Below are 72,089 nucleotides of genomic sequence, written 5' to 3'. Positions count from 1 at the left end.
AAAGAACATATTTTATGTTTTTTATCGAGTATCAAGATTTCTTAGTGATCTTTGCATTAGAGTAGGAGGGGGAGGGGATTTACCTGAATATACTGGAGGGTGACCAAGGAAAATAATTTTATTTTGAAAATAAAAAATGAAAATGCATTAAATCAGAACTTACATTGCTAATTGAAGTTGCCAAGGCTTCAAAAGAGTCAAATTTATCCATTCTTGTGTCATCACCTATTTCAAAATACTGTCTGGTACTATAATAACATTACATGCCCGTTATACACGAAACCGCATGGGTGATTTTTTATGTAACAGGTAAAATCATGTGTAATACGCCCTCTGAATGGTGGAGAAGGGGAATGTAGCCAACTCCTTGATTGGCTGAGAAGGAAACGCGTGATCTAACTGTTTTCTATTTCTGGACAACTTGACATTCGCCTCGAGCGTGCCCAGAACAATAACAACAACAACGAATAAATCCCTCAGGCCTGAAGATCATAGAAGCCATAATGTTTCTTCATTTTCCCTTCGTGAATTAATAATTCCCCCGCAGAGTATGCAAATCCATATCTCAGGTTAGGCCAGCCTACAGATCAAATAAGACATATTTGTTTATGAATCCTTCTTCGTGACCAAATAATTCCCCCACCGAGTGTTTAAATCAATTTCTCAGGTTAGTTTAGAAAAACAACAATGAATTAATGTTTGTTCCTTAATTCCCCTTTAGTGAATCAATAATTCCCCTCTATTATGTAAATCTCCCCTTTGTCATTACACCTGGAAAAACAGAAGCTAATACATTGACCTTCAAACATCCATCAATCCAATAAAATTCATGTTTTTCCATTCTTACCGATAAAAACCATAGAAAATTCATAAATTACTTTTTCCATCATTGTTTTTTCATTTTAAATGACAAACAATAAAAAAAACAAGAATTGTTGTTGACATCCATGAGAAACATCAAATAAATTGACCAACACCCATAATCGTCCAAGAAACATCCATAAAAGTTAGAAAATTCATGTTTTTTCAAGTGAGAAAAATTCTGTTTTTTCATTCTCAGTGAGAAAACCATAAACAACGTGGTTAGTACGGGACCTTTAGGGTCATCTCTACTACTTACTTAATAGATGTCATGGCCAGAATCAGCATCTAATGGTAATTTTTCCTTACTTGAATTTTTTAAAAAAAATCGATTTTAAATAATGGGCCGTGTTTAGTCCTGTTTTGTGTTTTCAATTGCCTTTCATTTTCCTAGGAAGTTATCTCTTTTTTTTTCACTGAAATGCTATTTTCTCGCAATAAACACTTTCGCTGCTTGGCTATGATAGTTTTCTAATTTTTCTTCCGTTTGGATTGCTCTCTCGAAACAATTTAATTTACAAGTGTTTTTAGCTAATGAGGTGATTTGACTGACAACGTCATAATTTTATTAGTATATGACGTTGCAAACAATGCTGCTTTATATGAGGTCATTTATGATTGTTACCTGCGGTTTATGACGTCATTCGTCATCGTGTGCCTGGAGATACATTCTTTTACCAAAAATCATTTTATTAAACTATTATCTATTGTCAACTTTATATCCAGTCTAAGTATATCTGTGTCCCATTGAATTTTGTAATACAATGCAAATTAACCTGTGAAAATGAATAGCTTTTTTATGTTGAACCCTTCAATAATTGTTTTGTTCCGAAAAATGGTTCACATACCTCAAAAAGACACTTGTCCCTTTCATTGTCTTCATCCATGCCGTAAAACTAGTAGGGGATATTTGCTGAGAAAGGTGATGCCATCCCAATTTCAACTACAGACCTTCGTCCTGATTATATAAAATAAACCAAAAATATGGACAGTCGACATCAGTATGAGGTGCGTCCTCGTCCATTTCAACTTCAATACCCGCTAACTCTTTTTTGGTTTCGTAATGCTCAAGATTTTTGGCAACTATTAACGTGTTCTTAAGTGCCGATTGAACCAAGGTGAGTTCTCCAGCTTCGGCATACTTGACCCGAATCTTTATATGTGCTTTATACTTATCTTCTAGTTTACTTTGAAATTCACGCAGGTTTTCTCTTTTTGGTTGTATTATTTTTAATTTTGTCGAGCCTTGTCCGTCCATTGAAAAAATCAAATGCTCATCTGAGCAGCTAGGATCATCACAGTCGTCATTTGGCAATATAAAAATTCTTTTTACACCAAAATCGATTAATATCCCCTCCTTTCCACTATTGAGCCAAAAGACGCCCTTTCCAGAGGATATAATTCCCTCATAGTTTTGAGAACATTCCCCCGTGTAAAAATTATTGTTTGAAATATGAGCCGTAACCTTCTCTACATTCTTTAAACCAATGGCCTTAAAGTTTCGAGTAAGTAGCGATTTCTCTGGAATAAGATTACAACTAATGTTACCGTGATTTTATGAGTAAACCAGCAGCTCTTCGTTAGTTATATTTAAATCATTCCCTGAAAGAACCTCAAATGATAGAAAATCATGAGCTGATGAGTTGAAAGACAACATCAGTATCACTATACAAACAAATAAGTGTTTCATGGGTCAAAGGTGGTTTGATAAGGCTTGCAGTTTTACTAACATAAGGCCATGCATTTCTTGACTCAGGAAAACAACGAGGAACAAATGAAAGATGAACGTCTCTTAATCTGGAAAAAGATTATTTAATTAAAATAACTAACGCAATATTTATGCTTTTTTCAGAATTATAAAATGTAGCCTACTCTAATTATGAAAATTTGATTTGAGTCATTTCAACCAAAGATTTTACGGTATAAGGATAGTAATTCTAAGGCAACGTCTTGGCTGGTAAATAGAAATAATAAGGATCATTTACGCTACATATGTTTCCGGTAATAAGATAATGTTTGCAGCGATAGCTGCACTCTAGTACATAAGGAACTCAATCCCATAGTAACTGAAAATTTAAAATGCATTTTCAAAAAAAAAACTGTCAAGTGAGAAAAAATTGCCATCCGAGGCTATTTAAGATTTTGCTGGAGCATCTTCATAACAATGCAAGTAAGAAAAAGAATGATGATTTTATTTCTACACAACATCATAACTAACACAAAGAGCGCTAATATAGCTAAAACAAATTTCTGCTTTTCCAATTTTTCCTTTTTTTTCCTACTTTATGTTTTCCTATTTTTTACTTTATTTTTAATATTTCCCATTTTTCGGCATTTTCCCATTTTTTGTGTGTTCATGTTACTACCCACTTACAGATTCGATATGTGTATTGGTTCGGAACACGAGCAGGGCTCGGTCACTTCTAACAGACATGTATTAAGTAATTGTATTATTACAATGAATCCGGTAAAGGAGAGGACGGCGAGGTCTCCTAATCATCTTTGATATAAATCAAGACAAGAAGATATCTTCTTTATGTGATTCGTGTATGAACCTCCAAAGGTACATGATATTTATTGGCTACATAATTTAAGGCCGATCTTAAAAGTCGCAGTTGCGCATCATGAGCCCATAAGAAATGACATTTTACGTTAAGATTTGCAGACAATATTTAGCGGGGGAGAACTGTGGTGTTTTTCTAACTTAGAAAAAGTAAATACCTGTCATTACTGTTCCTAATTATGGATACTTCAGACCAAAGCCGTATTCAGTAGAGGGATTAGGGAGTTTGTACCCCCCCCCCCCGACATGTTTTCCCGACTCGTAAAACGTAATATAAAAATAAAATAAATGTAAATCGTAAAAAAACACATTTTTGATGACCAAATCTAATCTGATTTGAAAACCAAATTATAAGAGCATTTCGTGGTTGCATCGGTAGCTGCAACTTAGTAAGAGACAAACACAAGTAGCAAAAAGGCGTAATGTTTTTGGATGGCCCTATGGGGCTACTCTTTTCTTCTTTAGTAGTTTAACAGCAAAGGCAGTAAGACTGGTTTCTATGGAAACCCCTATGTGCTGATTAGTATGGAAATTTGTGGGAGAAATATTGGCAGGTGTTTTTGTTAGCTGAATAGCTTTTGTTATGGGTCAATTCGTTCTATGAGGTCTTGTCTGAGGTATTTCTGGTAGCTATTACTAGGCATTACGATTAGGTTCAATGAAAATCCTTTTGTCATAGCTTTACAGGTTTAACTGGTTTTCAAAACAAAGTTCCGATCGACGAATTGGTTATCGGGCATCTGTTCATTTTTAGGGAGCCTCCAGCTACGTTACCCGGTCTTAAAAGTATAAAAAAGGGTACAAAGCTGGATATTATTTATTAAACGAAAAGAAAACAATAAGTGACTATCCAAGAAACTATGAAAAAGATTTGATGATGAAATATATAAAGTAAGAGCCTTTTTTTACTATGTGTGATAGAAATCTGTACTCTTTACTGTGGGTGTTCCCTACTTCGATAATGTTCTACGATTGTCCGTGACATACCATGGGAAGCCCGTGTCCCTCCACGAGTTATAGCCCCCTGGCTCATAGCCCCATGGTACCTTCACGCTCCTTGTGAGACCATTCAGATCCCCCCTATTGATCACTCTCTGCCCCTTTGAGGTCCCCTCCCTGCCCTACGTGAGCCATGATCCCTCAATGAGGGGGGGGTGAATTCCCCTCCATGGTCTTCACGTCTCTCGGCCTTGTGACTCCCAATTAGCCACTGTCCCCAAAGTCTTTAGCCCCCTCCAAATCATCCCTTTGGCACCTCCATCTATTGCCCCCCTCACATAGTCAAAATGTTCACAAAAAAGCATATCACTATCGAAAAAGTATGCACGAGATTCTTCATGAATAGGCACACCAAAAAAAGTTCTTGTTTACCATGAAAACTTCTGCAAAAAATCAAAATAAATAAAATGCGTTTCATAGATTTCTACATGTAAATTACAATAAATCGAACATTCTCCCTATTGATGGAAACAAAAACGTAATTCTTAGCGAGCTCAATTACACTTAATAACATTACCCATAATAAAGTACTTGAATATACTGGCGGTGCAGTTGGTCTAATCTCTAACAAGTAGTGGGTCTCAGACAAATTTTAGTTGGTGGACCAGAAATTGCGAATTTGATTGAAGAGTTTGAGTTCCAGTATTTTAGGGACGTGTACATGGGATATAGCCTGAAATCTGGAACAAGAACAAAACGCGGAACAGGGATCAGAACTCAGGTTTCATTCATAACAAGGATAACCCAGGAATTGAAATGGAAAGACTGGTGCTCCAACCTAAGTGAGCCTAACTTTTGCATGTCTCTCTCACTATGACTGTTTGTCTGAGCAGATATGCTGTATCTATAACTAGAGGTAAAAAACAACAGTTAACATAATGTAATCTAGTTAATAAAAAAAAAAAAATTACTGTAGGTAGTCGGGGTGCGCCAGGTTGGCTGCGGGTACCCTGGGTGGGGCAAGATGGGAGCACTTGGAGTGATTTTTTTGTATTATTCATTTTAAAATGACTCTCACACTGCAGATTAAAAGAATAGACTTGGAATTGATTCTTTGAAATGTCGTAGAATCTTTTTGATATTAAAAAATACCATTGTTTTTTGGTCAAGAAAAATTTTAATTACATCCAAATTGCTAAAGCATAGATCGTTAAACTTCTGAGTAATTTCTTGATACTGTGAATTGTTATAAAATCCTTTTGATGCTTAAAAAATACCTGTATTATTTGATAATGGAAGATTTTAGTAACATGCAAGCTGTAAAATCATAGATTCTGAACTATTTGACTAGTTTCTTGATTCTGTGAAATGTTATAAAATCCTTTTGATGCTTAAAAATATCTATTAATTGATAATGGAAGGTTTTACTTACATGCAAACTGCAAAAGCAAAGATTCTGAAACATTTGAATAGTTTCTTGATTCTTTGAAATTTTGTAAAATCCTTTTGATGCTAAAAAATATCTGTATTAATTGATTATGGAAGATTTTAGTTACATACAAACTGCAAAAGCAGAGATTCTGAAACATTTGAATAGTTTCTTGATTCTGTGAAATGTTGTAAAATCTTTTTGATGCTTAAAAATATCTATTAATTGATAATGGAAGGTTTTACTTACATGCAAACTGCAAAAGCAAAGATTCTGACACATTTGAATAGTTTCTTGATTCTTTGAAATGTTGTAAAATCCTTTTGATGCTTAAAAATCTGTATTAATTCGTCATTGAAAAATTTAGTTATATCCATACTGCAAAGGCATAGATTGTGAAACATTTGAGTAGTTTCTTGATACTTTGATATGTTGTAAAATCCTTTTGATGCTAACAAATACTTGTATTAATTGATAATGGAAGATTTTACTTACATCCAAACTGCAAAAGCATAGATTCTGAAACATTTGAATAGTTTCTTGATTCTGTGAAATGTTGTAAAATCCTTTTGATGCTTAAAAATATCTATTAATTGATAATGGAAGGTTTTACTTACATGCAAACTGCAAAAGCAAAGATTCTGACACATTTGAATAGTTTCTCGATTCTGTGAAATGATGTAAAATGCTTTTAATGCTAAAAAATATCTATTACTTGATAACGAACGATTTTAGTTACATGTATACATCAAAAGCATAGATTCTGAAACATTTGGATAGCTTTTTGGTCCATTAAAATTCTATAAAATCTTTTTGAAGGTAAAAAATACCTATTACTTTATAATGGCAGATTTTAGTTTCATGTAAACTGCAAAAGCATAGATCCTGAAACATTTGAATAGTTTTTTGGTTCTTTTAAATGTTGTAAAATCATTTTGATGCTAAAAAATACCTGTATTAATTGACAATGGATGATTCTAGTTACATACAAACTGTAAAAGCATAGATTCTGAAACGTTTGAAAAGTTTTTTAATCCTTTGAAATGTTGTAAAATCCTTTTGATGCTAAAAAATATCTATTAATTGATAATGGAAGGTTTTAGTTACATACAAACTGCAAAAGCATAGATTCTGAAACATTTGAATAGTTTTTTGATTCTGTGAAATGTTGTAAAATACTTTTGATGCTTAAAAATATCTATTAATTGATAATGGAAGGTTTTACTTACATACAAACTGCAAAAGCAAAGATTCTGACACATTTGAATAGTTTCTTGATTCTGTTAAATGTTGTAAAATCCTTTTGATGCTTAAAAATATCTATTAATTGATAATGGAAGGTTTTACTTACATGCAATCTGCAAAAGCATAGATCCCGAAACATTTGAATAGTTTCTTGATTATTTTAAATGCTGGAAAATCATTTTGATGCTAAAAAAAACTGTATTAATTGATAATGGATGATTCTAGCTACATGCAAACTGTAAAAGCATAGATTCTGAAAAACTTTCATACTTTCTTGATTCTCTCAAATGTTGTAAAATCCTTTTGATGCTAAAAATATCTGTATTAAATGATAATGGAAGATTTTAGTTACAGGCAAACAGCAAAAGCAGAGATTCTGAAACATTTGAATAGTTTCTTGATTCTTTAAAATTTTGTAAAATGCTTTTGATGCTAAAAATTATCTTTGTTAATTGATAATGAATGATTTTTGTTACGTACAATTAGCAGCAGTAAAGATTCTGAGAGATTTGAAGAGTTTCTTGATTCTTTGAAATATTATAAAGCCCTTCTGGTTCTAAAAAATACCTTCATTATTTGATAACGAAAGATTTTAGTTATATATAAAATACAAAAGCGTAGACTCTGAAACATTTGAATAGTTTCTTGATTCTGTGAAATGTTGTAAAATCATTTTGATGCTAAAAAATACCTGTATTAATTGATAATGGATGATTCTAGCTACATGCAAACTGTAAAAGCATAGATTCTGAAAAACTTTCATACTTTCTTGATTCTGTCAAATGTTGTAAAATCCTTTTGATGCTAAAAATATCTGTATTAAATGATAATTGAAGATTTTAGTTACATGCAAACAGCAAAGGCAGAGATTCTGAAACATTTGGATAGTTTGTTGGTTCTGTAAAATGTTGTAAAATCCTTTTGATGCTAAAAAGTATCTGTATTAATTGATAATGGAAGGTTTTAGTTACATACAATCTGCAAAAGCATAGATTCTAAAAAAATTGAATAGTTTCTTGATTCTGTGAAATGTTGTAAAATCATTTTGATGCTAAAAAATACCTCTATTAATTGATAATGGAAGATTTTAGTTACATACAAACTGAAAAAGTAGATTCTAAAAAAATTGAATAGTTTCTTGATTCTATGAAATGTTGTAAAATCGTTTTGATGCTAAAAAATACCTCTATTAATTGATAATAGAAGATTTGATAATAGAGATGGATAATAGAGATTTGATATAGATTTGATAATAGAAGATTTGATAATAGAGAATTATTAATTGATAATAGAGATGGAAAAAAATCTAAATTAATTGATAATGGAAGATTTTAGTTACATGCAAACTGCAAAAGCATAGATTCTGAAACATTGAAAACTTTTACTGATTCTCTAAAGTATTGTAAAATCCTTTTGATGCTAAAAAATACCTGTATTTATTAATAATTGAAGATTTTACTTACATGCATACTGCAAAAGCATAGATTCTGAAACATTTGAAAAGTTTTGTTGATTGTCTAAAGTATTGTAAAATACTTTCGAAGCTAAAAAATGTCTGTATTAATTAATAATGGAAGATTTTAGTTCTTACGTGACGACATGCCCTGGCAAAATTCCTATGTGTTTTTGATTGCTATGTAATGACGCAATGTGATTAATCGGAGTGTGGTCCCGATAATTGACAAGTAGTGATAAATGGAGTTACTGGCATCCGTGTAATGCGGTCACCGGTTCTATTAATGGGAACACACCCTACCGCTTTAAATAGAGCCATAGGATTTTAAAGTCATCCATAGGAAAATTAACATGGGATTTCTATGACAGCCCTCTGACGTCACGAGACACCCTCAACCTATTCTGCAACACATATAGCAGATTAACATGGGATTCTAGCCGCAGCCCTTTGACGTCACAACATCCATAGCAGTTTCCCATAGAATTCCTGTGACAGCCCCCTGACGTCACGACACACCATCGCGCTTTGAATAGGTCCATAGGAAAAATAGCATAGGATTTCCATGAGGTCCATAGGAAAGTAACATGGGAATTCTGGAACGCCCATAGCAGGTTAACATGGGATTTCTGGAACGCCCTCTGACGTCACGACACACCCTTGCGCTTTAAATAGCATGGGATTTTAAAGGGCCAAATAGGGGAGCTCCTAATCCCTCACACCTGTGCAATACAGTCCCTGTTTCTAGCGGCCGGCTGGTAAGATTCCCACGACAAATCCCTCTGGAATCCATGGACGTCACACGATACACCCCGATTTAAACGGTCAGGTCTAATATGGATGACACAATTTTATGTAGCCTGAACACGGCACACACCTTTTGCTGAGGTCACGTAATGACAGCCAACCGTAATGACGGCGCATTTTTTATATAATGACGGCGCGCCTCACTGTCACATTAAACCATTTTTGGAATTTTATTTTTCGAAATGTTCAAAGCATTTCTTTTTTTTATTCTTTAGTTCTTTGTCCTCGCTGGGTCTTGAAAGGTCATTTCCCTTCCAATGGAACAGCACTCTAAGCAATAGCACTAAACCGCCATTCCCAATATTCTGTACTAAGGAAATACTTTCAAGAAATAACACATCCCCGTGACGTAACAAGACACACCTCTGTCTATTCCATGACATATCTGGCAGGATTCCAAGCTCATGTAGGTCTTCTCCTGGCCAGGTGTAACATCGACTATGCAGAACGCGCAGAGGAAATCTTTATTTCTTAGACAAAACTGCTCTAAATGTATTTCTAGCGTTAAAGACTAAGGGATGCTTAAATTGTGTAAACAGCTTGATCGTACTAAACAATAAATCTTAAAAACACCGACTTTGTAAATAAAAGTTTAATTATTTCAAATAAATTTACAAACAATTTTAAAACTAAGAAAAAAGCGGTTAAAAAACACAACAAACATAAAAATAAAAGATGAAAAAATAAGGTTTAGAGGCTTAATGTTTCCAGAATTTGTATTATATTGTTTAGTATTTTTATATTTCCTCAGGAATTTATTTAATTTAATTTTATATATTTAATTTTATTTAATTATATTTTATATAATATAAAATAATTACTCTAATTTTTTATATGTAAGCTAAACAGAATGTGCTGATTTAAGGTTACCACTTTAAAAATCAAAATAGAACAGAAAAATACATAAAGGCAGATTGTTACTACTCCCCAAGTACTCCCCGTGACCTCTGAAAATTAAAAGCTAAGTTGAGATTGGCTTTTTGAATATATTTTGGTGGATCCTGGTATTTCATTGGCTTCAATGTACGAATTTGGGATAGGCTTATTCAAGTATATCCAAAAGTTGACATTCACCTTCATAGCCAAACAATGACCTTGGAGTCCAATCAACACATTTTTTTAGTAAAAAAAATATGTTTGAAAAGCAGAACACCTAAAACGTGTACAGTGTTACTTGTAACCCTACTTTGAATGAATTTCATTGATCATTCTTACCCTGGGAAATCAGCTTCTTCTTGACCATACTTACACACTTGTTGACCCTAGATGCTAAAGGGGGGAACAGGCTCAGGGTCAGTTCAAAAAGCACCCGTAAGAAAATTTCAAAAGTTTTGGTCTGAAACCTAAATTTTCTGTGTTCTGACTCTATATGTCCTTGGTTAGGTCCTCCTGATATCCTTTCAGAGACGCTTGTATCAGTTTATCCATCTAGTACCTATGACAATGAGTGATGACTCAGAAATAGTGTTTTCAGAAGATGAATCTTATACCTGTAGGGATATATGTTGTCAAGATGAAGAATTCAAAATGGAAATAAGTATTTACGCTGATGCGCAATTCTCAGATAGTGACGTTAGTGAAAGATGTGTAAAAAATTGAAAAAAAAACAGATAACATCTCAATTCATTACTGAAGAAGAAGAAGTAATTGAGGGCCTGAACGATGATGAACGATGATCAAAAGTTTTGGTCACTACAACAGCAACATTTTAAGAAATTTAAAAATAAATTTCTTGTGAATTATTGTCTCGATTTATCAGTAGTTGTATCGAACCAATCGTGCTCAAAACCCTCCTCAGGGCCATACTGTGGTGTTTCTTTTGTGGATGGTGAAGTTTTCTCCACAGTAGAGTACAGTAGAGTGCGGTCTTGTATCATACTATTATAATTTCCAGCTTAGATGAAAGCTTATTCCAATAGGCAATACAAAGAACTCCCCCTAAAAAAAGTCCCTCCGGATCCCACCTAAAATACTAATGAAATCAATCCATTATTGCCCCATCTTGGCTGGTCAAGCTCTCTATCACAAAGCTCACATGAAAGCTCAAATTCTGAGAATAGGACAATGATCAGTGTTGGAGCTAATGTTACCATAGATGATAATAGCTTTCAAGAGGTCCTTTCTAGGAGCTCCAAAAAAAGGAAAAAAACTTCCCCAATCAAAAGTATTTCCCCTCCCCCTGTCCAAGTTTCTCTTCCCAAAACTTAGAAATCTACCTCAAAATTATTCCTAATACCCCCTTTGAAATAAAAAAGATTACTACAATTATGGTTGCAATTTTCAAAATGTTAAAATCAATGTTTTCTCTTAACATTCACCGTCATGGATCTTTGCTAATAGCTGTCCAAGATCAGAAATCAGCAGACATAATACTTAATCTAAAATCTCTTCTGAATACCCCAATTAATTCATCTAAATGGAACCCAAAACAATCCTCAACAAAAATGGTAGTACATAATGTTCCCCTAGAAATAGCAATTCAGGAGTTAAAAGAAGGGCTCTCAGATAGGGCTGGTAACACAATCCCTGTAGAAGATGTCACTCAACTGGGTAAACCCAACTCTAATAGATTAAAAACAAGTAGATCTTTCTTATTTACACTGAAGGAAAAAATTAATATCCCACAAAAGTTATTCCTATTTGGGCAAATCAAACCGCACAAGGAATACAAGCCAAAGCCTATCCAGTGTCAGAAGTGTCGGAAACTGGGACACACAACAAACAAATGCAATGAAATTCTCCTAGCCTGTAGTAATTGTAAAGGCTCCCATCCTAAAGAGTTGACAACTTGCAACAACACTCAGCCAACGTGTATCAATTGTAAAGGCCCACATGAATCCACCAATAAATCACAATGCCCTGCATATAAGAAAAGAGCACTAACACTCCAAATAGCAACAGAGAAGGCCATTCCATACCCTTTTGCAGCTATGGAGGCAAATACTGCCCAATCACACCAAATAAAACCCATATTGAAATCAAACAAAACTCCCAAGTCAAACATTCCCAATGCATCAAGCACCCCTTACAAAACACCATCCTTTAAGCCCCCTAGCTTACATCTCTATCAAAAGGAATCACTAAGCCAACAAGCCTCCTTGCCTAGTGAGATGAGGTCGGCCTGGTACCCCCTCCCAAAAAGAAACAAACCAGAAACACTACCAGGAATTAGTCCTTTAGCTGACAAGCTGGATGCACAACCAAACATGCAAACCCCAAATATATGCTTATTCATTTTAAACTGCAATGCAGTTCAGGCCATGAATATACAACAACAACAGAAAACAAAAATCATTGGTGAATTGGCAAAAATCTACACCTCTAATCATATGCTCATTCAAGCAAAAAAAGATCTTGCTCTACTATTAACAAAGCTGAACATTGATACACAGTCATATGAAAATTAAATCAACAAAACAACGCATATCAATACTCCAGTGGAACGTAAGATCACTTACAGAAAATAAGCTAAATGAAATAATATCTTTAATGAATAATAATTTCATTGAAAATGCTTGCCTCCACGAAACTCATTTAAACAAAAATCAATAAATTTAGGCTCTGGGATATACTATCCTGAGAAAGGATAGATCATCAGAGAAAAAAGGAAGTGGAGTAGCCTTAATAATTAATAATAATCTAAAATTCTGTGGCATCAACTTTCCAGATTTTGTAAATGATGTTGATGCAATTGGTATCAGTAATTGGCTGAATAATACAAAAACTTACATAATAAGCTTTTACAGCCCTAATGGCCAAACTACAGATGCCATGTATTTCTTCAGCTATATAAATATTCATAATATGTTGAAAAACATAATTATTTGTGGAGACTTTAATGCCCACAGCCTTTTGTGGGGGAATAAACCAGCAAATAAAACTGGTAAGTTCATTGAGCGTTTAATTTCAAATAATATTGATTTAGCTGTTGCTACCCCTCCAAACCTGAATACATATTTCAACCCCAAAAGTGGCAGTTTCTCTACAATTGACATACAAATTGTGTCATTAAATATTGTGAATAAAATATATATAAATAAAATTGATAGTCTATGTACTGACCACTTTGCCATAGTTTGCTCTATAAATGAACCTGCTGAAACTCTATCACATACCTCCAAATATATCAACACTAAAGCAAATTGGCCTACGTTCCAAAATAATCTAAATGACGAAATTACAAGTTTAACCCAACATTCATACATTTCAAACGCAACAATTGACACACAAGCTGAAGTTTTGGCATCTTTACTAACAAATACAGCTAATCATGCTATCCCCAGGACAACACCCAGGAAAATATTCCCTAAACACATTCCCAAAGCATGGTGGACAAATGAGTGCCAAAATAAATGGAGAACAAACAAGGCATGCTAGGAGAACATTCCTAAAAAAACAATCACCTACTACATATCTAAAAAAATTACAAGCAGAATCTAATCTAAAAAGGACTATAATAAATGCCAAATATAACTATTGGAATAATTTTGCAAATAATCTCTCCAGAGAAACAAATGAGCCAATTATACATAAAGTTATAAGCCACATCTGTGGGAAAAAGACTTCCCCCAACCCACTCCTGTATGAGCTTATACATAATAATTCTCATTATGACAATGATAATGATAAAGCTAAGCTATTTGCCACTCTTTTTGTTGATAAGCTAACATCAAACAATTGCAGCAAAACATCCCCAATTCCTATGAACCCTAGTTACCAACCTCGCCCAGGATCCGAGTATATAACCAGTCCATTTTCAATCCAGGAAATGAATAATGCAATACATCATATTAGGACCAAGACTAGCGCTTCATACAAACAATCTCACCCCTTCATACAAACAGAAACTTCTAAATTGTTATAATCATGCTTTGGCTTCATCTACGTTCCCCAATATCTGGAAATGTTCGTCCCTCCTACCAATCCTAAAGCATAATAAACTCAAAAAGAGCCATGATTCTTATAGGCCCATAATGATTACTCCTGTGATGGGTAAAATAATGGAGAAAATGATCTATTATCGACTCCTCTGGTTTGTTGAAAAAAATAATATGATCCCTCACACTCAAAATGGTTTCAGGAAACACCACTACTCAACAGATGCTTTCATATTATTAACAAATGCAATAAATGTATCATTCTCAAAAAATAATGTCCTAGTCGCAGCTTTCCTAGATTTTGAAGGGACATATGACAATGTGAACCACCAAATCCTCTTAAATAAACTTGCAAACCTTGGACTACCCCCAAGCTAGTATCTTTTATAAAATCGTTCATAGAACTGCGAAGTTTCATTGTTTGTGTAGGTTCAGCCTCATCAGCTCAAAAGACAATAACCAAAGGACTTCCTCCGGGAGCAGTCCTCAGCTGCCTCCTCTTTGTCCTATACGTCTGGGACATGAATCTCCCCCCCACAAATCTACAATACGCTTAGGATCTGGTACTATGGTCATCTGGCAACACCTTTGACATTGCACAGTCAAAGCTGCAAAAGTCACTTTTCCAGTTTGAAAAATTTTCTCAACATTCAGATTTACCCATTGCACCTACAAAGTCAAAAATAATCCAATTTCACCGAAAGCGAAACCATGTTAATGCAAGACTAACTCTAAATGGAACATCTATTCCAGAAGATAATCATATTAACTACCTAGGTCTCATGCTTGACCAAAAACTTAATTTCCACCTCCACATTTCAAACACAATAATAAAATGCTATAGAAAAATAATTATACTAAAAAGACTTCTTTCCACACCCTGGGGATGTAAGGAGAAAACCTTACATCAGTTTTATCGATCACATCTAAGACCCCATATTGACTATGGGCTCATCATCTATGGTGGATGTGCAAAGACCCAGATGCAAAAAATTGAAACGATACAAAACGATATAATATGTCTCATATTTGGTCTTAGGAGACACACAAGCACCAAGTTTCTGCTTATGGAGAGTGGATTAACAACAATAAGGGAGAGACGTAGCTTTCTCTTGATAAAACATCTTACAAAAATTGAATCAAATAGCTCCCACACTCTACATAATTGGTTAAGAAATCCAGCCATGTATTGAGGCATTGCAGATGAGTATACCAATATTCAGAAGAAGTTCCCTGTACCTGCAAAGTCGATTCCACCTACTTTCCCCCAATCACCTCCATGGAATTGGTCAATCCCCATAATAAATACTGATTTCTCAAAGTGGACTAAGGATTTAACCCCTATCGCTTTTGTCCAGAAAAAATTTGCTGAACTTAATACAATTACTTATAAAAAACATTTCCAAATCTTTGTTGATTGGTCCAAAATGAATGAGAAGGTAGTAAGTGGTGCTTTCCTTCCTCACCTGAAAATTGCAATGGGTGAGAGATTGTATACTAATGTATCTATAATGTCTGCACAGTTAAATGCCATAATCATGGCATTAGAACACCTTATGGAAAACCAACATCTGATTGCTAATTCTAATAATATTATAGTTTATTCCGACTCTTTATCAAGCCTTGAGTTGCTGTCTTCAGCTTCTCAGTATAAGTTGAATATTGACACTTATCATTGTCTTAGTATTATAGATAATCTTGCATCAAGTGGCATAAAAACTTATCTTCAGTATATTCCTAGCCACTCTGGTATAAGTGGTAATCATCAGGTTGATGAAATAGCAAAAAATGCTATAAATATCGACCAGCCAAGTGGGAGACCAATCCCCATTAGAGATATTTATCGATGGAGACTATCAGATACTATGTTTAATAAAAATAATCCCATCGTTTCCCCATTTCCCAATAAGTATTTTTCTAAAATTTATCATAGAATTCGTTCTGGAATAAATGGCCTAATTCTCTTGCATTCTCGTACCAGTTTCCTAATTCAAATGGTTCAGTTCCCCTGTCCCCTCTCTGCAGGTATTGTAATATGAATAATAAAATAATTGACCACTGCCTATTTGAATGTAATATGCTGACGTCTGCATAACAGACCTCGCTTTGTAAACTGTTAAATTGCTTCAAACACCACAAAATCTCACTATCAGCCAAGAGCCTAGCTAACTATACCTTCACACAGAGCATAGAAATTGACATCTATCACCTTATATTTGAACTCCTTGAGTCGAAAGATCTACTGAAAGATATCTGAGAATATCTAATAAATAAGAGACAGCCAAGCCAGTAGCTCTGTAGCCCACAGAGTGAAGCAAAAGGAAAAGGGCTAAATAGTATCGACTGAAAAGCCCGCTTGCTGTGAAATAGAAGAAGAAGAAGAAGATAAACAAATTACCATGTAAAAAAAGATGGAGTAAAAACCAATGGAGACTATCAGATATTATGTTTAATAAGAAAAATCCTACTCTTTCCCCCTTTTCCAACAATTATTTTTCTAAAATTTATCATAGAATTCGTTCTGGAACAAATGGACTAAACTTTCTTGTATTCTCGTATCAGTTTCCTAATTCAAGTGGTTCAGTTCCCCTGTCCCCTCTTTGCAGGCATTGCATTCTGAATAATGAAACATTTGATCACTGCCTATCTAAATGGATGATGGTGACGTCCGCACATTATAATTCGCATCGTAAACTTTTAAAGTGCTTCAAACACCATAAAATGTCACTATTAGCCAAGAGCCTAGCCGACTATACCTGCACACAGAGCACAGAAATCGATATCTATCACCTTATATTTGAACTCCTTGAGTCGAAAGATCTACTGAAAGATATCTGAGAATATCTAATAAATAAGAGACAACCAAGCCAGTAGCTCTGTAGCCCACAGAGTGAAGCAAAAGGAAAAGGGCTAAATAGTATCAACTGAAAAGCCCGCCTAATGTGAAATAGAAGAAGAAGAAGAAAAGATTTTGTCAATATGTGCGAACAGATTAGAATGGATATAGCGAAAATGGCGGCAAATTAATATATGATTTTTGTACACTTATAATTGCGACCAGGGTTTGCGGTACTGAGCTACACTTTTCTTCAAAACCTAAAGACGCTTACTTCAAACTATTAAATTTTGGAAAGCAAAATGAATCTTTAAACAGTTTTTTACCAGTAACAATTGCACTATATTTGTCTGCTGTATTGCGACTCTTAGAATTGGTACCAATGCAAAGCCATTTACGGACGGCGAATTTTTGAAAATATATTCATGATACGTTCCGGACACGCATTTTTTTATATTTGAAATGAAAAGGAAAACAGTTGAGAAAACAAAGAAATTGCCATTGTCAGCTTAAACCTGTTCTGCATCAAGTTGAAAATACAGGCAAAAAATGACGAACAGGCAAGGCCATGTCCAGGGGGGGGTGTTGTTAGGAGGTTTGAACCCCCCCCCCTCACAGGTCAAAAATAGTTTGTTATCGACGAAAGTGTATTCACCAAAGGCTGTTTTGAAATGAAAATATCATTGACCCCAACGGCCCTTGAGTATCCGCGGTTTAGCTGAATTAACCCACAGCCAAAAAAGATTGTCAACCATTTTATAGAAGGAGCAATAAAAACTGATTATGCAAAGCAGCCCAAGATTTGGACCCAGGGGCAATTCTAACCCCCTCCGCCAGGTCTAATTATACTTGGTAGATGTAAGTCAAGAAAAGATATAAGCAAAGAGAATATACACAATTAAACAAAACAGATTTCTTTTGAGATCATCTAATCAAGAGACATTTAATTGGATTGATTGTAAATTATAAACAAATAAACAGTCAATCACCATCTAAAGATGCTTAACAGATGATGTTATTAACACTGTAGAATTAGGGTAACTGTTAGTGGTTACGGCTAAGTACAGTACCTATAGACGATATTTTACAAAATTTGTCATATAGTATAGGCTGGGCAAACTGTAGTTGCTCAACAATTTTGTGCCATTTAACTGTTTTGTAACTATTTCGCTCACAGCGGGTACTTCCTTTTCTGTGGGCAAAAGCTAGTATTACTGCTGCTTTTGTATTTTTGTTCTCTCTCTCTCTATTTTCCTTTTTCTCTGTCTCTTTTTCACTCTCTTTTGGTTCATCATCCTCCAGAGTTGGCACAATCCCCAAATGCCCTGGGACAAGGGCTTTAAGTTATGCCTTGGGGACATAAAAGGTTTTTATGGAATGCATGTAAATTTATGGATACTTGACCTGTTTTTTCCCAATACACGAATGGTAATAAGACGGGTCTTTTAGGAAAAGTTGAAGATAGTATTGAACTAAATCATAACATGTTATGTATATGTGGATTGTCAAAAGGGTGTAACTTAGGAATGACTGAGAATATTAATATGGAATTTTCAGGAAATGACAAGGGAGATGATCAAGTGACCAAAAAGGCAATATTTGGACGCTACTACTACGACAACTACTGCTGCTTCTATTGCTTCAAGTACTATTACTTTTATCACTACAATTACTACTTTTGTAGCGAGTAATGCAAAAGCTGAGGATATTGAAATAAATATCTGAGAAAGCGTTGAGGGGAAAATTGAACTAAATTAAAACATACTATGTGTATACAGATTGCTGCTACAGGCGCGTCAGTACTAGTTTTGAAACGGCTTATCATATCAAAAGGAAACTTCAGGGGTATCCTGAGTGGGATGCTCAGCTGACCAAAAGGTTAAATGTACCTGCTACTGCTGCTATTAAGGCTGCTGCTACTACTACTACCAATAATTATACACTATTACTGCTACTATTATTCCTACTATTACCGCTACTACTATGATACTAGTTGAATTGAGGACACACATATGAAGGTGAAAAGTTGACATAATATTGATGGGGAATTTGAACTAAATCAAAACACACTAAGCACATGCAGATTTTCAAAAGAGTGTATCTAAAAAAAATTTGGGTATTAAAATGAAACTTTCAGAATACTTAAAGGGGAAGATCAATTGACAAAAAAGATCATTGCCTTTAGAGGAGGCATGAGCCTCCTCTAAAGTTTATAAAACCATTCCTTCCATAAAAACCTTAAATGTCCCCGGGGCAACACTTACAACCCTTGCCCCCAGGCTCTGGGGTTTTGTTTCAACCCCAAAGGCCTTGTTATATGATATTTGGACTATTTTGAATAAAATTATTATCTCAAAATTTCTATTATATGCGTTTCGGGACAATCCACGTGTGTGTGTGGTAGGGCGTAGATAATTTCAGAGACCACACTGCCTTTCCATGACAATAAAATAAAAGATCAAAATAGGGAAAAAATCCTTTTTAATAGACAATGTATAGAAATTCACAAAAAAACAGGTATTTCGGTGACATTTTTACTACTTTAAAGTGGCAAAATTGGTCACAGTTTTACTACTGATGACGGTAACTGTATATTTGACCGAAATATCTCGTATTTTTGTGAATTTCTATACACTGTCTATTAAAAATGATTTTATCCCTATTTTGAACTTTTCTTTTATTGCGTGTGGTAGGGGGAAGGATAGCTGTCCTCCGATCACTTTGACTCTTAAAAAGGGCACTAGAGCTTCTGATTACCATTCCAATTAGCCCTCTCCAAATTTTATACCACCACGCTTTCTAGACGAACCTTATATGCCCCAAGGGCACAACTTATAACCTTGTTCTGAGGGCTGGGGGAGGGGGTGGGTTTCATCCTCAAAGACATAATTTCAAGTCCTTTCAACTACGTTGAACAAAATAAATATCTCAAAATTTTAATTGGAAGCATTTAGGGAAATGATTAGCGTGGGGGGGGGGAGAATTTGCCCTTTGATCACTGTCGACTAATAAAAAGGGCGCTAGTCCTCTCAATTTACAATTAAATTAGCTTTCTTTGTAGTTTCTACAACAACCCTTTCTATAATAACCTTATATGCCCCAAAGGTATTACTTACAGCCTTTTCCCTGAGAGCTGTTGGGAGGGGTGGGGGTTTTCATCCCCAAAGACATGATTTCCGGACCTTTTAACTACGTTGAACAGAATGGCTATATCAAAATTTGGATCGGAACGGCTTGGGGAAGTGATGGCCATGGGGGGGGTGCATTTGCCCTCCGATCACTTTGACTATTAAAAAGGGCACTAGTCCTTTCAATTTCCAATCGAATGAGCTTTTTTTTAAGTTTGTAAGACAATGCTTTCTTTAAAAACCTTAAATGCCCCCAGGGCATAACTTACAACCCTTGCCCTCAGGGCAGGGGGGTGGGGTTGTCATCCTCTAAAACATAATTTTCGGATCTTTCAATTACGTTGAACAAAAAGACTGTCTCAAAATTTTGATCTAATGTGTTTGGGGAAATGGCGGGCGTGGGTAATCACTTTGGACTATTAAAAGGGGCACTAGCCCTTTCAATTTCCAATTGAATGAGCCATTTTCGAAGTTTCTACGGTAACTCCTTCGATACGAAATGTCATGGTCTAAAACACCCCCCCCCCCCAAAAAAAAAAATTAAAAAATAAAAATAAATCATATATTTTGCCAACATTGTTCTTTACTTGGGCAGCACTATTACGCTGCATATGACTATTTATAATTTGAAGTGTACTTTTTCTTTAGAAACATCGAAGAAATAAAAAATAAATCACTTTAATTAAGATGACTGGAAAAAATCAATCGAAACAAACAGAATACATCAATATATAGTGATATAAATCCCTGGAAACTTAGTAATTCAAGAGTTGTTTTTTTTCTTGATTTTTTAAGTTATAAATATCAAAAAGAAATATACATAGTTTAACCTCTTTTCAAGAAAACCAGTGGCGTTGCTTGGGGGAGCAAGGGGGCACTTGCCTTCCCGTAGTTTGGAGAAAGGGGAAATACTTAGTAATGATAGGCAGCGCAATAGCGCTGCCTAAGTAAAGAACGATGTTGACACAATTTATTGTTTTTTTTTCTAGACCTGGGCACTTAGTATCGAAGGAGTTGTCGTAGAAACTTTGAAAAGGTTTCATTCGACTGAAAGTTGAAATGGCTAGTGCCCTTTTTGACAGTCGAAAGTGATTGGAAGGAAACTAACAGCCCTTCCACGCCCACCGTTTCCCCAAACAAATCCAATCAAAATTTTGAGATAACCATTTTGTTCAACGTAGTTGATTTCCATATAGAAATTATGTTTTTGAGGAAGATACTCCCCCCTAAGCCCTCAGGGAAAGGGTTGTAAGTTATCTCCTGGGGGCATATAAGTTTTTTACAGAAAGCTGTGTCGTAGAAACTTCAAAAGGGAATCATTCGATTGGAAATTCAAATGGCTAGTGCCCCTTTTAATAGTCAAAAGTGATTGGAGGGCAACTAACCCCCCTCTCACTCCCACCTTTTCCCCAAACACATTCAATCAAAATTTCTAGATCGCCATTTTGTTCAACGTAGTTGAAAGTTCTAGAAATTAGGTCTTTGAGGATGACATCCGCCCCCTCCCCACAGTCCTCAGGGCAAGGGTTGTAAGTTATGCCCAGGGTGCATATAAGGTTTTCATAGAAAGTGTTGTCGTAGAAACTTAAAAAAGGGCTCCTTCGATTGGAAATTGAAATGGCTAGTGCCCTTTTTAATAGTCAAAAGTTTTTGGAGGCAAATAACCCCCCTCTCACGTCCACCATTTATCGAAACATATCCAATCAAAATTTTGAGATAGCCATTTTGTTCAACGTAGTTGAAAGGTCCGGAAATTAGATCTTTGAAGATAATAACCCCCCTCAGAACATTCAGGGCAAGGGTTATATGTTATATCAGGTTTTTATAGAAAGTGTTGTCGTAAAAACTTCAAAACTGGCGTACTTGATTGGAAATTGAAAGGGCTAGTGCCCTTTCTAATAGTCGACAGTAATTGGAGGGCAACTAACCCCCCTCTCACGCCTAACAGTTCCCCAAACGCATACAATCAAAATTTTGAGATATCCATTTTGTTTAATATAGTTAAAAGTTCTGGAAATTGGGTCTTTGAGGATTATAACCCCCTCGGAACCCTCAGGGCAAGGGTTTTAAGTTATGCCCTGGGGGCATGTAAGGTTCTTGTAGAAAAGCGTTAATGTTCTTATAGAAAAGTTTTTATAGAAAAAAAATATTTTAAATGTTTTCACTTTTATAACTTTAAGAAATTTTGAAATGGTAAGAACGTATGACGTTTTATTAAGCCACTATTGTGACTTGAGCAGCGTCACACAATCTTTTATCATAAACCAAAACTCATTCACTCTTTCTACTCTTTTCATACCATTCAATACAAATTAACTCAATTTAACTCATTTCAAATATGGTTCTAAAGCATGGGAACTGCGAAAAACGGATGAAGAATTACTAGATGTTTTCCAGAGAGATAGCCTACGGATTTTTCTGCGTACCCGGCTGATATTTCAATCAGTAAGCTGTACGGAAAGTGTGGTTCAATCCCGTTTCTATGGCTATTATGAGTGAAAGGTTGAACAGGCTAGGGAACGTTCTGCGGATGAAGGATGACATATTTTGCCAAAAATCGTCCTTCTTGGCTAACCGTCTAGGGCTAAACAGAAGGCAGGTCATAACGCGGTTGGGGCGGAAGGATGTAATAAAGAAAGATCTAAAGGAAATGGAAACTTTCTGGGGGGGGGGGTGTTTAGAGGAAGGCTTTGAATAGATTGGGATGGAGGAGGAATTTGCGTAGCCGTGTTGGCCTCAGGCGGCTTGGTGCTGTGGTGAGTTGTTAGTAGTAGAAGTAGTAATTTGGAGAAAACAATTATTATATAACCCCCTCTTGCCCCAAATGAAAATGCTGGAGCTACGCCCCTGAGTAAATGTAAGTGAATAGGCCTTAGAACGTTTACGGTTAGAGGAGGGAAAAAGGGTCTTTTTTTAATAGGCCTACCCTTAGAATTTGCGAACACAACCAGAATCACATATTTCCCTTTTTCCTAAAGATAATCTTTTATGTGAAAATAAACACATTATATAATTTACAATCCTTATCCAGGGGGTTACGGGGGACGGGGGTAAAACACCCCCAGAAGCTTAGTCACTAGACCTTTTGATCATTTTTAACAGACTCGCCTTTTAAAAATATTGATCGATGTTGAGGGAAAGAAACATCTGAAAAGAACGAAAACGGGTTGCCCTCCAATCATTTTTCTACATACCCTTAAAGTCTCAACTTAATACCCTATTTCCATTCCTTAGATATTGCTGAAACGTCCTATTGGCAACCATTATACACGTAATTGGTTTTCATTACATTCAATATCCCTCTCGACAGCTGTCGGGGGTTATATTATCCCCTTAGGCATAGTTAGTTGACCTTTAGACTAATTTGAACAAAATGACGATTTCGAAATTTTGATCTGATGTTTTAGGAGGGAGACCAGCTCGAAAGAGAAAGAGATTGAAGTAGTGTAAAGAGTAAATGCGCACATGGAATACCAAATATGGGAAACAATTGGGCACTTTCCAGACCACCAAGAGAAGGTATTTGACCTACTTTAGAGAGAGAGGCGTTAGAATTCAATTGACAGATTACAGTTTATTGACAGGCTGAGTCTTCAGGAATTTGTCAAATGATTCTTGCATGGTCAAGTCACATAATTATTGCATGCACATTGGATATGATAAAGAATAATTATTTAAATTTCCAAAGATGAAGGGTTTTAATTTTAATCGCTTACAGAACAATCCTTAGAAATCAAGTAGTGATGGGGTTATAAATCCAAAACGACAATAATATGAATAAATTTTGTATTAAAATTTCCGAAGAAAAAAATTGAAATATTAATCGCATACAAAAAATAGGTAAATCTGAGGGAATGAGGACTCCCTTAACAGATGCATATTTTTTATTCGGGTCGGATGAAATTGATTTTATATTTTTTATAGGAAATCTACATTAAGTATATTTAACGCGGGAATTTTATAAGTGTGATCGCTATGATACACAAGTACCAAGTGAGAAGCGCAGTTAATATAAAATATTGCGTAGTATTGGGAATATACATAAAGTAGAAATTAATATAGTCATATACATTTTAGGCAGTGATACGACAGCCCTTGAACATCCATATCCCGACCATATAGGATCCTTAACCACTAAGGACCTCTTCCACCAAGGACCCCAGCCGCCATGGACCCCAACCTCAAAGGACTCCAATACATCCTCCCCCCAACTTTTTGGACCCTATGCCCATTTTTCATACTTTTTTTAATTTTTATTTCTTTTTAATTTTTTTTAACCTTTTTTTGATTTTTTTTTAAATAGATTTTTTTTCAACTTTTTTTATATGTCTTAAAATGAGATGAAATATACTTAAAACAAAAAATTCACATTTAATATTTTCGAAATACACAAGTAGAATGACATCGATAAGTTAGTCGTGACTTTTACTATTAGAAAAATAATGTTTGTAGTAGCACTTTTTTTTTACTTTGAATTTTTTTTAAATTGGAAATTTCTCAACATTTTTTTACCATTAGAAAAATAATACTCATAGTAACACTTTATCTTTATTAGCACGGATATTTTTTAGCATCAAAAGGATTTTGCAACATTTAACAGAATCAAGAAACTATTCAGATGTTTCAGAACTATTCAGAAACTTTTGTAGTTTGTATGTAACTAAAACATTCGATTATCAATTAATACATGTATTTTTTAGCATTAAAGGAGTTGAACAACATTTCACAGATCAAGAAACTATTCAAATGCTTCAGAATCTATGCTATTGCAGTTTGTATGTAACTAAAACATTCGATTATCAATTAATACATGTATTTTTTAGCATTAAAGGAGTTGAACAACATTTCACAGAATCAAGAAACTATTCAAATGTTTCAGAATTTATGCTTTTGCAGTTTGCATGTAACTAAAATTTCGAACTATCCATTAATTCAGGTATTTTTTAGCACCAAAAAGATTTTACAACATTTCACAGAATTAAAAAAAACTGTTCAAATGTTTCAGAATCTATGCTTTTGCAGTTTGTATGTAACTAAATCTTCCACTATCAATTATTAAAAATACTTTTTTTAGCATCGAAAGGATTTTATAACATTTCACAGAATCAAGAAACTATTCAAATGTTTCAGAATCTATGCTTTTGCAGTATGCATGTAACTAAAATCTTCTATTATTAGTTAATACATATATATTTTATTTAGTATCAAAAGGATTTTACAACATTTCTTAGAATCAAGAAACTATTCAGATATTTCAGAATCTATGATTTATCAGTTTGTAGGTGACTAAAAACTTGCCTTATACATTAATACTGATATTTTTTAGCATCAAAATGATTTTACAACACGTCACAGAATCAAGAAACTATTAAAATGTTTCAGAATATATGCTTTTGTAGTTTGCATGTAACTAAAATCTTCCATTATCAATTAATACAGGAATTTTTTTTAGCATCAACATGATTTTACAACATTTCAAAGAATCAAGAAGTTATTCAAATGGTTCAGAATCCATGCTTTTGCAGTTTGCATGTAACTAAAATCTTTCTTTATCAATTGATACAGGTACTGTTTTTTGCATCAAAAGCATTTTAGAAACATTTCACAGAATCAAGAAACTTTTCAAATGTTTGAAAACCTATGCTTTATCAGTTTATGTGTGGCTGGAATTAATAATTGTCAACTAGTAAGAATATTTCTTAGCGCCAAAATGGTTTTGCACAGTGTTACTGAGTTAGGCAAACAATTCAATACTTCAAAATCCGTAACGTTGAAGTTCACGGATAACAGAATTTTACATACACAATATAATACAGGTATTTTTTTAGCATCAAAAGCATTTTACAATATTTCATAGATTCAAGAAACTATTCAAATGTTTCAGAATCAGTACTTTATAAGTTTGCATGTAACTAAAATCTTTCTTTATCAATTAATACAGATATTTTTAAGCATCAAAAGTATTTTACAACATTTCAGAGAATCAAGAAACTATTCAAATGTTTCAGAATCTATGCTTTTGCAGTTTGTATGTAACTACAATCTCCTATTATCAGTTAATACAGGTATTTTTTAGCATCAAAAGGATTTTATTTTGACACCAATGGCAAATTTTATAACTTTCCAATCGGAGAAATGTGACTTGGCGCTTTTTTTACCCAGTTTTTGGAGATAGCTATTCTCCAAAACTAAAATTTTTCTTGTATATTAAGATTAATGTTTAATTTGCCAAGGGGCTTGCTCGATTAAAGTTAAATCTGTTCAAAAAATGAGACTGGTAGCCCTTTTTTGAACCAAAGATTCGGGTGAACCAATTTCTTTTGTGAATTGAGATTCCCTTGGCCCAAGGATTCCCAGGTAAGAGTTTCAATCCTATGAGAATAAAGTTTCGATGCCGATTTTAAGTCACCCTATTTTCCAACTTTAATCTTTTGTGTAAGTTTGGCTCCCATTTTCGTCCAGAGATTTATGGGTGTAAGCTCAAAGGCATTAGAAGAAGAAAAACTTTGCCCCTTTTTTGGCCTCTTTTCAGGAGAACGAATGACTGCTCCTATTTTCTTTTTGCATTGGGGTCTTCTTGGATCAAGAATTGTAAAATAAAACTTTTGAGCTGATCAGAAAAAAAAATGCCCTTTTGGGTTACATTTTTGGGGGGACGTCGAAAGACAGACGGCCAAAGAAAAATTTTTCATATTGGGTTCCTCATGGTTAGGGAATATGTGACTACTCGTTAGAAACAGATCAGGAAAATAAGTTTTCGGCCTAGTTTGTGTTCGTGCTTGAGGGTACCCATAGCCCAGGAACTTGCACTTGCAAGCTTAAGTCGTTCGGGGAACAAATGCCCTTTTTTGGGCCAAAGTTTTTTCCTTTTTTCGTACATTGAGGTATTCTTTACCCAACCCAAGGACTTAAGCATAAGGGTCTATCTGCTCGAGCCCAATCAAAAGATATTTCTTAGGCCCTTTTGGACCCCATATCTGGAGTGAGCTTTACCCAATTTTTTTTTTACATTTTCCCCTTGGGCCTTGGACTTGCGGCTCTAAGATTCAAAGCGACAAGAGACAACATGTTTTTGGATCATTTCCCTAACATCACCCTCCCACCCTAAAAATGCTTTGTCCCATTGCCCCAGACAACGATTCTTAAAAATTCCAGTCAATAAAGACAAAAGTTTTCTCGATCGTTTTTTGGGTTCCATATTTGTGAGACATTTGTGAGATAAAAAAGAAACATTTTTGAGCCTTTTACAGGCCCCAATTTTTCTTTTACGTTTGGGTCCTTATGCCCCAAAGACTGCAAGATATAAGGTAAAGATATGAATTGGCCCTGTTTGGGGCTTCATTACCCCAAAACTAAAATTGTTATTTTGGCACTTTAGCTTAAACTTTTACTCCATTCAGGAATAAAATATTTGGTGTTTGTTTGCTCTTTATCAAACCCGTTGCCGGGCACCTATTTTTCGGGCTCTTTGTTTTGGGGGAACCCATTATTTTTATCATTTTTTCTTCTTTATTGAGGTCTCCTTAGCACAAAGAATTAGAAATATAAATTTCTTGCCGGTAGAAAAAAGAAACAGTTCTTACCAGTTTTGAACTTTATTTAAGCAGGTCTGTGCCCCCAAACAATTTGTTTTATATCAGGTTTCTCTTCGTCCAGAAAATTGTGGATAAGGTTCTCAAAATGAACCGGGATAAAATAAAGATTTTGGCCCAATTCTGGACCCCTCCCCACGAACAACCCAATGCTCCGACTTAATATGTGATCCTCTTCTTCCAATGCACGATCTCTGTAAGTGATGAGCCAGTCAGACACCAAAGCTCAAAGATACCCTTCCTCCACTATTTTGCTATAAAACCTATCTCAATACAAGTGGTAATTCTTATAAATTATGGCTCTTGCCACAGTGGTTGTGGGGATTATCGCGTCCCTAGTGCCATATTTATTCAACTTTTCAATTATTTTGAACAAACCTTGGAAGCTACCGGTGCTGGGTAGCAAAAAAGACACAGGATTTGGGGGCTGGCTGTCCTCTTATCTTTTTCGGCCCTTTAAAAGTACTAAAAGTTTCAATTCTAAATCGAATGAGCCCAGTTACCATGTTTCTACGACCAAACTTCTATACAAACTAATAGGCAACTTTCTTTTCCCTTTAATGGAATCCAGCGGTAAAATTGGGCTCATAGAACGTCAAGAAAAAACAAAAGAAAAACATTATTCCAACCATTGATGTTGAACACCAAATCTTGTAAATTGGGTACTATGTTCATAAAGCGTAGCTCTTTTTCTTCTTTTTTTCTTTTTTTTTTTGCTTTATCAACAGCAATTTATAAAATCTGTAAACAATAATATAGATATTCAGAGCCATTGCTAGCGCATAGGGAATCGAATTGATGTTTCAGTTGCTAGTAAATTTCTTAGGGACAAGTCACAAGCCTGTCGCCCACCCTTGCTGTAGCGGGAATCGATCCCTGGGCTCCGTAATACCAAGTACATCATCAATCCACTCTGCTAGCAAATGGACAACTATTTATACATTATATCATTTCAGTAGGGTATATGTCATTGGTAGTGGTAGTGCCATCAGAATATTCGTGACAACAGCAAATAGAAGGGAAATCTACTACTACTACTGCTAACAACTCAATGCAGCACCAAGCCACCTGAGGTCATCACGGCTACGCACACTCCTTTTCCATCCCAATCTATTCAATGCCTCCCTTTTTACACCCTCCCACAAAGCTCCCAATTTCTTTCAATATTTCTCTATGACGTCCTCCCAACCCAGACGAGAACGACCTGCTCTCCGTTTAGCCCTTGACGGTTGCCCAAAAAGAACAAACTTCGGCAATCTGTCATCCATCATTCACACAACGTGCCCTAGCCACCTCAACCTTTCTTTCATTATAGCCGTAGAGAGCGGTATTGAACCACATTTTTCGTAGAGCCTATTGTTTGAAATACGGTCAGTCAGCCGGGTACCCAGAACAATCCTTAAGCAATTTCTCTGGAAAACATCTAGCAAATCTTCATCCGCTTTTCGAAGCGCCCATGCTTCAGAGCACTGTCATCACCGTAGCTTCTAATATTCTAATTTTGGTTTGCAGACTTATTTTACTATTCTTCCAAACTTTTTCTTCCAAACTGAGTAATGACTGTTACTTCTAATATTCTAATTTTGGTTTGCAGACTTATCTTACTATTCTTCCAAACTTTTTTAACTGTAAAAAACACCCTGAGCCTTGGTTATTCTACTTTTAACATCTTCACTCTCCCATCGTCGTTACTAATAATACTACCAAGGTAAGTGAAGCTGCCCACCTGATCAATATTTCACTACCCAACATCACCTATTCGTCTTCACTTATTCCTACCCTTAGTGACTTAGTCTTCTTAAAATTAATTTTCAAACCTATTCTAGCCCCCTAAACTCGCAAAACCTCTAAAAATTCATTCATTTTGCTCATACTTTCATCTAGGATGCGTAAATCATCAGCATAATCTAAGTCCAGGAGACTTTTTCCTCCCCATTTGATTCCGTGGTCTCCCACTGCCTTTCCTGTGCTCCTTATGACAAAGTCCATTAAAATAATCCATATAACGGGGAATGCAACACAACCCTGCTTAACTCCTGATTTAATACAAAACCAGCTGCTAACCTCATTTCCTACCTTAACCGCGGCAGTGTTATTCTCGTAAATAACACTAATCACTGTAATGTATTTGTCTGGTATACCAAACAAGGATAAAAATTGTATTAAAGCTCTTCTATCAACATAATCAAACGCTCTCTCATAATCTATAAAGCTGATGACCAAAGGTGTTTGACAACTCAGGCACTTCTCAATTATTAGCCTAAGAGTGAAAATTTGGTCGACACATCTTCTACCATTTCTATAACTGCACTGCTCTTCTCTTAAAACTTTGTCTATGGCATCTCTAAGTCTAAAAAGTATCATATTCCTAAGTAATTTGCTACCTAGTTCCTACAGAGACCAGATTAATGCCTCGATAATTACCACACTCACTTTTATCACCTTTCTTACGAAGTGGCTTAATTAAGGTTTTCCTAAAATCGTTATGTACTTCCCCTTTTTCAAAAACCATATTCATAATCTTCAGTAACTTATTTCTAACCTCAGAGCAACCATATTTAAGAAACTCATTTACCACCCCGTCAGCACCTGGAGCCTTATTATTTTTTAATCCCTTTAGTACTGTCGCTAATTCTTCCTCACAAAACAAATCTTCTTTCATATTAAAGGTATCACAAACTTTTTCATTTTCCTCTATATCTTTTCCTGCAACTCAATCTTGGTTTAACAAATTCTCAAAATGTTCTGCCCATCTCTCTTGATGAGCAGAGAGGTTCTTTCCTTTCTCTATTTCCTTTCCTTTCTCCAATTCTTTCCTTTTTCACTAATTGTAGCCCATTCCTATCTTTAACTGGGTCAAGTCTGGATTAACTACTCCCTCTCAGTTCTTTAACATTCCAGTACAATATTTTACTTTTTTTCCGTCTATCTGCATCATCCAGATTCTCGGCAATTTTATCCATTGCCTCCACTTCACACCTCCTTAGTTCATATTTTAATGCTTTCTCCACTTTCTTTACATTCCTTTTGTTTTCATATGATCTATCACTCAGATAATTCTTGTACAAGTCCTTTCTCCTTTCTATTAAACATAAAGCCGTTTCACTAGTATTCTTAGCTGCAGTCCTAGCTTTCTTCCCTAAGACACCTTCATCAACTTCACAAAATATTTTGCTAACATTATTCCAACCATCTTCCACATTATCAAATTTAAAACTCTGAAGTTTAGTATTCAACTGTTCCTGGAAAGTTTCTCTCAAATTCTCATCCTGGAGTCTACTAACATCATAACTTCCCAGGAGGCAGTTATCCTTCCGAAATTTCAGCTTTAAGTTATTCCTATACACTACTAGATGGTGATCATTACTTTTAACATCAATAACAGCGCTCCGATATACCCTAGTATCTTGTATTGATCCTGCCAGTCTTCGGTATACTAAAACAATATCAATAAGGTTTGTTGTCTTACTATCACGTGAATACCATGTTAACTTATGAGCTATTTTATGACCAAACACCGTATTGGTTATAACTAGATTGTTATGCCTACACACTTGCAAAAGTCTGTATCCATTACTTTTTTCTTTTCCTACGCCAAATTTACCTAGGCTAGTATACCATCTATCCCTATTTCTACCAACCTGGGTGTTAAAATCTCTATGTAAAAATACCATTTATTCTACCTGGGACCCTATCTATTTGCTCCTGTAACTATAAGTAAAATTCATCTGAGCCACTAGTATCTCCGTCAGCCGGTTCTACAAGGGCATATACTACTATAACTGATACCCTGAACTTTTTAATCATAAAATGAGTGCCGACTCTTCTATTATTAATACCTTCCCAGCCTAAACACGACCTGGCAGCTTCCTTATTCATCATGAGCACTACTCCCTGTCTATGTACCCCATCTTTCCTGCCTTAGTAAACAAATTCTATATCACCTAACTTCATGCTTCCTACTCCTGGGATATGAGTTTCTGAAACTCCTAATAAGTCCAGTTTGAATCGTATAAATTTGTCTGTCAAAATGTCGATACGATGGTCATTTTTTAACGTCGTAACATTGCAATTTCCAATTTTCATGTTCTTTAAATCATTGAAATTATTTTTGGCCTCAGGAAAAGCAATAATCCCTGATACCAGTGCAGGACGGGGATCACACATCTTCTCAAGTCCACACCAAAGTACTTAAGCCGGCTTAGAACCGGACAGCAAGAAATCCCTGGGACCTCCTTGAATGGAGGCTTTGTGCAATCATGGGCCCATCTTGGTCACAACAGGATTTTCAGCTCTTGGCGATGCTGTTCTATCAACAAGAGTCGAAATCCTGCATAGACAATCTCAAAAATTGCCGTTTGTGAAGTAGGTCAGTCCAGATGGCGCTGGCAAATAGCCCAAGCTCTTGCCCATAGATTAACCAGCACACCATTATATCCTTTCATAGTATTTTATTTAGGACGTTTCTTTACCGAGAAAATCCTATTTCTAATCTATTTTCTTCAGTTTATTTACTGGATCGACTACATCAAAAAGAAAAATAAATGTATCATGTCCTTAAGCAATAAATGTTTTTTCACAAGTCCTATGACTGCAGCAGCGCATGAAATCTTGGAGCAGTGTAAAGCTGACAGCGCAGATGGAGAGTTATATTGGAGGAATTTGTGTAGGTAAGTAATTATGTGCGCGAGAAGCTGCGGGGTGAAGGCTTCATCTGTGGGATATTTGATTGACACAGAGCTGGAAAGTGCAGAATTTCATCGTAGAGATTTAGAGATTTAGACGACTACTTGAAAAACGCTTTTGACTCAGAAACTTTTCTTTCTTTTGCTAACTTAGAATTTCGCATAAGAGAACCAATCAGGCTCTATAAAAGTCGGGTTAATATGGAGTATCGTCCCTAAATGGGATGGGAGGACTCTGTTTGCCTTAGGTGACTTGGTGTTGCAGTGTTACTAGTAGTAGTAGTAGTTGAAAGGAATGATGCGATTGGTTTACAAAAAGACATCAAAGACTTTTCTGACTTTTTTCTGGATGGTGAGGTGTTTGATTGAGAGTTATAACAGCCGGGCTTGGTGCAGCGCCAATAAAAAGCTGGTAATGAGTTCCATGGGGTGGAGTTTTGCCAGTAGAAAGCTTCGTTGTGGAAAGACGTTTGATCTGAAAGATGAGTGGTGGAAAGCTGTGTTGGTGGTGACTTTTGAAAAATGGAGCCATTGCGTTTCATGATGGAGGTTTGTGTAAGTTTTATTTTAGGCTGAAGAGACCTCTGGATGGTGATCCATTTGATGGTTAGCTCTGAGTATATGTGTTGCTTGGATAGGAATTTGATGAGTAGTTTCATTGAGGGGAGTTATACCATGAGGATACTTGACGGTGAAAAGACTTTTGGGCTGGAGGTCTTTTGAAGGGTAGATGTGCTGGTGATGATTTTTTTAAGACGAAACGATAGAGTTCCATGATAAAATTTATATAAGTATTGACTTTTGGAGTGAAAAATGTCTAGATGGCAAGTTGTTTGACTGACTGGCATGGCTATAAAAATTTATGTTACGGGAATGGGAAGCTGGGAAGACTTTTTATGACAAGCAGTTGTTCCAATAAGAAGTTCTATGGTAGAAATACTTTTAGGGTAAAATCTGTGAGATAGAAAGTTGTTTTGGTGGTGACTTGTGTAAAATTTACCCATAATGCTCGTGATTAGGCTATAGGGTGCGGAGCTGGAAAAATGACACTTTCAGAACCTTTGTTCAAATCGTCAAGGCTAAAGAGATGTTACTTTAGAGGAGATAATTCTGGAAGGACCTCCTCAAGTTTTTGTAAGACTGATCTTTTAATTATGTTTTAATCTAAGTTTTAAGCTAAAATTAGCATTTTTTCATCCACAAATTGACTGTTTTTGTATTAGAATTGGCCTCGCCCTATCAAACCTATGTTTATTATGAAATAGTCTGCCTGTATTCATATTATTAATTAAATATATGCATTATCGAACAAAAAGACAATTATCATATAAATTTTTAATAAAAATTAATAAATAACAGGAAAAATTCTGTATATGTTTGGGCAATACTTTTTTGCAATTTCATTGAATAGAGAAGAGCTATTTTTAAACACAGGAATGCTATTTGTCACATGTCCTGCAAAATGAAAGGCCACAGCTTTCTTCACAGCCTTTGGTCGAAAATTATCTAGATTTATATTTCTTGTAAACAGTTTTTTAAACTCAAACCAAGGAACTGGTGAAAAAAGTTCATTATCAACAAAGTTTATATAACAAATTTCACCAGCTTTTTCATAATCTAAAGCACAATCATTTGAGTAGCACACTTCTTTTACAGCCTTTTTTATAATTTTTGCGCCGAGAAGGTTATAATCCTCACGGTTATACTTAATATTTCCCAGTAGCTCGTAGACTTTTGCTAAAAGAGGAGTGGTCTCATCAAATCTGAGCACACCGTTCCCCTGATTCTTCACCATAAACGGCCCAAAATTCAGTGCAGATTTCATAAGAATCATATCAATATCCATGTATAGGCCTCCATGTTCTTTTAATAAGGCTATCCTTGACAAATCTGAAATATGCTCAACTATAGGACTGTCCATGAAATTCTTATCTGCATAAACATTCTCTAGATGAGTGTTCAACATAAGCTCATCTAGGTTCAATTTTCTAATGTATAAATTTGGTGAGGTTTCCATCCATGGGGAAAAGGTGCCATTAAACCCGGTCATATACACTATCACAGGATAGTTAATATGTGCCGCAAGTGCAGCTTCAACAGCACATATCTGTCTGTATGATAAATCTGGTTTACCGCTAACTTCGATAAAGAATGTAGCATTTACATAGCTGATATTTGAGAAGGGTGTTGCTTCCGTCCATTTTCTATCTCTTAATTTGCTTGACGATTTTGCTGGAGTAATATTAAGGGAAGATGAAGCAATTTCGGAATCAGAAAAAAAATTTGTTTCAAATCTGCTGTAATGTACACTGCTGAAGAACAGGAAAGATAATACAGCAGTAAGGGCTTGCCACCTCTTGACAAACATGGGTCTTAGGATCTTCTGAACTCTAACAAGAACAGCCATTTTTCAGCATACTTTAGATAAATATAAATAATCCGACAGCAACTTTACAATACTGCTTCCAGTGACCTATAAGTTGAATAAATAATTTTAATTTGAATTAAAGCGTCTAACGAAAACTCAATAAAAAAGGCCTTCAATTTATGAATACTTAGTCTATAGACCGAATTAACCTAAATAAAACTGTTTTCAAACAGTTCGTGGTAACAAACTGTAAGTAAGGAGCGACCCGGCTCAATAGTAAGCAAAATTCTAAAAAACAGAATTTTTATACCGGTAGATACATCAAGAAAATCGGATTTTTATGCTGAATTCAAATATATAAGTTTCGTCAAATTTAGTCTAATCAAACACTGTGAAAAATTGAAATTTTCTCAGAATGTGGGGCTGAGCGTAGGCAATGAATAGATAATATTTGGAAGATAAATATGGCTTTAAACGATTGTTTGCCTGCTATTTCAAGCAAATTAATGGTCCTTGTGTCGATTCTAAATTCTTGGTCAACCTTCTTAAGACCATAGGTGGGCGAGCCTTGTTTGCCTCTCATTCCAGGAAATCTAACGGTCCTATGTCAATTTTAGATTATTGGTCAACCTGCCTGAGACTCTAGGGAGGCGTGCCTTTCTAAAAACTAACAAACAAGTATTTATCCAATAAGAGAGTCATACTTGCTCCCGTCATTTACACGTGCAGCCATTTAAACATTTGCCTCTCAATTACTTGGACTATCTGTCTTGTCTTTTTTTTGTACAATTACCATGTCTTGATGTCTACTGCAAAATACTTGATTTTCAATTCAAAATCAATTGGATTTCATAATGAAATACTTGATTTTCAATTCAAAACAAATTGAATTGAAAATCAAGTGTTTTGCAGTAGGCATCAAGACATGGTAATTGTAGAAAGAAAAAGCCAAGACAGATAGTCCAAGTAATTGAGAGGCAGATGTTTAAATGGCTGCACGGGTAAGTAGCGGGAGTCAGTATGACACTCTAATTGGAAAAATACTTGTTTGTTAGTTTTTGGAAATGCACGCCTGCCTAGAGTCTCAGGCAGGTTGACCAAGAATTTAAAATTGACATAGGACCATTATATTGCCTGGAAGGAGAGGCAAACAAGGCACGCCCTCTTATGGTTTTAGGAAGGTTGACCAAGAATTTAGAATTGACACAGGACCATTAATTTGCTTGAAATAGCAGGCAAACAATCGTTTAAAGCCATATTTATCTTCCAAATAGTACCTATTCATTGTCTACGCTCAGCCCCACATTCTGAGAAAATTTCAATTTTTCACAGTGTTTGATTAGACTAAATTTGACGAAACTTAAATTTGACGATATAGGACCGTTATATTACCTGGAATGAGAGGCAAACAAGGCACGCCCTCCTATGGTCTTAAGAAGGTTGACCAAGAATTTAGAATTGACACAGGACCATTAATTTGCTTGAAATAACTGGCAAACAATCGTTTAAAGCCATATTTATCTTCCAAATAGTACCTATTCATTGTCTAAGCTCAGCCCCGCATTCTAAGAAAATTTCAATTTTTCAAATTTCTGGGTCACTTGCCCGAGATTCTGGGCGGGTGAGTGCCTCCAAATATTGTCCAAATTTCTCGCTCAATTTAGCACTTGTTCACGGATGCCCACCATTCATCACACCATCATATTCAGCGTATCAGAAAACCCTACTGTAGAGGTTTCAAGGTCCTATCTGCAAAAATGTGAAATTTTGTAATTTTTGTCCGAAGAAAGATCACGGACGTGTATTTATTTTTTTTTTTCCCCAGGGGTGATCGTATCAATCCAGTGGTCCTAAAATATCACAAGAGGGCTCATTTGAACAGAAATTAAAAGTTCTAGTGCCATTTCTAAGTGACCAAAAAATTGGAGGGTAATTAGGCCCTCTCCCACGCTCATTTTTTCCCAAAATTGTCCGATCAAAATTTTGAGATAACCATTCTGTTCAGCATAGTCGAAAATCTAGTACATATGTCTTTGAGGATGCTTTAATCCCCACAGTCCCCAGGGGAAGCGCTGCAAGTTATGAACTTTGCCCATTGTTTACATATAGTATTGGTTATTGGGAAGTATAGAGATATTTTCAGGAGGGAGTTTTTTCTGGTGGGGGGAGGGTCAGAGGAAGGGGATACGCTGGAGGATCTTTCCATGGAGGATGTTTTCATGGGGGATGGGATATTTTTATGAGGGGGTGCCGGATTTCCCAGCATTATTTGAAAAACGAGCAGAAAATTAAATTTAAAAAAAAAGTTTTCAACTGAAGGTAAGGAGCAACATTAAAACTTAAAACGAACAGAAATTATTGTGTTTATGAGGGGTTCAACCACATAGTCAATACCTCGCTCTTTACGCTAAAGTTTTTTTTAGTACTTTCAAAAAAGCTATCTATTCCAATTAAACGGCCTTTGTGATTCAGAGGTCATTCTTAAAGAATTGGAACAAAATTCAAACTTTAGCGTAAAGAGCGAGGTACTGAGTTTGCGGAGAATCCCCTAATATACATAATAATTTCTTTTCGTCTTAAGTTTTGATGTTGCTTCTTACTTTCAGTTGAAAAAAACTTGTTATGTTTTTTTTTAATTTAATATAATAATAAGATTAAGTTGTAGCATCACAATACTACATTGAAGCGTAGCCTTGCTCATACTCTCGTCATCTCCACGTTCAGATTCAGCTGGGATTCAGGAATTCAGGTGGCTTTGCTTTACACGTCCTCATGACATGGGATCGACATTCTGATGGGTTCTATTTTCGTAAAGAGATACCTCGTATGAAGGTTTATGAAGTTGGCTAATATTTTTACTGGGATACATTCTTCACAGCCATTATGAAAATAGTGATCAATTTGTAAATAACCTTCACAAGGCTTTCTCATTTTACAGAGCTTTACTTGGGTCTTTCTTGTGAGGCTTAGTACATCTGACAAACAAAAATGTTCCCATGGTCAGCAACGGGATTGTACCTAAGAATTTATGAAAAAAAAAATTGCAATCGAAGTTTTGTTTGCTGTATTTCTTAGACAAATAGAACTTGTAAATATACAAACAATGTACCAGGAGAGAGCATATGATACAAATGATTTTAGGGAAATAAGAATTACTTCGCTTTAGAAGTTACTGTCTAGGACAAAAAAGTAAAAACAATAGCAAATAATAAATAAAAATAGAAACAATAGCAAAAAATCTTGTTTCAGATAATTTTTGCGGATCTATAAATTGTGGATCAACGACCGTTTTCACGCGAAACAAGTGACCAACAGTTGCCATCATTGGATTCATGAAAGAGACCGTGGTTGATAGAAACTTTTGATTTATCGCAGATACTCCGTAAGAGGCCACATTTAAAAAATTGAATTTAAATTAATCAAATTTTGGTTAAAATTTTTAAAGATCTAAGAAAGTTTAAAATTAAAATTAAGGGTAAGTATATCAAGCAAGTTATTATATTAGGATTTATATAAATCCCAGTGACAAAAATTTCTGAAACTTTTTTTAACTCTCCTACTAAATTTGTAAGCATCTATAAGAAATTAATGTTCGAAATTAAAGTATATAAGCCTTTAAAGCAAAAGTCAAACAATTTCAAAAAAAGATTTTACAAAGAGTTTTACTTATTTTTCAAGGCAGATCGTACATATAAAAAACTTTATGGGGTCATTCTCTCTCTCTCTCTCTCTCTCTCTCTCTCTCTCTCTCTCTCTCTCTCTCTCTCTCTCTCTCTCTCTCTCTCTCTCTCTCTCTCTCTCTCTCTCTCTCTCTCTCTCTCTCTCTCTCTATATATATATATATATATATATATATATATATATATATATATATATATATATATATATATCCTGATGAACAGAACCGTGCTGGCTAGGAGGAACACCAAGCCAAGTCCTAGCGCGCCAATGCTCTATTAAAGTTATAACACCCTTCACTTCCAAAAAGCATAATTTTCACTATTGACAAATTAATTTCACGAGAGCTCGCTTCTGATACTAGCTCACTATTGACAAATTGACAAATTAATTTGTTATTTATTTCCCTCGCCTTAACAGGAAAACAGAAGGAAATAGCAACTGTTTTAACGGTAGGTTGGCAGCTTTGCAGGCTCTGCCGTGAGAATGCTGGTTTGTATTTGTTAGCATGGCCTTGGTACTCTTGAGTAATCTTTGTATAGAAACAACATGGCGGTCACCCGCTCTAAATGAGTTAGGGTGCCAAGATCCATCAGTCCCTCATAATTTTATTGATGCGGTCATCCGCTGGCAGGCTGGGAGCTGCGGAAGCCCTAGTGAGACATATTTTTAATGAACTCCCCAACTCTCCTTACTGTTTGAGTATCGCATCTATTTTTTTACTACGTAGTGCAATCCGGAGTCAACTGTCGGTCGGTGTCCACGTGCAAAAGAGTTTCAACGAACGTTTGTGTCGACAAATTCACTTTCCATGTTAAATAGTTAAATAGTAGAGCATAGAGTAGTGAATTGACTATTATTGTTGCAATTTGAGAACGTCAACCTCGCTCAATGACTCTTTACACTCGCTTCCTCTGCTTCTTTTCACTGATATTTCTTTTCTTACGTTATTTGCAGTCAGTTCAGGGCTATTAATAGTGTTTTAGTGAATACAAATCGAGCAGTTGTGCGAGTTGCCTTGGAATCCGGCCCTCAGCGGATTCTCTCGTGTAAGACACCATAGGCGTTTTGTAAATTCATTGGGGATCCAGCGATGGATCTCCATTATTGGGAGGTAAGTATGAGGAGATAAGCATGGAGATGAACATTAGGTAAGCCGTAATGCAACCTCACATTTTTGTTTTGCTTACAAATCAACAGTCGAGCACTCCCTGGTCTATCGCGAGAGCGATGAGTTCAGGTTTTCTTTTACGTGATTTGAGGACTTGAAACATGCGCATCAAAGAATTTAAAAACATTAAGTCTCCAAAGCAGGTTTGCCAACTGGACATATTTCATGTCCAAAGGACATATTTCTATGTGCCGGGACACAATGACGTAATAGGACAAATTTTTTTTTGAAATTTGGGACATAAAAGGGACATATTTGTCAAATTTATGACATAAAATAGAATATTTCCCTGTTTGATAAATATTTTGTAATAAAAATGTCATTTTTCACCAAATTAGTGCCTAAAATACTTATCTAGCACTAAATTTACTTAACTACTTACTTTCTACTATTTTTTTTTATACTGTACGTTTTATACTGTATTTTTGGGAGTTGCTTGCTCTTTCCTGCAGATAACTATTTGCAAATACTCTTGATATTCTTTACAAGTTTGTATTCTATCATCTAAAAACAATTTTATTTCTCCTTGCTTTAAACTACAGTTCAGATAATACGCAAGCAGTCAAGATAACACCTTTTTCGTTCACAATCGCTTCCGGCTTCCAATAGTCAGGCAAAAACATCTATCTATTTATCAAGTATTACTAACTGGAAATCAAAAGTTAACAAAAGAAAACCAATTGGATTCTTGATGATCTGGAATTAATTATAATATCGATAGATGTACCAAAAGAATTAGCTGATTGTGTTGATTACATACATATAATATTCATTAAATCTAATGTTACCCATCAAAGGCTACGGGCCTGAAAAAATTTGCTAAATTTTAGAAAAAAGGTGAAAAATACTCCCTAAAAGTCAAAGAATATTAATGGAAATCACGCCATCAGACTCAGCGTATCAGAGAACCCAACTGTAGAGGTTCCAAGCTCCTATCTAACAAAATATGAAATTTTGTAGTGTTTCCCAGAAGAAGCATGACGGATTCGTGCTTATTTGTCGTTGTTACTTTTTCCAGGGGTGAGCGTATTGAACCAATGGTGCTAGAGTATCGCAAGAGGGCTCGTTCAAACGAAAATTAAAAGACCTAGTGTCCTTTTTAACTGACAAAAAAATTGGAGGACAACTAGCCCTCCTCCCGTGCCCATTTTTTCTGAGTGTCGTTTGATCAAAATGTTTAGATAGCCCTTTGTTCAGTATAGTTGAAAGGTATAATAGATATGTTTTTGAAGATGAAATGACCCCTCAGAACCTCCAGAGGAAGGGCCGCAAGTTGTGAAAATTGCCATTGTTTAAATATAGTATTTGTTATAGGGATGTATACAGACATTTTCTAAAAGGGGAAAGAGATCTTATGGGGACTGATTTTCTACGGGGAGAATTTCCCATTGGGATGGAAGTTTCTGGGGTTGACCTTTTCAGGGGAAATTTCACATGAGGGAAATTTACCAGAATTCGTATACAAAATTTGTGTTAGTTTCTCGTTGTTGATCCCATTGTACATGTGGAGACACTTTGAAGGGATTTTTGGGGGAAGTTTCCAGCGGAGTTGTAATTCTCTGGGGATCTTTATGGGCGGGATTTTCCATGGGAGAAATTTTCCATGGGGGAATAATCACCAGGAGAAATTCGTCATCCACAGAAAACATAAGTACTGGACCTTTCAAATATGCTGACCAAAATTGCAATCTCAAAATTTTGGTTTGACATGTATGGGGAAATGACTGAAATGAATGAATTAATGAATGAAAGAGTGATAAGGTTACAATTTATTTTTTACTTTTGACCAAGGCACATCGTGTAGAAAGGGTTGTTGTTGAAACTTCGATACCGTGCTCAAATTCGATTCTGGTTAACTATAAGCAGCTAATTTGCGGATATAAAGATCAATTTAAATGAATGAATTAGTTTAAAGCCGTAAGGCCATCCAAATATAACCCATGTATTCCGGCCCAGTTCGCCGGTTTATTGCAGTCGCATCTAACCAGTGTTCGTAAAATATTCTCCAATAATGTCAGGTTATGTGCTAATCAAACAGTTCGTGATAACGAACTGTAAGTAAGGAGCGACCCGGCTCAATGGTAACCGAAACTCTAGAAAACGGGTTTTTGATACCAATAGATACATCAAAAGAATCAGATTTCAATGCTGATTTCAAAAATATAACTTTCATCAAGTTTAGTGCTACCCATCAAAAGTTATGCGCCTGAGAAAATTTGGCTGATTTTCAAAAAAAGGGGGAAAGACCCCCTAAAACTTATAGAACCTCAATGAAAATCCCACCATCATATTCAGTGTATCAGAGAACCCTACTGTAGAGGTGTCAAGCTACTATTTACGCAAATATTGATTTTTGTATTTTTTTGCCAGAATAAAGATCACGGGTGAGTGTTTATTTGTTGATTTGGTTTTTGTTTTTTTTTTTCCTAAGGGGTGATCTTATCGACCCAGTGGTCCTAGAATATCGTGAGAGGACTCAGTGGAACGGAAATTAAAAGTTCTTGTGCCCTTTTTAAGTGACCAAAAAAAATGGAGGGCAACTAGGCCCCCTCCCACGCTTATTGTTTTCCCAAAGTCACCCGATCTAAATTTTGAGATAGCCATTTTGTTCAGCATGGTCGAAAATATGATAAATATGTCTTTTAGAATGACTTAATCCCCCGAAGTCCCCAGGGGGAGGGCTAAAAGTTATGAACTTTACCCAATGTTAACATATAGTATTGGTTATTGGGAAGTATACAGAAGTTTTCAGGAGGGTTTTTTTCTGGTAGTGGGAGGGAAGGGTTGGTCGGGGGTTATGTTGGAGGATCTGTCCATGAAGGAGGTTTTCATGGGGGAAGGGAAATTGCCATGAAGGGGGCGCCGGACTTGCCAGCATTATTTATTGGTTAGTAATTGGTAGTACTTGGGAGGACAACAAAATTGAACGAATTGAAGGTGAATTGTTAGATTGTAAAACGAAAACAGACTTATCAGTGTGCAATAGCAACAATTCGCGCAATACATGCTTAAAATATGCGTTTGAAGTGATTCTCGACTATGACATATACAGTCTCCAGAACACAAAATGTTATGAAAAGTTTTAATATTTGCTGACTATAGATATAAACAAAACTGTATTCGAAATCTACAAACATATGACAATGTTCAATCAATTAATATTTATAATTCTAGCAAGTTTAAGAAGTTCTATTCAGACATTGAGCAAAGGCATGTTTACAAGATCGCTCCCGAAAAAGATGTTTTGGCCTTTGCACTTCTATTTCTCATGGGGGTTTTCAGAAAGGGTAGGATTTGTAAGGAAAAGGACAAGAGGGTTTGGATGAGAGGGGAGTAAAGAGGAGAATGACTTCTTCATGAAAATGGAGAGTTCATGCATAAGAGACATCAGGTACTTCTAGATCAGTTTGGGTGGCTCAGATTAGTCATATAGAAAGGAGCATTGGTGATTTGAAGAAGAATCTGATTTTTAAGTGACTCTATGAAGGAAAAATGCGATGGTTTGGTGTACTCCCAGAGCCCAAACCACGTCCACAATCAATGGAGTTTTAAGAAATGTCAATGCGAGAGGTAAGAATCCACATTTTCAAAATTTGCTCATGATTTACAGTTTAATTTAAAGTTAAGCATCCGACATGATCCAGATTAAATAAAAATTAGTTCAGTTAATTAGAAAGCAACACATTTTTATGAATTCATATATAATGATGAGAGTACACGACAAATAATGGGGGTAAATAAAAAGAAGTGCTCACGATCGAATATACAGAATGCGCTACAGCCTGCTGCTGAAGTAATGCAATAGCGGTCCCAGTCAAGGATGTGTTGGTACATTTTGAAAGTGTTTACTAAATTCAAAAAAAATGGTTTGGTTATTTGGATTTAGACACTCGAGGCACCCTATTTCATTTCTGTCCCGTACTCTTTCAAGATCGTCAGCTTGGGCCTTCTGATAAATATTCAATTTTAGGTTTGCTGGGCTTACCTTTGTTGACTTCTGGTGGCTATAGGTTGAAATGCTTAGAACATACGGTAGGAGTACTTTCCAATTAATTAATGGCTAGACAAATCCTACTTTCAGAGGCAGTTCTGTAGCGCTGCCAAAGTAAGGATTCGTGTGTCTTGCAATGTTTTTTACTTTTACCCAGCCACTTCGTGTCGAAAGGATGGTCGTAGAAACTACATAGGGGACTTATTGGATCGGAAGTTAAAACTGCTAGTCCATTTTTTTAAGAGTCAAGTGAAATTCAAGGGAACAAGACCCTCTTCTGTGCCCTTTTTCACTATTCGCCCCTCCTACCCCTCAATATCTTCTCGTGATATCAGACCAAAATTAGATGCAACTATTGTGTTCAAATAGTAAAAGTACTAAATAGGCTTCCAGGGTTGAAATGGCTTCTGCAGTTCCTGGGCCAAAGACCAGAAATTGTCAATTTTGTATAAATAGGGTTTCTGGGTGACAGTACTCTAGCATTACCTAAGCAAGGGGGCATTTGCCTAAAATGTTTTCTGGTTTATTTCTCTGGCAGCTTCGTATGGAAGGGGTGGTCCGTAGACCACTCATTTTTAGAGGGTTTTCACTCAATCGAAAATTGAATATTCTAGTGTGGTTTCTAAGAGTTAAAAAAGATTAGGGGAAACCACTCCCCCATCCGTGCAGTTTTTGTACCCTCTCCCCTTGACCCCCAAGGCATTTGATCGAAATTTTGAGAAAGTCATTTTGTCCAAAATAGTTAAAAGATCTTTCCTGGCGACTCCGTATGGAAGCATGGTCGTAGAAACTTGTGAGCAGGCTCAATCGATTGGAAATTTAAAATTGTAGTGCCTTTTTTCAAGGGTGGAAAGAGATCAAATGGCAACCAAACCTCTCGCACCTGCCCTTTAACCACCACCCTTGTCCCAATGATAATACATCTAAACTATGCGATAGTCATTTTATTTTTAAATGTCACAAGATCCAATAAGTATCCTTGGGGGTCTACATCACTTCTGACAGCCCCAAAGACAAAGGCCCTGAGTTATGTTAATCACCCATTGTTCACAGATTGGTTTTAGAAGTAAAGACAGGCATGTTTCATCTTGTTTATCCATTCAGCTGGGAGCTCTTAAGTAACGTTCGTTAGGCAAAGATTCCTAGAGTTTTCCTAGGGTATATTTTGAACATACTTATTTGAGTAAATCAAAAGATGCTACAAAAACTTCAATTTTCAAATTATCTATAAAATTCAGGAATGCCTTGCGGAGCCGAGCTGAAACCTTCAAGAAGTATTGGAGAATTAGTAATTCCCAAGTTTTGATTTGGGAGAGGGAGCTGAGGTAAATGAAAAAACTCTGTGTCTATCCATATAATCAAAGTAGCATATTTATAGCATTTTGGGATTGGTTGAAACTTTTAGATATTGTTGGAGGCAAAAGTATTTAAAACTTGGATTTGGGGAGGGAAAAGATGTTAAAAAATTTTCGTCTCCGATCGACCAAAATGTTTTTGCAATTTAAGCTCTATGGGATTTTTAATCTATGCACGGTTAAGTTGCAGGGGAATCAAAAGACACTAAATTATGCCAGATTATCAAGTGAAATATCTGCAACATTTTAGAAATGGTTTAGGGTATTAAGTTGGAACCTGGGAATGTTGAGGGGAGGAGGGCAAGTTTACGTTAAATTGCAAATTGGTGAAGAAGTTAGACCTAAATCAAAAGCTACTATGTGTATCTAGGTTGACAAATTAGTAAATTCGTAATTTCTTGGCAACGGCCGAAAATTTTAGGTAGTGTTAGAGACAGGAGGAAGGAAGAGGTAAGCAGGCTTTAAATTTTGTGTTGTAGAGAGAATGGGCTGAACCTACAATGTCTCCGGTCAACCTAAATGATTTTAGCATTGCAGGGCGCTATGACGCTGAGAATCTATCCAGACATGAGCAATGAGTTTAATCAAAAGACTGTTTCAAGGTTATCAAAATAGGGTAACTATAAGATCTTGGGAACAGTTTGGGAGACCATGCTTAAACTTTCAAGGAGGTTCTTTTTAAGGGGAGGTGGCATTTCAGCCTCAAATTTTAATTTGAAGGAGGGTGGCGGAGAAGGACTGAAACAAATTTTGCCTCAAATATGTTTTGTTTATACAAATTTATACGAAAAGTTTCATTTTATTTTATTTATTTTTTTTTTGGGGGGGGGGGTAACTAAGATTGATAAAATAATTTTTATTCATCATGAAATACACATACAATATTACATTTTACCATTCCCCCAAGGGCTCACAGATCTGTAAGGAAGAGGGAAGACAAACGAGTCACTTACTCAGAAGAAAAACAAATTAAATAATCACTTGCTCACTAAAAACTAAAAAAAAAATTTATTTAATCCTCCGAAATATTTTGCGCATTAAGTCCCTATATGAATCAGAATCTATTTAAATCTAAGTGGCAAGGTAAACGACACCATGTGGTACCAGACTATCAAAACAACGTATTTGCTTGAGGTACTGGAATTGAGGTACAGAATCTGGAATATTCTGGGAGTGGCTTTGGGAATCAAGATGGAACATTCTTGAAATGTAAGGGGGCTGGGCATCAAGCGTGATTTGAATCTCGACATGTAGATGGGGGCAGAGTGGAACAGGGTGAGGATTTTAGTCTCAAGTCTGTTTAAAATTTTCGGCACTTGGAGCCCTTGTTGAACTGGAATCTTTAAGGATGAAGTAGCAATATAGGACAAAAGTAACCATGTGCACCTAGATTTTCAAATTAGTGCAACTGTATTATTTGAGGAACCACTTGGAGTATCAAGTTGAAATGTTAGGAGGGTGCCAGAGGGTCAAATAAACCTTAAATTGTGACTTGGAGGCGAAGCAAAGATAAATTGAGAGAAACCATGTGCCCGTGTTATCAAAATGGCATATCTACAAGACCTCGTGAACGATTTGTGTAAATGAAACTGAGATTTGTGTAGTGGTAAAAGGAGAATACAAGGGGACTTCATATTTTGTGTTAGGGGAAAGGGAGCTAGAGGCTAAAAAATGTGTGAATTTGATCTGCCTAATAGTTTTGGCACTCTTGGCCCCAGTGGAGCTTCACAGTGAGGCAATACGCATTTATGAATGAGACAAGTAAGTATTTATGGTTGTTTGATAGTTTTCTTCTGGATTTTCTTAGGGTTTTTCTTCAAAGGTGCCCCTGGTCTTAATATTTACAGAATTCTAGATTAAAAATGCTGCAAATAATATCTCAGTTGAAACTTTGACTAATTAGTAAAGAATATTGCATAGTTGAACATCACTAAACAAAAGTTCAATTAAATACCTAACCACTAATTGGTGACCGTCTTTTGCGAAGAGTTACCTACTCTCCACACCTGGTGCACATCTGGGAGCACCACTTAGTCTGCCATGCGAGACAAGCTCCACCACCCCAGGTTTCTTTGCGTCACTCATGTCACACTTGATGTGAAGCGTTATACACCTCTATAATACATGTTACATGTTTGTGTACACGATTAAATTTTTAAAAAAACTATTTTTTTTAACTGAAAGTAAGGAGCAATGTTAAAAGTTAAAACGAACAGAAATTATTCCGTATATGAAAGGGGCTGTACCCTGCTCAACGCCTCGCTCTTTACGCTAAAATTGTTTATTTTTGTAAAAAATTGAGTTATGAGAAAGAGTCAGACTTTCAGCCCTCCTCCCCCCGGGACTTTGGGGGATTAAGGCATCCTAAGAGACATAGTATTATATTTTCGACCATGTTTAACAAAATGGCTATCTCAAAATTTTCATCGGGTGACTTTGGGAAAAAATGACCGTGGGAGGGGGCCTAGTTGCCCTCCATTTTTTCGGTCACTTAAATAGGGCACTAGAACGTTTAATTTCCGTTAGAATGAGTCCTCCCACGATATTTTAGGACCATTTGGTCGATACGATCACCCCTGGGAAAAAAAAACACAAAAACAAAACAAAGAAAGAAAACAAATAAAAAAGCATCCGTGATCTCTCTTCTGGCAAAAAATACAAAATTCCACATTTTTGCAGGTAGGAGCTTCAAACCTCTACAATAGGGTTCCCTGATACGCTGAGTCTGATGACCTGATTTTCATTAAGATTCTATAGTTTTTATGGGGTGTGTCCCCCTTTTTTCCAAAATCAGGCAAATTTGCTAAGGCGCTTAACTTTTGATGAGTAGGACTAAACCTGATGAAACTTATATATTTGAAATCAGTATTAAAATTTGATTCTTTTGATGTATCTATTGATATCAGAATTCCGTTTTTTAGAGTTTCGGTTACTATTGAGCAGGGTCGCTCCTTACTTACAGTTGGTTACCACCGACTGTTTGATTGCAGAAAGTGGATAACCCGTTGGTTGTTCCTTGATACCTGTGCAATACTAGTGCTTTATTATTTGGACAAAAGTTACACATTGGTTTTCATTTACTGTTTTTTCCGCATTGTGGACAAAATTGTACCCTGTAAAAATTTTAAAACTAGTGACTAATAAATAGCAAATTCCCAAAAAGACCGCCAAATTACTATTAAGCTGAAACTGGACAATACAGAGTACTTTCAAATCAGTGTCAATGAGAGATTTTTTTTCACACTAAGCACTCATTCCTAGAATTCGTGTTCAACCTTTGGTTGGGGCCAAATCTCGAACTTTTCAAGACTCGAACGCTACAGTTACTGCTGCAACCATGACAAAGATAATGTTGCTACCATTGAATCAGCCATGATCTTATACCGGACCGGCAAACCGGAGTCGGCAAATTTGCACCAATATTGTACCAATATTGGTGGATTTAAATCACGGGCAATGGAATTGGCATAGACCTGTGTATAAGTAGAATTTAAATCATGCTTCATTCTTTATAAGATTCCAAGGTGTAAACTCTAAACTCTAAAAAAGGTAACTTTTTTGGAGTTTAAGCACACTTATCGACAATAAGTGTGAGGTCTCCCCCCCATACCTTTCTACAGGCTAAAGGAGGAAGAAAGGCTGAAGGGTAGGGTCATTTCACTTTGATAAAAATTACGGATAAAGCTTTAATTAAAATTGTTATTCAGCCTCTAAATTTCTATATATTACAAATCAAATAAATTTTAAAGGAGGAATTTGTCATATACGATGATTGTGACTGAAATTTTGTTTTTGGGAGACGCCTTTTATTCCTCTTTCTCTGAGTAATTTTATGAATGATATCTTCATTTCAACACTCAAAATCTTACTGCAATAAAAGGATAGCTACCTACCCGTCATTATGCACATTGAAGGGTTAGTCAAAAATGTATATCTTCAAATGAAACAATGTTAAGGGTTAGATTGCCCCCTTATTCCTCCCTCTCTATCATTTTCTCTCTCTCTCTCTGTCTTTCCCTCTCTCTCTCTCTCATTTCAAGTAAAAGGCTTTTGGGAGGCTGAGCAAATGTTACAAATGTTGTGATAAATCTAGTTTTTGAGACTTCAGGGACCGCTACATCAGCACCCTTTAATAGTTGCTGTGAGGCTATTCATTATCAGTACATTATTTAATGAATTCCCGATTGCATCATTTCGATTATGTGTAGCTTATATTTACTTTAACAACAACAACAACAAACTTTTTTCTTCAAACGACAGTAAAGAGCAGCGTCAAAAGTGGAATGGTAAACAAATTATCCAGCATATGAGGAGTGATGTCTCACCTTCAAATCCCACTATTTACCCTAAAATATGCCTATTGCTTTTCCAAAAGCATTTTAGAATGCGACAAATATTGCCAGTTGGTAATTATGAGCGTTTAGGCCTATCTATCGATTGCCGTTAATAAAAATAAAAATTTTAAATTGTCTTGTTGAATAAAATCCCGTAATCCTTTTATCTTCCAAGTATTGTAACCAAATAATTTTGAATTCTAATTTTATTGTTTTTGCGGGAAAAGATCCATTATTGAAATATTAAGAAAAAATTCTACCCTATAAATTCGTTCATGCTGTGTTCAAGAAAAATAAAATATCGCCGGAGAAAGAGCTGTAAAGAGGCTTAGATACAAAATTGAGCCTCCTGTGGCACAGCCAGCATTGCCTTTCGGACCATGTTCAGCTTATCTTGGCAGATTGTTATATCTACATTAAATTATTACCTGTTGGAGGAGGAACATGGCTCAAATTTTACCCTAAAACCCTTTCTCTCCCTCAACATGGTACAATAATTGACTGAAACTATTTTTCCTGTTTTGAATTATACATTTCTATTCAAAAGCAGTTTTTTAAAATTGTCATAAGACTTTGGACCGAACCAGAAAATTCTTGAGAACAAAGCAAAAAATAAAAATTTTCAATATCAAGTATAAATAAAATGAAATATATGTTCTAATGGATAGTCACAACACAGATTGCTTCATTAGTTTGCTAATTACCCAGAATAAGATTTTTTCTAGATTCATTTTTAAACCCCCCCCCCCTAGGAAAACTTCATAATAAAATTGTGAATGAGTTTCGGAGGAGACCAAAAATACTCTTAACGGTAATAAAAAATAAACATTTAAAATGACAAACATAAAATGCAATTAGACTTACGCTTCATTTTTATATTACCAATAGTACACAATCAAATAACTGTTTTTCAAATGAATATTTTTAACACATTAAAGTTTGCTTGCTATAAAATGCAGTTAACTGTTTGTCGCAGCAGCTGGACAATTAGGCAATTTTTTCTACTTTATTTGGTTTAAATGTTGCAACCTATCTGCGGGTGTTTTTACCACTAATGAAATTATAATTAGTCACTTTGATAATTTAACTCAAGTAATTTTAATTTCGACAGCTCAACTTGCGGTCTGATCTATAAATTAAAATAAGGAAATACCCTGTTTGGGTATGGTAAGGATTAAAGTATCATAAATAAAAAGTATAACTGTAGCACAAAACCTGAAAAAAGGCAAGAAATTAACTAATTCGTCAAAGAAAATTGACAACCTGGATGCGCATAGCATCGTCTGATGTAGTCAACATTTCCCCTCAACATGCCCTGAAATTCTCAACTTAATACGATTGACCCTTTCTGAGGTAGCCTACTACGGATGTGCTTTTTCGATAACCTGGACGCCTATAGTGTTTTTTCATTTTATTTAATACACCATACCCTGAAAGTTTCAACTTAATATAGGTTACTTAGCCATTCCTGAAATATTGAAGATAGATCCTTTTGACAACCTACACGCAAACACTGTTTTTTTATTTACTTATTTAGTTCAATATCCCCAACATCTTACCCTGAAAGTTTCAAAATAATATCCTTGGGTGTACCTGAGCTATTGCAAGTATACCTTTTGGACAATCTGGACGCACAAGGTGTCGTTTGATCGAGATTTGCATCTTTCTTTAAGCTTTCCTTGAAAGTTTCAAAATAGTCATGGTTGCCACACTTAGTAAAATTTTACTAAATTTGGTAAAAACGGACCCAAGTTAGTAAATTTAGTAAATCGAGGTCAAAATTAGCAAATTTTTGAAAAAATTTTAAACTTAATAAGTTTTTTAGTAAATTTACCAGAAATATGAAAAAAAAATGTAAAATTATTTTGTGCTAAAATTATGTAAGGTTCATTCTGTTAAACAAAATTTGAACATTTTTCTCTGTCTGAATTAATATATTTTATTCTGTGGCTTCAGTTTCAGTCCCTCCAGCCTCTTCATCACCATCAGTATATCGCGAAAGCTTTGAAAATATGAAGCGCGAACTCTTACCTGAAAGGGGGGAAGACTTTGTTAGAGACCTAGTCAACTATATTGGTTTAATAGGCAGCGCAATAGCGCTGGTTTATTTTGAATCCTGAAAAGTTACAGTAGATAAAGGTCTTAGTTCAAGGATACCGTTTGACAGATGAAGATAAATTTTTCTGAAAACTGAAATAAGTTTCTTAAAACATTCTAATGAAATTAATAAAGTCGAATAAATTTGAAGCAATCTACGGCGGTACTATGAGGGAAATGATACAAGTACCGAACATTTTTACTGGTTCGGAAGCATATAACTGATTCAAAAGTGCTTAACTGGTTTATTTTGAATTCTGAGAAGTTACAGTAGAAAAATGTCCTAGTTCAAGGAGGGCCTTTGAGAGATGAAGATACATTATTCTGAAAACTCAAATAAGCTTCTTAAAACATTCTAATAAAATAAAGTCGAATACATTTTAAGCAATGTTATGAGGGTACGTAGAGGGAAATTATACAATGTACCAACTGACCGTTTGTTTAGTCCCCTGAATTAATCAAAACAGACATCCGAAATCCGAACAGTGAAAGAAATCAGAGGTGAGATTTTTAGTTCCCAATAGCTCATGTCTGACAAAACGGAACCTCCTGAAAAAGACATATATGTCTCACCTTTCCTGCCCTCAAAAGGAAACTTAACTAGAACACCCCCCCCCCCGACTCTTATGTCTAAATCAACCACACATCTTAAGGGGATACAAGCCCTAAACATCCTTCAAGCTAAAAGTGGTCAACCCTTTACTAGAGATTGGTTAATGGGTATTAGAATGCCTATATTTCTACTAGCTAACTCAACTTTTGAAGTAGTTTTCCTGAAAGACGGTCGGATAGATCTTTATTTTACCTCTCACAAGGCCGCGGATTAAGTCCTTTCAAGGTCCAAGGAACTGATCGTTGAGGGTTCCAAAATCTTTGCCACTTCAAAAGAAGTAGAAAAGTCGTATAGATACGTGATTTATGGTGTTGCCACCGGTATACCAATAGAGGAATCTACAGCTGAACTAATTGATTCTTCAGGTCATCCCGTCCAACCAACAACAGCCACAAGACTCAGCTTGAAAATGATGGTAATCTTATACCCAGTCGCTCACTGCTCATTGTATGCAAAAACGAGTTGCAAAGAGAAGTTTTTATGTATTGTGTGGCCCTTCGCCGAAAGTCCTATAATTCAAAGACCCTACAATGCACAATTTGCCTAGTTCATGGTCATAGCAAAAATAATTGTAAACAGTCACTCCAATCATGTCAAAAATGTGCTAAACCCAGCCACGTTACAGAAAATTGCACCGAGAAAGACGCCTACTGTAAAAATTGTAATAATAAGGGGCACACGGCACTTGAGAAGCAACTTTGTCCGGCCTATCACAAGAGAGCCGAGATCCTCCAAACCTCTGTGAGATTGAGCTTGCCCTACTCCGTCGTAGCCGCTACAATCCCTAGACAATCAACTCCAAGTCAACCCTTAAATAGTCAAACTGAAGTTTCAAAGAGCCAGAGGAAACAGGTCCCATCCCCAATAGATAAAGGCTTCTCATTTACCCAATGTTTCACTCAATTTCCTCTACTTAACGCCATCTCGCCTCGCAGTTTCTCATCTTATCGAGGGTGGCAGTTAACCAGTTGAACTGAAAAATATCCTTAAAAAAAGGCCATTACTACGCTCCTATGAGAGGAAATCTGGCAAAAAGCTACGGGCCAACTTTTATCCTTCAAAGAAGGCATGGAATGCCATTCCAACTCAACATTTTCTACGATCCCAACTGTTACCAGGTCCCCTTTTGACGTAATAGGATTAACAGAGACATGGATTAACAGAGACATCTTTCCGATAGTAGTGACACTAGTGATTTTTTACTCCCTGGTTACCAAATAATCCCTATTCCCAGGAGATTGACAAAGTGTTCTGGGGATATCTCACTTTACATTCGTTCGAATGTAAATTTTACCAGGCTGTCAGAGTGCGAGTCTATTTTCTCTACACAAATAAATCTCAGATGTATTTATTCAATAATTGTTAACATAGTTATCGGCCAAAACTCCTATATGCTCTCCTTGTTTTATAAACCTCCTCCTTTTCCGACCTCATGTTTTTGTAATCTGTTCGATGATTTCTCTAATTTTATTAATCTACCCCATAAAAAGGCAATAGTTCTGTGGGTAGAAGACCGCGAGTGGTCTTCTACCCACAATTTTTTCCCCCAGTAGAGTTGATCCTGTAAGATCAACTTCAACATTAATTGATAATATTTTTGTATCTACTTCCCTGGGAAATGACGTGTCCTCTAATATAATATTTTCGGATCTGTCAGACCATTTTCTTATTTACTTTTCACTACCTTCGCAACCCCTACCCTTACGCTCTAGAATTAATATTCCAACGCCTACTAGAAATTACAGCTTTGCAAATATAACCCATTTTATCGATTGCCTAAGAACCACTGACTGGTCCGATGTTTTAAATTGTCAAGAGGTAAAGTCTGCCACAAATGTTTTTGCGCAACGACTAAGCGAGATTATCCATTCAACGTTTCCTATTCGTACACCTAACCGGAAAACTATCCCTATATGCCCCTGGATGACACATAGCCTCAATGTCTCCTCATATCGTAAAAACAAATTATGTAAATTAGCCTGTAAGACCAGTAGTGATATTGACCTATCAAATTATAAAAAACTTATACTCTAAACTCATCCGTGAAGCAAAGAAAAATTATTATTATACAAAAATTCTCAATTGCAAAGGAAACCTGAAAAAGATTTGGTCCATCATTAATGATATACTCTCAAAAAATAGAAAATCAAAGTCTATACCTATTCGTCCTAAAGACACAAATGGCAGATTAATTGACCCTTTACATGCACGTGACGCATTTAATAATTATTTTTCTAATGTTCCTCATACTGACTCCCGCCCCTCCTTACAGGCTGTACTCCCTTGCTTCAATTCTAGATCCATGTTTTTCTGCCCAACTGATAGCAATGAGGTACTTCAAATCATCGGTTCTCTCCCTATCAGTTTTGCACCTGACTGTCTTGGATTAAGTAATAAGCTCCCGAAGACCATATCTCCTTTTGTTTACGAGCCCATCAAGCACATTGCCAACCTATCTTTAACCCAAGGAGTTTTCCCTGATTTACTAAAGTCAGCCTTTGTTATTCCAGTCCAATCTCAATTCTTCCCGTTATATCAGCTCGAGAGAATTATCTTCAGACGTCTTTCTCCCTTTCTGTTTGGCAGTCAGCACTCCGTTTCCTTGATTTCTTTCCACCAATATGGCTTTCGGCCGAAATTTTCAACTTCTCATGCTCTAATTGACGCCACACAGTTAATACGCTCACAACTCGACCTTAAAAAAACTGTATTATATTTTTTTAATTATAAAAAAAAAGGCTGATAAAGACCTTAAGAATAAGGTGCTTGCAATGAAAGCATGGGATGATCTCAGAAGAAGTAACCTTTTTAAGAAAAAAAAAAAAAAAAAAAAAAAAAAACTGTATTGGGCTTAATTTTGGATTTCTCTAAGGCCTTTGACGTGGTCGATCATACAATATTAATAAGTAAATTAAATAGTTACGGTATTCGTGGTGTTCCCCTCTCTTGGTTTGACTCTTATCTATCTGGAAGGGTACAGAGTGTGAGCTTAGGTGGAGTATCCTCTCAGCCCTTACCGGTTCGGAGGGGTGTCCCGCAAGGCTGCGTTTTAGGCCCGATTTCATTTCTCCTATATATCAATGATCTTATTATGCACCTGGGCCCTTCAGTGTATCCTGTACTATTTGCTGATGACAGCAACTTCTTCATCACTGGCACCAATTTACCATCGGCAATAACCTCCGCCCAAGTCCTTCTGAACAGAGTCCAGGCGCGGTGCCTTACGAATAACATGACCATTAATAGCATAAAAAGTCAAATAGTATTATTCAGAACCCCCTACAACAAAGACGTAATTCAACCTGCTCTTGGTCTCAAGTACTCCTCCGACATCCTCCCACAAGTGGAGGTTGCCAAGTTTCTTGGTGTATTTATTGACTCATGCTTGTCATTCTCTAATCATATCTCTTACATCACACCAATAATTTTGAGACAAGTAGCTGTGATTAACCGTGTGAATTATTTTCTTCCTCCTGACATCCTAGTTCCCCTTTATTATTCCTTTGTTTTTCCCTACTTCTCTTATTGCGGATTAGTTTGGGGAAATAAAAACCGGTCCTTCACTAAAAAACTCAAATTTTGCCCAAAACCGTGCCATTAAAGCAGTTTTTCGGCTTCCCCGTCTATATCCAACCCGTGATTTGTACTCAGATTTTGGCATATCTCAACTAGATCAAATCATACAAAAACTAAACTTATCGCTTGCTTACTCTGCTTTCCACTCTGCTTTCCTCCTCAACTACTAACCTATAATGATATAATTCCTTTATAATTCCTAAATGCGTTTCTAGTGCTGCCCAGCAATCTCCCATTTACAAATCTATTATCCAATGGAACAAAATACCCTCCAGTGTCGAGCTAGTCACAAGTTTCTCCACGATATACAACAAAACCTGATAATATAATTTAATCTTTCAACTTTTAACCAATTTGCTTGAATTACCCATGTTTTATTCTTCATCTTTTTTTTTCAGTGTCACTTTAATTTTTTCTCTTTTTTTTGGTCCTTAACAAGTTCTCTTCTAGGATCTTTATTGTTATTGATGTTGGTGCTATGTTTTTATTCGAGTAATAAATTGAATTGAATTGAATGAAATAGTCTTGAGAATGTCACACTAGTGTTACCTGTTTGAGTCAATTACTGGTTGAAAAACGAAGATAAAACTTTATCAAATGTCAGCATACCAAAAGCTATCACTGGCTTTAAGACAAAGGCAAACACCAAGTGCAATGAAGTGCTAGAGATGACACTTAATTAAACTATATATATATATATATATATATATATATATATATATATATATATATATATATATATATATATATATATATATATATATATATATATATATATATATATATATATATATATATATATATATATATATATATATATATATATATATATATATATATATATATATATATATATATATATATATATATATATATATATATATATATATATATATATATATATATATATATATATATATATATATATATGTGTGTGTGTGTGTGTTTTAGAGCCCAGCAGCTTCACCTCCGGGCCCCTGCCCTCGGCGCCCGACAGGCTGCATTATATAGATTCTCACTGTTGCTTATCTTCTAAACGCCAGCAATTTGAGCTTTTCTTGATGTCATGACGTCCAAATGGACCTCAAATTAGAAGTGGTGCCTTTGTAAAATTAAATTTTTTACTGGACCTTTAACTTCTGTCTCGGTTTGTTTTTTTGTTATTATGAAAGACAAATCGCCAAACCTTTGTTTCTTTCAATTGTTCAGGTGGAAGGACAAAAAATTCTTTTTGTTCCAACGATTTAGCTAGTAAAGGTTTTTGATTTTCAAAGGTATGGAAGGTATTGACAACCATCTTTTTTTCTTTTAATTGTTCAGGTTGTGGGACAATAGCTTCTTCTTTTGCCTTGACTTCTCTTTTGTCATTATGAAAAACATATCGCCGAACCTTTTGTTTCTTTTAATTGTTCAGGTGGTGGGACAAAAACTTATTTTTCTTCCAACGATTTATCCTGTCCATATTTTTGATTTTCAAAAGTATGGTAGGTATTGATGACCTTATCCATGGCAAAATGCAAAACCCAATCATCATCGCTATCATTTTCAATTTGTTTGGTTCGTTACACCTCGGCCTATCTTTCGTCATTATGAAATACGCATCGCCGAACATTAGTTTTTTTTAACAAAGGTATGGGGCACGTGGCAGCCTTCTATACATAGATTCTGACTGTCTCTTGTCTTCTAAACACAGACAGTTTGCGCCTTTTCTTGGTGCCATGACGTTCAAATGGACCTTAAATTAGAAGTGGCGCCTTTGTAAAATTACTTTTTTTTTTATTGGACCTTTAACTTTTGCCTCGGCTTGTCTTATGTTATTATGAAAGACATATCGCCGAGCCTTTGTTTGTTTTAATTGTTCATGCGGGATCATAAATTTAAGGATATATGATATTAATAAAAAGAAATATTCACAGTACTGACCAATTCTAAAATTTGAGAAATAAAAATTGTGCAAAAATTAATTATTTTGAAACCTTTGTTTTCATGAAATTTTTTTAAAGCAATCTAAAACATCGTATTAAGGGGTGACCGGTGTCCATGCACAAAAAGCATACAATTCAACTTGGATAATAGGTGGCTTCGAAAATTAACGGGTCTTAAAAGGAATGACGTACATTTATTAAGGCAGTGTTTTCATGTCTCTCTGTTAAGGGTCGTTACTTCGATGAATAATTTCCGGGTTACCGATTCTGAATTTTTTTCCAGAAAATTAAAAAGCATAGAGATTACTTAATCTAGTGGCAAGAATCTGTAACATTTTAGCAAGAATCTAACATTTAGCAAACTCTTACAGATGACTAGTTGTCATCAAGAATGTGTTGTTTGACTAGTAAGAAGGGAGTAAGAATTGGTTGAAGTTTTCAAATGAATAGATTGGAGCAAATGTTTCTATGCAAAAGGCCTTGTACCTTGATGGAGGAAAAGTAAAAAGAATTAGTCACAGGTGATTTTAAATAAACTGGTAATTTTAAGAAATGAGGTTCATTTTGGTTAAGGAAAATTTTATATGCGCCGGGCGAATTTTTCTGAGGGGAAATCGCCTGAGGAGAGAATTAGCTGACACGATAAATACATAGGTAGCTAAAATAAACTTTCATTAAAGACCTAATTCGAAACTTGATTTTTCATTGGGTTTGCCCAACTCGTTAAAAACTGAAACATTTTCTCAGAAGCAAGGCCGTATTGAGAGGTGGTTTAACCCCTCTGGAATTTTGTGAGACTCGTAGAAACTCAACCAAAATATATATAAACAAATTTTGATGGTTTCCCCCCCCCCCAAAAAAAAGAAAACCAAACAGATACTGTCTTGCTTAGAAGTCATGCAATCAATTTTATTTGCCCCTCGATCAGTGGCGTAATTTTGTCAAAATCCTGGGGGAAGGGGTGGCAAAGTTGGAGCCAATTTTCCCAAATCAAATGGAAATGACAGTGAAAACTGAGAAATGATCCATATATTACCGTAAAGACAAAAAAATACTAAAGAAAACTGTCAGTTTCTCTGGATACTTGTATTTTGCAGGCTTATCTTAGTGACAAGATTTTTTGCAGAAACTAAATTTCAGCTGGGCGGGCAAACTGAGGTCTAGGGGGGGGCGAAATTGGGTGTAGTGGGACCAGTTGCTGCTCCTGGCCCATAGCAAATTGCGCCCCTGCCTTCGATCCGTTAAGAAATGGCTTGCAGATTATGGTAATCGGCGGTACTTCTAAGTACCACAATTACTTTTTGAGCCTTGACTAAGTCCTAGTCAGTATTTTCTTCTTTCGTGACAGAAGCAATTGTACTCCTTACGAAATCGCGCATCGTTCTATGCATGAAGGGGTTAGAAAATTCATAAAGATGTGGCTTTCCTTTTATCTTTTGGCCCAGACTGACCTTCTTAAAAAAAAAAAAAATTATTTTGAAGAAACTCTTACCACGGTTTTAGCATTATCTAGACAGGATAATTTCAATGACAAGGTCAGCTAAGAAGTATAAATTTATTTCCAGTATATAGTAATAACATACATATGCATAAATGCATTCGTTTTCAGCATTTGAGATTTTTTTTTAGTGTACGCAGTAAATAAACATTAATTCCCAATTACATTATCTTTGAAGCCATCTATGCAGTTTTATTTACCCGTCAACTCGTTTAGAAATGGCTCTCGGATTGCCATTTTATGAGATCTTCTTCCGTTCAGAATTTAGGGTAATAAAGCTTCCATATATAATTTTGATCTAGCCCCTATGCTACCATTGCTGAAACATAAAACACAAAACTCGAATACAAGAAGTCCTCAAACAGCAAACAAATACTTTTTTTCATTTGCCTGCCTCTATGGTAGGCCTACCGTATTTCTGTAGCTAAATTCGGTACTTGTGCACTGTCTGGTACCCACCGCTATAACTCTATCAAGGAAACCAGACACAAAACCCGACAAACGGGCATTTGCAATAGAGAAATGGAATGCAAAGCGTGGTTTCCATTGCGTTTACAATATTTAAACTGTTGTTTTTTTGGGTTTAGGGGGGGGGGGAGGTACCTTGGTTAGGACACGTATTTAATATATGCTATGTTCTACCACCCACCCCCCCCCCAACCTGCAAATATATAGCCCAAATTTGTTTATAAACTATTATATATTCATCCTACTTTTTTTTATTGGAATTAACCAAAGTCGACTTCTTTTGTGGGTACCATATTATGCACAAGTACCCTAAATTCTTAGACCTTGTAATAACCAATATTTAGATTTTACCGATATGACACTAAACAAAATTTTAATCTATGAAAAACGAGGGGAGGGGACTTGGTCAAGATACAAAAATCACACTTCTTGTGTGATCGCACACAAGAAGTGTGCCCTTATCATCAATAATTCTGTTTAAACTTGAGAGCAAATGTATTGCAGATTGGGAGTCATCCAGTTAAAGAGAGAATACTTTCAGACTCTAAACAATAATCTATAAAAGATCTAGGGCAAGGTGGATGGTACACAGTTCAGCAGACAAAATAAAGGACTCCAGTGGAAGGAGAATATAAAAGTTAAGGTCCAGGGATGGAATGCATGAAGCTGCTTCACCTCTCTTACCATGGACATATTCATTTGTATAAATTTGTCTCTGATTAGGGTAATTTTTTGAAATTTGTTTTGAAAATATAGTTTTCACCACACGATGATATGGAATCAGGTTTTTATTTATATGAATAAGATCATATTGACATTATGGTCTGTCTATCTCCTCTGGACGATGTACCAGCACATAAGGCTGAAAAACTTTACTACAGCTTTTTGTGAAGCATCCTATTATGAAGCACAAATCATTTAAAAAACCAGTGTTATAGTTCAATCCTATGAACTTATACAAGTCACTTAAAATAAATGGTTTCTAAAATAATGAAAAAAAATCTGGTATGAACTAAGAAAAAGGGCTTATATTTATTAAAAATATAGATAATACCTAGAGCAGAGTCTTGAAAAATGGATCTACAACACAAAAAATTTCGCGCGCAAAAAAAAAGAAAAAATGCACAAGAAAGTTGGATTATCGAAACTGAGAGCACAATTTTGCATTCAACCAGTTCAAAAAATTCAATTTTAATAGATTACCTATCCACTAGAAATCTGATGAAAATCTTCTAACACAATTAAAAAAAAAGTAGCACTATGAAAAAAAAATCTGAGAAATCTATAAATTTTTGCCATAAAACGATTTGCCTAATTATGACATACGATACATTACACATGCACATCAGATTTACTAATATAAATTACAACAGTTTTTGATGAAGCATACCTTTATTAAGCTTTTATTCAACTAACACAAATGATGAAAATAGACTAATTGTTCAACGCTCGTAAACCGAAATAAATCATTTTAAAATGTTGTTCCATAATATCAAAAGTTTTTACGATCGCAAAAAAGTAGCTTGTACAGGTCGTAAAAGCACAAATAAAAAGAAGTGTACAAACTTGAACAATTTGTCTGTATTACAAAAAAAGACAATGACCCCAAAAAATAAATGCAGAAGAAAGATGCAACTAATTTAATACTCAGTCTAGCATCCATCCAACAAAATTTAATTTTAATAAATCGACGATCAAATCGGAATCCGAAGAAATACGGAAATTTTCCTTGAAATGTCATGGAATAAAGGTTAAAACATCATGAACTCCGTCACAAATTAACTACAGAGACTTATTTTGTAAGCTTATAATGCTAAGTACAAATTGCAAGGCTTATTCATAGATTTTTAGTAGTAACCTATCATGAGCTCCCACACGCCACCACTGCTGCCATCTACAATTAAGTCTAACACTGACAGGTTATAATTTATTCAAGGATTATCGATCGAGTCTAATGGGGTCAAGTTCAATTGATTTGTTGTTGTTCGTCTAGGTGTAATGACACTGGGGGTGAAGTTTTCACATGCGCATTGACGGTGGGGAAGAGATGTATTGATCTAGGACTCGACGGGGGAAATGAATTTCTAAAAACTTGATTGTGTAATCGACTAGAATAAGTGAATTTCCGAGAAATTGATTGTGTAATCGACTAGGACAAGTGAATTTCCGAAAAATTGATTGCATAACCTAACCTAACCTCATGAGCTCGTGACGGGACTCCATATATGGGCAAAGAATCCCTCGCGGGGAGAGGATTTCCGAGAAATTGATTGCGTAATCGAAGGGGAGTGGGCATACTGCCGTCACAGAAAAAATATCAATAGACAATACAATTCGTGACGGGAGTCCATATATGGGCATAGAACCCTATCAGGAGGACGGGAGTCGATATATGGGCATAGTGACGTCACAGAAAAAATATCAATAGACAATATAAGTCTTGACGGGGATCCATATGTGGGCATAGAATAATGACAGGAAATAATTTATTCAAGGATTATCGATCGAGTCTAATGAGGTGAAGGTCGAGTTATTTGTTGTTTTAACTGTATTGTCTCTGGGTGAAGTTCGCACATGCGCATTGACGGTGGGGAGACTATTTTGATCTAGGACTTGAGGGGGAAGTTAATTTCCGATCTTTATTTACTTAATCCGTGGGGAGAATGTATTGATTCACGAAAAGGAATTAGAAATGACATCACATGTTTCCTAGGAATTATGCGGGAGTCTAAAGAGATAGAAATTCTATTTTTAAATACGACTTCTCAGGTCATTAGACTTAGGGATAAATTGATATTCTATCAAAACCATAATAGTGTAACCAAGAATATCTTAGAGATGAAGAGATTAACGCGGGAAATGGTTTCCTAGGAATTTCAAATGTGACAGCGCAGGGATACCAAAACAAAAGGAACACACAGAAATTACTTTAGGGGATTATTTGGGCGAAACCGTTTTAGACATTTTAGGGAATTATTTGGGCGAAACAGTTAGAGACATTTTAGAAGATAATTTTAGAAGATTATTTAGAAGATGATTTGGGGTGAAACTCTGTGGTTGTTATAATACACAAGTTCCATTTGAACAGTGTTGTGAGGTCCTCTACCCCAACCCCATAGGGCCCCGACCCCCCTACCCCGACCCCGAAAGAACCCCCTGGCCTCCAAAGGCCCCCGAGCCCCAAGGACCCCCTCCCCCTCCCCAGGCCCCCAAAGGCCCCCCGAGCCCCCATTTTTTAATATTTTTTATGTGCACTTGACAAATAGAAGGGCCCCCACATTTCAAAAGGCTTTATTATATCTTTTCAGAACAAGTTCTTTACGTAATGTCCCTCTTAAATCCCCTTTACAAGTTTAAGTACTCATCGTTTTCCACACAACTTTATTTTAAGGCTTTTTAAATACCCCAACGCCAAGCAATACTTTTCAAAAGGCTTTTTTATATTATTTCCGAACAAGTTCTTTACGTAATGTCCCTCCTAAACCAATTTTACAACTTGAAGTGCTCATCCTTTTCACCCATAACTCTACCTTATGGCTTTTTGAATATCCCATCACCAAGCAATACTTTCAAAAGGCTTTTTTATATCTTTTCAGAACAAAAATCAAATATTATTAATGAAATCACATGTATTTTAAATGTGTGCATCAAAGTAACAACAATTTTCTTTAATAACACCAAATGTTTACTGAACACACACAAATTTCTCTTAGAAATAATATTTTTCATCAGTGATAACCCTTTTTCTGTTCGAACTAGCAAGTTTTCTACCAAAGATACCAAATTTTTTCTTAGAAGTAACATTTTTTTGATTGTGATAACAACTTTTCTGTCAGAAGTAGCAAGTTCTGCTTAATACTAACAAACCTTCTCATCAAAGTAATGAAATTTTACTTTAATACTAACTTACATTTACGGAACCCACAAAAGTTTCTCTTGAAAATAAGAATTTTAATCATTGATAAACTTTTATATGCGCGAACGAACAGCTTTTATACCAAAGATTACAAATTTTTCTTAGAAATAGCATTTTTCTATTGTGATAACAAAGTGTCTGTCAGAAGTAGCAAGTTCTGCTTAACACTAACAAACCTTCTTATCAAAGTAACGACATCTTACCTTAATACTAAAATACTTTTACTGAACACACACAAATTTATCTTAGAAATAATATTTTTCATCAGTGATAACACTTTTTCTGTTCGAACTAGTAAGTTTTCTACAAAATATGAAAAATTTGTTCTTATAAGTAACATTTTTTTTACTGTGAAAACAACCTGCACGTCAGAAGTAGCAAGTTCTGTTTAACACTAACAAACCATCACATCAAAGTAACCACATTTTATGTTAATACTAAGTTACTTTTAATGAATACACATAAGTATCTCTTAGATATAGTATTTTTTCATCAGTGATAACACTTTCTCTGTTCGAACTAGCATGTTTTCTGTCAAAGATACAAAATTTTTTCTCAGTAGTAACATTTTTTTATTGTGATAACAACTTTTCTGTCAGAAGTAGCAAGTTTTGCTTAACACTAACAGACCTTCACATCAAAGTAATGACATTTTACCTTAATACTAAAACATTTTTACTGAACATACACACGTTTGGCTTATAAATAATATATTTCATCAGGGATACCACTTTCTCTATTTAAACTAACAAGTTTTCTGTCAAAGATACCAAATTTTTCTTAGACGTAAAATTTTTTTATTGTGATAACAACTTTTCTGTAAGAAGTAGCAAGTTCTGCTTAACACTAACAAACCCTCTCATCAAAGTAATGACATTTTAGTTTAATACTAACATACTTTTACTGAACATACACAATTATCTCTTAGAAATAATATTTTTCATCATTGATAAAATTTTTTCTGTTCGAACTAGCAAGTTTTCTACCAAAGATACCAAATTTTTTCATAGAAGTAATATTTTTTTATTGTGATAACAACTTTTCTGTCAGAAGTAGCAAGTTCTGCTTAACACTAACAAACCTTCTTATCAAAGTAACGACATCTTACCTTAATACTAAAATACTTTTACTGAACACACACAAATTTCTCTTAGAAATAATATTTTTCATCAGTGATAACACTTTTTCTGTTCGAACTAGCAAGTTTTCTACCAAAGATACCAAATTTTTTTTTAGAAGTAACATTTTTTTACTGTGATAACAACTTTTCTGTCAGAAGTAGCAAGTTTTGCTTAACACTAACAAACCTTCTCATCAAAGTAACGACATTTTACCTTAATACTAACTTACTTTTACTGAACACACACAAATTTCTCTTAGAAATAATATTTTTCATCAATGGTAACACTTTCTCTGTTAGAACTAGCATCTTTTCTGTCAAGGATACCAAATTTTTTCTTAGAAGTAACATTTTTGATTTTGATAACAATTTTTCTGTCAGAACTAGCAAGTTTTGCTTAACACTAACAGACCATCACATCAAAGTAACCACATTTTACAGTAATACTAACACACTTTTACTGAACACACACAAATTTCTCTTAGAAATAATATTTTTCATCAGTGATAACACTTTCTCTGTTCGAACTAGCAAGTTTTCTACCAAAGATACACACAAATTTCGACATTTAACGACATTTTACCTTAATACTAACTTACTTTTACTGAACACACACAAGTTTCTCTTAGAAATAATATTTTTCATCTGTGATACCACTTTCTCTGATCGAACTAGCAAGTTTACTGTCACAAAAACCAAATTCTTTCTAAGAAGTAACTTTTTTTTACTATGATAACAGCTTTTCTGACAGAAGTAGCATGGTTTGATTAATACTAACAAACCTTCATATCAGAGTAACGAAATTTTACCTTAATACTAACATACTTTTACTGAACATAAACAAATTTCTCTTAGAAATAATATTTTTCATCAGTGATAACACTTTTTCTTTTCGAACTAGCAAGTTTTCTACCAAAGATACCAAATTTTTTCTTAGAAGTAACATTTTGTTATTGTGATAACAACTTTTCTGTCAGAAATAGCAAGTTCTGCTTAACACTAACAAACCTTCTCATCAAAGTAATGACATTTTACCTTAATACTAACATACTTTTACTGAACACACACAAATTTCTCTTAGAAATAATATTTTTCATCAGTGATAACACTTCTTCTGTTCGAACTAGCAAGTTTTCTACCAAAGATACCAAATTTTTCCTTAGAAGTAACATTTTTTGATTTTGATAACAACTTTTCTGTCAGAAGTAGCAAGTTCTGCTTAACACTAACAAATTTTCTCATCAAAGTAACGACATTTTACCCTTAATACTGATATACTTTTACTGAACACACACAAATTTATCTTAGAAATAATATTTTTCATCAGTGATAACACTTTTTTTGTTCGAACTAGCAACTTTTCTACCAAAGATTCCAAATCTTTTCTTAGAAGTAACATTTTTTTATTGTAATAACAACTTTTCTGTCAGAAGTAGCAAGTTCTGCTTAACACTAACAAACCTTCTGATCAAAGTAATGACATTTTACCTAAAAACTAACATACTCTTACTGAGCACACACAAATTTCTCTTAGAAATAATATTTTTCATCAGTGATAACACTTTTTCTATTCGAAATAACAAGTTTTCTACCAAAGATACCAAATTTTTTCTTAGAAGTAACATTTTTTTGATTGGGATAACAACTTTTCTGTCAGAAGTAGCAAGTTTTGCTTAAAACTAACAAACCTTCTCATCAAAGTAACGACATTTTACCTTAATACTAACATAATTTTGACTGAACACACACAAATTTCTCTTAGAAGTAATATTTTTCATCAGTGATAACACTTTTTCTGTTCGAACTAGCAAGTTTTCTACCAAAGATACCAAATTTTCCACTTCAGTTCAGATTTTTTTCAGAGATGAAAAAATTTTCAATAATGTTCCAAATTTTTCATAGAAGATAGAAAAGTTCAAGTTCACTTCGGAATTTTACCAAAGAACATAATTCAATTCTAATTTCTCCAGAGAAAATACATATCTCCCACTCCAGTTTTAAGTTCAACAAGACATAAGGAAATTTAAAGTTCTGTTCTAAATTTTTCCGTAGTAGATTGAAAAAGCTATACCATAGTTGTGAATATTTGCTATGAAGATAAAAAGTCCTACTTTAATTTAAAATTTTCTCAACGAATTGAAGAAAAGTTCAACTTTGATTCTGAATTTTCTCAATGAAAAGAAATAAGTTTTTGTTCAATTCTATTTTTCCAAATAATATAAAAATTTTCCACTTCACTTCAGATGTTTCCCAAAGAGATGAAAAAATTTAAAATAATGTTCCAAATTTTTCATAGAAGATAGAAAAGTTCAAGTTCTCTTTGGAATTTTACTAAAGTAGGCAATTCAATTCTAATTTATTCAAAGAAAATAAAAAATTACTACTTCAGTTTTACATTCACCAAGACATAAAGAAATTTAAAGTTCTATTCTAAAGTTTTCCCTAGTAGATAGAAAAAGCTATACCATAGTTTTGAATATTTTCCCGGAAGAAGAAAAGTTCAACTTCGATTCTGAATTTTCTCAACGAAAAAGAAATAAGTTATTGATCAATTATTCTTTCCCAAAATAATATAAATATTTTCCACTTCACTTCAGATTTTTCTCAAAGAGATGAAAAATTTTAAATACTGTTCCAAATTTTTCATAGAAGATAGAAAAGTTTAAGTTCTCTTCTGAATTTTACCAAAGAACACAATTCAATTCTTTTTTCTCCAGAGAAAATCAAAAGATTCCACTTCATTTTTAAGTTCACTAAGACATAAAAAATTTAAAGTTCTGCTTTAAATTTTTCCGTTGAAGATAGGAATAGTTAATACTATGATTGTGATTATTTTCTATGAAGATAAAAAGTGTCACTTTAATTCAAAATTTTATTAAATTCAGTTCCGAACTTCCTCAAAGAGACGAAAAAATTTAAAGTTATGTTCCAAATATTTTCCCGGAAGAAGAAAAGTTCAAATTCGATTCTGAATTTTCTGAATGAAAATTAAATAAGTTATTTATCAATTCTATTTTCCCAAAATAATATAAAAATTTTCCACTCCAGTTAACATTTTTCTCAAAGAGATGAAAAAATTTAAAATAATGTTCCAAATTTTTCATACAGGATAGAAAAGTTCAAGGTCTCTTCTGAATTTTACCAAAGAACACAATTCAATTCTAATTTCTCCAGAGAAAATAAAAAGCTTCCACTTCAGTTTTAAGTTCACCAAGACATAAAAAATTTAAAGTTCAGTTCTAAAATTTTCCGTACAAGATAGGAAGTTATACTATGATTGTGATAATTTTCCATGAATATAAAAAGTTTCACTTTAATTCTAAATTTTCTTAAATTAAGTTCCGACTTTTCACAAAGAGATGAGAAAATTTAAAGTTCTGTTCCAAATTTTTCATAGAAGATAGGAAAGGTTATACTTTGATCGTGAATATTCAAGTTCTCTTCTGAATTTTACCAAAGAACACAATTCAATTCTAATTTCTCCAGAGAAAATAAAAAGCTTCAATTTCAGTTTTAAGTTCACCAAGACATAAAAAATTTAAAGTTCAGATCTAAATTTTTCCTGTTTCAGATAGGAAAAGTTATACTATGATTGTGATTATTTTCCATGAAGATAAAAAGTTTCACTTTAGTTCTATATTTTCTTAAATTCAGTTCCGACTTTTCTCAAAGAGATGAAAAAATTTAAAGTTCTGTTTTCATAGAAGATAGGAAAAGTTATACTTTGATTGTGAATATTCTTCATGAAGATATGGAGCTCCACTTTAATTCTGAGTTTTCTCGAAGAAGTGCAAAATGTTCAAGTTCTCTTCTGAATATTCTTAGAGAAGAGAAAAAAGTTAGCTCAATTCTAAAATTTACCAATGAAAATGAAAAAGCTTCCATTTCAGTTCTTAATTTCTCAAAGACATAAAAAATTTAAAGTTCAGTTCTAAATTTTTCCGTAGAAGATAGGAATGGTTAAACTATGATTGTGATTATTTTCCATGAAGATAAAAAGTTTCACTTTATTTCTAATTTTTCTTAAATTCAGTTCGTACATCTAACCACCAAAAACAATAGGTTAGGTTAGGTTAGGTATAAATAGATATTAATAAATAAATAGAAACATTTCTTCATGTTTAAGTTAGGTTAGGTTAGGTTAGCTTATCATGAGCGCTCATGATAAGCTAACCTAACCTAATTTAAACATGGTAAAAAGTCGACCTGGGGGGATTTTCCGGTGAGTATTGTTAGGTTAGGTTAGGCTAGATTAAGTTAGGTTAGGTTAAGTTAGGTTAAATTAGGTTAGCCTACGTACGCGCGCGTAAGTAGGCTAACCTAACCTAACTTAACCGAACCTAACATAACTTAATCTAACCTAACCTAAACAAACCATACTCGCCGGAAAATCGCCATAAGTTGAATTTGTACCATGTTTAACTTAGGAAAGGCTAGCTTATCCTGAGTGTTCATGATAGGTTAACCTAACCTAATCTAACTTAAACAGGAAGAAATGTTTCTAATTATTTATTAATTTTTATCTATACCTAACCTAACCTATTGTTTTTGGTGGTTAGATGAACGAACTGAATTTAATAAAAATTAGAAATAAAGTGAAAATTTTTATTTTCATGGAAAATAATCACAATAATAGTATAACCATTCCTATCTTCTACGGAAAAATTTAGAATTGAACTTTAAATTTTTTATGTCTTTGAGAAATTATAAACTGAAATGAAAGCTTTTTCATTTTCATTGGTAAATTTCAGAATTGAGCTAACTTTTTTCTCTTCTCTAAGAAAATCCAGAAGAGAACTTGAACATTTTGGACTTCTTTGAGAAAACTCAGAAATAAAGTGGAGCTCCATATCCTCATGAAGAATATTCACAATCAAAGTATAACTTTTCCTATCTTCTATGAAAAATTTGGAACAGAACTTTAAATTTTTTCATCAGTTTGAGAAAAGTCGGAACTGAATTTAAGAAAATTTAAAATTAAAGTGAAACTTTTTATCTTCATGGAAAATAATCACAATAATAGTATAACTTTTCCTATCTTCTATGGAAAAATTTAGAACTGAACTTTAAATTTTTTATGTCTTGGTGAACTTAAAACTGATGTGGAAGCTTTTTATTTTCTCTGTAGAAATTAGAATTGAATTGTGTTCTTTGGTAAAATTCAGAAGAGAACTTGAATATTCAAGATGAAAGTATAACTTTTCCTATCTTCTATGAAAAATTTGGAACAGAACTTTAAATTTTTTCCTCTCTTTGTGAAAAGTCGGAACTGAATTTAAGAAAATTTAGAATTAAAGTGAAACTTTTTATTTTCATGGAAAATAATCACAATCATAGTATAACTTTTCCTATCTTCTACGGAAAAATTTAGAACTGAACTTTAAATTTTTTATGTCTTGGTGAACTTAAAACTGAAGTGGAAGCTTTTTATTTTCTCTGGTGAAATTAGAATTGAACTGTGTTCTTTGGTAAAATTCAGAAGAGAACTTGAACTTTTCTATCTTCTATGAAAAATTTGGAACAGTATTTTAAATTTTTTCATCTCTTTGAGAAAAATTTGAACTGAAGTGGAAAATTTTTATATTATTTTGGGAAAATAGAATTGATCAATAACTTATTTCATTTTCATTGAGAAAATTCAGAATCGAAGTTGAACTTTTCTTCTTCCGGGAAAATATTTGGAGCAGAACTTTAAATTTTATCATCTCTTTGAGAAAAGTCGGAATTGAATTTAAGAAAATTTAGAATTAAAGTGAAACTTTTTATCTTCATAGAAAATAATCACAGTCATAGTATAACTTTTCCTATCTTCTAAGGCAAAATTTAGAACTGAACTTTAAATTTTTTATGTCTTGGTGAAATTAAAACTGAAGTGGAAGCTTTTTAAAGTCTCTGGAGAAAATAGAATTGAATTGTGTTCTTTGGTAAAATTCAGAAGAGAACTTAACTTTTCTATCTTCTATAAAAAATTTGGAACAGTATTTTAAATTTTTCATCTCTTTGAGAAAAATCTGAAGAGAAGTGGAAAATTTTAATATTATTTTGGAAAAATAGAATTGATCAATTACTTATTTCTTTTTCATTGAGAAAATTCAGAATCGAAGTTGAACTTTTCTTCTTCCGGGAAAATATTCACAACTATGGTATAGCTTTTCTATCTACTAGGGAAAAATATAGAATAGAACTTTAAATTTCTTTATGTCTTGGTGAAGGTAAAACTGAAGTGGACAATGTTTATTTTCTCTGGAGAAATTAGAATTTAATTTCGATCTTTGGTAAAATTCAAAAGTGAACTTGAACTTTTCTATCTTCTATGTGAAATTTGGAACATTATTTAAAATTTTTTCTTCTCTTTGAGAAAAATCTGAAGTGAAGTTCAAAATTTTTATATTATTTGGAAAAATAGAATTGAACAAAAACTTATTTCTTTTCATTGAGAAAATTTAGAATTAAAGTGGAACTTTTTATCTTCAAGGTAAGTATTCGCATCTAAGGTATAACTTTTTCTATCTTCTATGGTAAAATTTAGAATTGGAACTTTAATTTTTGTGTCTTTGGGGAAATAAGAACTGAAGTGGAAGCTTTTTATTTTCTCTGGTGAAATTAAAATTGAAGTGTGTTCTTTGGTAAAATTCAGAAGAGAACTTGAACTTTTCTATCTTCTATGAAAAATTTGGAACAGTATTTTAAATTTTTTCATCTCTTTTAGAAAGATCTGAATTAAGTGGAAAATTTTTATATTATTTTGGAAAAATAGAATTGATCAATAACTTATTTCTTTTCATTGAGAAAATTAAGAATCGAAGTTGAAATTTTCTTCACATCATTGAGAAAATTTAAAATTGAAGTAGAACTTTTTATCTTCATAGCAAATATTCGCAACTATGGTATAGATTTTTCCATCTACTACGGAAAAATTTAGAACAGAATTTTAAATTTCTTTATGTCTTAGTGAACTTAAAACTGGAGTGGAAGATTTGCATTTTCTCTGGAGAAATTAGAATTGAATTGTGTTCTTTGGTAAAATTCAGAAGTGAACTTGAACTTTTCTATTTTCTACGAAAAATTTGGAACATTATTTTAAATTTTTTCATATCTTTGGAAAAAAATCTGAACTGAAGTGGAAAATTTGGTATCTTTGGTAGAAAACTTGCTAGCTTGAACAGAAAAAGTGTTATCACTGATGAAAAATATTATTTATAAGATAAATTTGTGAGTGTTCAGTAAAAGTATGTTAGTATTAAGGTAAAATGTCGTTACTTTGATGAGAAGGTTTGTTAGCGTTAAGCAGAACTTGCTACTTCTGACAGAAAAGTTGTTATCACAATAAAAAAAAAGTTACTTCTAAAACAAAAATTGGTATCTTTGGTAGAAAACTTGCTAGTTCGAACATAAAAAGTGTTATCACTGATGAAAACTATTATTTCTAAGAGAAATTTGTGTGTGTTCAGTAAAAGTATGTTAGTATTAAGATAAAATGTCATTACTTTGATGAGAAGGTTTGTTAGTGTTAAGCAGAACTTGCTACTTCTGACAGAAAAGTTGTTATCACAATAAGAAAATG

The 72,089-nt window shown here is 34.6% G+C and overlaps 1 protein-coding gene across 1 annotated transcript; it reads right to left on the bottom strand.

Annotated features, from left to right (window-relative positions):
* Positions 1-33,735: 33,735 nt before the first annotated feature.
* Positions 33,736-50,269, bottom strand: LOC148952701 (lactosylceramide 4-alpha-galactosyltransferase-like). Its single transcript, XM_089087366.1, has 2 exons — positions 50,177-50,269; positions 33,736-34,888 (listed from the first exon to the last, which is right to left on the bottom strand). Exon 2 carries the CDS (start codon positions 34,820-34,822, stop codon positions 33,761-33,763), a length of 1,062 nt encoding a protein of 353 aa, XP_088943492.1. The 5' UTR covers positions 34,823-34,888; positions 50,177-50,269; the 3' UTR covers positions 33,736-33,760.
* Positions 50,270-72,089: the final 21,820 nt, after the last annotated feature.

Source organism: Artemia sp. Qi Xiang Cuo, chromosome 4 (assembly GCF_049724085.1).
Source record: "Artemia sp. Qi Xiang Cuo chromosome 4, ASM4972408v1, whole genome shotgun sequence".
Taxonomy (NCBI): Eukaryota; Metazoa; Arthropoda; class Branchiopoda; order Anostraca; family Artemiidae; genus Artemia; species Artemia sp. Qi Xiang Cuo.
Note: the sequence above shows the minus strand (reverse complement) of the source record. Positions and strands in the feature narration are given on the sequence as shown.

Coding starts and splice junctions, on each gene's coding strand:
- LOC148952701 (XM_089087366.1), bottom strand. CDS start 34,822: ATGGCTGTTCTTGTTAGAGTTCAGAAGATCCTAAGACCCATGTTTGTC.